The 64,556-nt window shown below is 31.4% G+C and overlaps 6 protein-coding genes, 1 long non-coding RNA gene and 1 other non-coding gene across 12 annotated transcripts; 4 read left to right on the top strand and 4 right to left on the bottom strand.

Moving 5' to 3' along the window:
* Window positions 1-5,156: 5,156 nt before the first annotated feature.
* LOC123918853 (probable WRKY transcription factor 31) lies at window positions 5,157-10,047 on the top strand. Its single transcript, XM_045971016.1, has 6 exons — window positions 5,157-5,570; window positions 5,701-5,805; window positions 7,156-7,296; window positions 7,493-7,768; window positions 8,312-8,425; window positions 9,138-10,047. The coding sequence occupies exons 1-6, from the start codon at window positions 5,406-5,408 to the stop codon at window positions 9,651-9,653; spliced, it is 1,317 nt and encodes a 438-aa protein (XP_045826972.1). The 5' UTR covers window positions 5,157-5,405; the 3' UTR covers window positions 9,654-10,047.
* A 2,741-nt stretch (window positions 10,048-12,788) lies between these two features.
* Window positions 12,789-21,115, top strand: LOC123918852. Of its 4 annotated transcripts, none has more exons than XM_045971015.1 (12): window positions 12,789-13,055; window positions 13,843-14,180; window positions 14,343-15,529; window positions 15,801-15,863; window positions 16,509-16,589; window positions 17,027-17,089; window positions 17,250-17,378; window positions 18,080-18,130; window positions 18,634-18,774; window positions 19,130-20,245; window positions 20,531-20,730; window positions 20,823-21,115. In XM_045971015.1, the coding sequence occupies exons 2-10, from the start codon at window positions 14,021-14,023 to the stop codon at window positions 20,057-20,059; spliced, it is 2,805 nt and encodes a 934-aa protein (XP_045826971.1). In that variant the 5' UTR covers window positions 12,789-13,055; window positions 13,843-14,020; the 3' UTR covers window positions 20,060-20,245; window positions 20,531-20,730; window positions 20,823-21,115. The 4 variants fall into 4 exon arrangements, with proteins under 4 accessions (XP_045826971.1, XP_045826970.1, XP_045826969.1 ...); XM_045971014.1 differs by having other exon boundaries at window positions 17,024-17,089; XM_045971013.1 differs by having other exon boundaries at window positions 12,793-13,055; window positions 15,798-15,863; window positions 17,024-17,089.
* A 3,423-nt stretch (window positions 21,116-24,538) lies between these two features.
* LOC123916797 (transmembrane protein 18-like) lies at window positions 24,539-30,387 on the top strand. 2 transcript variants are annotated; one of them, XM_045968338.1, is made up of 6 exons: window positions 24,539-24,746; window positions 26,319-26,487; window positions 26,610-26,755; window positions 27,811-27,916; window positions 29,936-30,084; window positions 30,174-30,387. In XM_045968338.1, coding segments are annotated over exons 2-6 (498 nt in total). In that variant the 5' UTR covers window positions 24,539-24,746; window positions 26,319-26,486; the 3' UTR covers window positions 30,270-30,387. The 2 variants fall into 2 exon arrangements, with proteins under 2 accessions (XP_045824294.1, XP_045824295.1); XM_045968339.1 differs by lacking the exon at window positions 26,319-26,487 and having other exon boundaries at window positions 24,562-24,746.
* A 5,875-nt stretch (window positions 30,388-36,262) lies between these two features.
* Window positions 36,263-37,427, top strand: LOC123916116. Its single transcript, XM_045967488.1, has 2 exons — window positions 36,263-36,450; window positions 36,983-37,427. The coding sequence occupies exons 1-2, from the start codon at window positions 36,352-36,354 to the stop codon at window positions 37,196-37,198; spliced, it is 315 nt and encodes a 104-aa protein (XP_045823444.1). The 5' UTR covers window positions 36,263-36,351; the 3' UTR covers window positions 37,199-37,427.
* Window positions 37,428-42,241: 4,814 nt separating this feature from the next.
* LOC123918849 (small ubiquitin-related modifier 1-like) lies at window positions 42,242-44,243 on the bottom strand. Its single transcript, XM_045971008.1, has 3 exons — window positions 44,055-44,243; window positions 42,664-42,813; window positions 42,242-42,559 (listed from the first exon to the last, which is right to left on the bottom strand). The coding sequence occupies exons 1-3, from the start codon at window positions 44,139-44,141 to the stop codon at window positions 42,494-42,496; spliced, it is 303 nt and encodes a 100-aa protein (XP_045826964.1). The 5' UTR covers window positions 44,142-44,243; the 3' UTR covers window positions 42,242-42,493.
* Window positions 43,097-43,240, bottom strand: LOC123919252. Its single transcript, XR_006813161.1, has one exon. It is a non-coding gene; the product is annotated as a small nucleolar RNA snoR135 (small nucleolar RNA).
* Window positions 44,244-47,080: 2,837 nt separating the features above from the next.
* Window positions 47,081-51,089, bottom strand: LOC123916197. Its single transcript, XM_045967585.1, has 7 exons — window positions 50,740-51,089; window positions 50,491-50,640; window positions 49,596-49,670; window positions 49,109-49,258; window positions 48,522-48,602; window positions 47,814-48,125; window positions 47,081-47,701 (listed from the first exon to the last, which is right to left on the bottom strand). The coding sequence occupies exons 1-7, from the start codon at window positions 50,854-50,856 to the stop codon at window positions 47,234-47,236; spliced, it is 1,353 nt and encodes a 450-aa protein (XP_045823541.1). The 5' UTR covers window positions 50,857-51,089; the 3' UTR covers window positions 47,081-47,233.
* Window positions 51,090-53,301: 2,212 nt separating this feature from the next.
* On the bottom strand, window positions 53,302-53,758 carry LOC123912847. Its single transcript, XR_006811472.1, has 2 exons — window positions 53,617-53,758; window positions 53,302-53,518 (listed from the first exon to the last, which is right to left on the bottom strand). It is a non-coding gene; the product is annotated as an uncharacterized LOC123912847 (long non-coding RNA).
* Between the last annotated feature and the right edge of the window lie 10,798 nt (window positions 53,759-64,556).

Raw genomic sequence — 64,556 nt, 5'->3', positions numbered from 1 at the left:
AGGGGCCTTCGGCCTGGCCTGTATAAGCCTGGCCTGGTTATTAAAAATGTAAGGCTTAGGCTTTGAAAACGGCCTGTTTACATAAATAGGCCAGGCTTAGGCTTCTAAAAAGGCCTACGAAGCCTGATAGGCCGGCCTGTTTATAATAATTATTATTTATATAATATTATTATTTATATAAATATTATTAGGTTTTAATTATTGCGACTTTTCGTAATCGTATTTGTTATTTTATTAGTTTTTAATTATTGTGTTAATCATATTATTAGTTTTTTCTTAATGTTGTAGAAATTATAAAAATTAAAATGTGAACTTTTTAAGGCCTGTTTAGCCTATTTAAAAAAACTATAGAGAGAAGCTTTAATGTAACACAGGCTTTTAAACAGGCTACAAGGCCAGGCCAGGCTTTTAAAAGGCTCAGGCCAGGCCAAAAAAAATAATATTTGATAGGCCACAGGTCAGGCTCAGGCCTGAAAAAAAATCGTAGGCTAGGCTCAGGCCTGTCAAGGCCTGGCCTGGCCTGGCCTGGCCTGTTCCCAACCCTAATCACTCATCATCCCTCACCATCTTATAAAAAAAATAGATTTTATGATTGTAAACAAATAACAAATAGCTTTAGATTTTCTTTACAAAAAAATTTCTAGATTTTTTTCAAAAAAATCTATTTTTTTAAAGTTGAAACAAACAGACCTTACATTTTGTTACATACACAAATCGTAAAATAAGTATTTAAGAAATAATTAAATAACATTTATTTTTCAAATTATTAAATGATATAATAGTTTTTATGAGTGTGACCAAATACAATTTATTTTGTCACGTAACCATTTAAGAATATTTGTGAATTCTATTATATGAGATATTTATATGGCTTAATTAGTAAAATTATTCCTTAAAGATATTTTTGGTTTCACATTGGTCCCTTAAAGAAAAAAAAAGTTTGAATAGATCCCTTAAAGAAAAAAAGGTCTGTATAGGTTCCTTAAAGACATCTCCGTTAATCAATTTGGTCTCGGAAAGGACCAAACTGATTAACGGAGATGTCTTTAAGGGACCAAACTGATTAACGGATATGTCTCTAAAGGACCTATTCGGACCTTTTTTTTTAAGGGACCTATTCGGTCCTTTTTTTCCTTTAAGGGACCAATGTAAAACCAAAAATGTTTTTAAGGGACCATTCTACTAATCTTTTATATTATAAGCTTGTATACACAAGCAAACTCTAAACCCTAATTTGTTTTCCCTGTTTTCCCTCCATTTTATATTGCAATTTTTATTAAAAAATAATACAATTTTGTCTTGACTAGGATTCGAACCCACAACCCTTCAATGCAAGGCAATATTTCCAACCATTATGGCAAGTATAGCAATTGTGATTAAAATTATGTGCAATAATTGATAAGCACCATCAATTTTAAAAGTATATCATATCAAAATTATTGTTGACTATATTATTTATCACGAAATATTTTTATGTCTTTCCTGATCAATGATTTTTTTTTTACCGGATCATAAATTTAGAGAATAATTATCATGTGAGATTTGAAAAGTTATTATCACGTGTAATTTGAAAAGTTATTATCAAACTCAATTCTGCTAAATCAATTTTTTTTGCAATACAACCAAACACAATCATAGTCATGTCACTAATCACATTCATTATTTTGTTTTTAATATTGCAAATTTAATATTAACCGATAATCAAATAATATAATATGCACTAGCAGACCAATTGTGATTTAAATTATGTCCACAAAGTGTTAAGCTCCATCAACTTTCATAGGAAAGATTTCATACGACAATTAAGCACCATCAATTTTCATTGCACAATTTAAACAATTAAAAACTGATAATCTCTTATATTATAAGCTTGCTAACATAAGCTAACCCTAAACCATTTTTTTCCCCTCTCATTTTCTCTTTCTTTTTATTGCAGCTTTATATTAAAAATATACAGATTTGTCATTGAACCGGCATCCCTTACTAACAATAAAACCTTTCAACCACTAAAACACGTGCTTCAATTATGAAAGAATTTAGGAATCCTAATATGTTAACCCTGTTTTCAATAAATTTGAACGGCGAAATTAATTACAATTTTTATTTATTTATGGATGTCTACTTAAGTTTATGTTCTTGATTATGTCTTTAATTTTTTTTTTTACATTTAATTATCATCAATTTTTTAACCTTTAGTTATCAACAATTTTTTTTAATAAGTAAACAAAACGATGGGGTTCCAAAATTATTTAAAATATATATAAAATATAAAATAAGCACATAAACAAATATAGAATAATTAGTCCATGAAATTCTCTATATTACTCTTATTGAAAATGCTCTTAGAATTTTTGTATTTTATTTTTTATTGTTACATATTACACATAATTAGACTCATGCACCGCATGGGTCAAAGTTCTAGTTAACCATATTTATATAATCTAATGCCAAACGCGGTTGTTTTCAATTTCATTGCCAAGCGTGTATTTAGTTTATTACTCCATTATTCAAATATACCTTTAAATATGATACTAAGATCAGATTTGGATCTCTCTAATTTTTTTCTCTCAGGTTATCAATCTCTTCTTTTTCTAATTTAACTAATGGTTGAAATATCACAAATAGCAAAATAAAAAAATAAAAAAATAAAAAAAACTTAAAAACAGAGAATAAAAGTTAATAAATCATTGAGGCTGACGAAAATATAACACTTAATAAATAACATCAACCATAACTAACATCTATTATTTTATAATTGCATACATCTTAGTTTAATGACAAATAAAAAACATATATCCATGTACCAAAAAAAACAAAATTTTATGTTTCTCAAATTTTATGTTTTATTTCAAAACTAACCCTTGACTAGCATGATAAATATTTCTCTCTAATTAATGCATTAGCATTGAAATAAACCTCCGAACTACATTAGACGGTTTAGTGGCCGGATAATATACTCTGTTTTTCTAGAAGAAACTAAACTATTTATGAATATACTCGGTGAACAAGCTGATTATTTCTTTACTGGTTAGGGGTTAAATTAAAATAATTAATAAATATAGTAGTATTATTTTATAACCTCTATAAAAGAATGAGTGGACAATGAGAAGGGTGGCAAACTATATAAAAAAAATTAATGGCAGGGTGGCGATATATATGGGTGCATAAGGATGGTGTAGTAGGTAGTAGTATATATAAAGGGTGGCGACCGCCCCTTTTCATCAGTACCTAGTTCCGTCTCTGCATCAACTTAGTTCAGAAAGATGCTAAACACCAACTTCTAATCTCGAATCAAAAGCGATCACTATCAGCTCATCAGAATTTAAAAACAACTCCATAAAGTGCAAGTGCAAGGCTTATGGGACAAAAGTAAAATGAGAATCGGTCCAAACTGAACTGATTACACCTCTATTTTTTAGACCTTGCAAAAAGTACTTGTAGTAAATTATAACTATAAGTAAAAAAAAATTGTCTAGTAGTCTAATAGATAGAAATTTTACCTTAAAGGTAAATAAGTGGAATCTCTGAAATTCGAACTCTGACTCTGAGTATAAAATACGATGTCCCTACTAACTGAGTTAAGCTCAAGGCGACAAAAAATTATAAGCTTTATTAATCATCATATTTAATAAAAACTAATATGTTTTTTTTACCAATATTTAATATATTTCAATTAAATTTGTACTGTGTCAAGAGACACAGCGCAAGAATTGCTCTTCAACCAGCTATATTAAGGAGAGAGGGTCTGTCGACTAGGTAAGTCAATAAAATGAGGCCACTAAAAAATACTAGTATAATTAAATTCCAGTCAAAAAAAGATTCTTTGGAAGAAAGTTCAGGAAAAAAAAACAAAATAAAGCATGCTGGTGAAGTTTTGTATTTTAATATTTCGTTGATATTTTTGATATTCTAAAGTCAGATTGATGTCTCTCTCTTTCTCGATGTTTTTCATAAAATAAAGTTTAGGAGTGATGAATTTAAGAGGTTCAACATGGTCAAGTCTTCGACTCGATGTTTAAAAAAAATAAAGGGTATGTAATGGATTATGATTTTAAAAGATTTCATAAAATTTTATTGAATTTGTGGAATTTTAAAAAATACTCATGGACTCAAAAAAGTTTAAATCCATAAAACACTTACTAAGAAAAGTCACCTATTCTGCAAAGAGAACAAAAAGCGACCTACACACTTAGATAAAAGGGACAAATCATTTAAATTGCCTTGGAGTAGATCTTTTTCTCGAATTTCTTCGAAGTTTAGTTAGATTTTGGATAGCTTTATCCTCCATATTTGCATACATGACCAATTGTTTACCATACTCCAAAGTTTTTCTTGCTTCTTAGAAGTCCTTGTAAGAGCTTTCTTATGAATTTAAATTATAAAAAACTTGCCCTTATTTATATATTATATCTGGTACTTATTGTTTTTAATCAAAGAGAGCTTATTATTTGCATAGAAATCAATCATACAAAAAACACACATTTTCCTTCCTGCAATAGTTGACTTATAGATTTGTGTCGCTTTCAATTTTCAATGTGATATTAATTGGAGTTTTTCAATTGTATCATCTAATATTACATGCATAATGTAATATCTTCCATTTACATTTATTCTATAATAATAAATACATAAAATACACACACGTATATATATATATATATATGCGTGTGTGTATTTTATGTTATATACAAATATTTTTTTGTTTGAAGGAATACAAATATTTGATAAGAGGTAAAGTATACATATATAGTAAAAGTATGATTCTTGTTTTTTTTCTTCCTATATTTATTGGTACGAAATTCCTAAGGTGACTAATTTCTATAAAGAAAAACCGTGAAATTTATTTATTTATTTATATTTCTTAATACGTTTGAAATAGTCGAATGGATTGATTATTATGGTAAGACAATGGATCAGAAATAAATTAACTAATTAACTAATATATAAAGTTGTTGTTGACTACATATTATTAAATCATGTCTCAAACACATGTCCTCCCTCCAACAATTTTCTCCTTTGTTTACCAAGAAACCCTATGAAAAATTGCCATGTGGACAATATTACGCATCATCTTACCTCATTTTCACTAATTAATCTTTATTATATATTATTCATAATCACAAGTACTTTCTTCTCCTCACACAACTAATATTTGGTCTTAGTCCAACTTAACCATTTTTGTTGCCGAGTCCATTGCATCTCACAAACTCTTGACTTCAAACCCTCTCTCTTATTATCTCCACACACACATTTTCTTTAAAACAAATTTGTGAGAATGAAAAATGAAGTTAGAGTTAGATGACTCTCCTTTGATACTCATCTAACCACTTTCTTTGTCCCTCAAACACCTTTCTCCATAATAATTATATAATTATATAATATTATTTTTATATCATCTCACAATTATGGAAGAAGAAGATATTGCTAATAATGTTGAAGTTCCACATTCTTCTTCTCAAGTCATGTCATTTAATGGAAAAAGACTAATCATGGATGAAGTTGATTTCTTTGCTCAGAAGAAAATGAGTCCAGTTCATCATGACCAAAGGATGGAGCATCATCACGTAGATGTATAACAAGAAATTAATTACTCATAATTATTTGATTAATTTCCTTTCATTTTTTCATTTTGCATTTCAATATTTTTTACTATAAAATTAAAGCTTATTTGGCTTCTTGTTTTGTTTTGTTTTTTTTTAGACTAGTACTAGTACTTTGGATCTTCTCACAAAGATTTCTCTTTGCAACAAATCAACAATGGATGATGGAGAATATTCCGAAGCAACAATTAGGAACAAAAATGAGGTATGTTTTTCTTGGTTTGCATTTATGTATGTATAGTTTTGGTTTTATGAAATTATATATATACATGTTAGAATGATTATTTTCATAATTGTAACAACTTTAAAGCTTTATATATCTTTCTATAATCCATCATGCCTCACTCTTGTTTCGCATTAAGCTTAAAATCTCATAGTATATTGGTTTGTTAAATGACTACAACAATGATATAGGTGTAGGACATTCATCACTCTATTATATAAGGGTTGAAATGGATCGCAACAAGAGACATATTGAAATATATAAAACACAATCACACTATACAAGAATGTATCGTGCAACTGAAAAGATCCATAAACTTGATACCTTAAAATTTTGAGTAAAGATATAGTGTCAAAGTCTCCAAATAGTACTCTAGTCCTATATATTAATTCAACCCAGTAGGGCTCCACCTCATGGCCTAACATTAAGTAAGTGGATAGAGGTTCATCCCTAACTCTCACATAAGAAAAAAACTCAGGGAGGGAGAACCCATTTTGTGTGTTGAACAAGTTCTCCAACAGAGGTTACTCACCATTAAACGGCGGTGAGATTATTCATTGCTAATATGTAATGACACCACTATATCACTACACTATTTACATACTAAACTATTAAGAGTAAGATTATTCATTGCATCGATCCGACATATATTGAAGGATGTTTGAATTACACACTTGAGAAACTATATTAAGAGTAAGATTATTCATTGCATCCAACATATATTTGAATTTAGGTTCATAAATATTAATTTTTGGTGAGAAAATTTAAAAGAATATGATCGAAATTGTCTGATATATATGCGGTTATAATTCGACCATACACATGATTAAAAATCGCACCACAATTGTTGTACGTTGTGGTAACTACCGCATTAGTAATACTGCAGCTGCAATTCCAAATGCAGACTTATAAAACCATCGTATATACCCTCTTGTACTCCCTCCATCCCTAATTATAAGCACCCTTTTAAAGATAAAATTTGTCCTTAAATATACGTTTCTTCTTTATTCCTTCGACACATTTATTATTATTTTTTCAAACATAATCTTACTATGCATTCGAATACGAAAAGTCAACTATAAATACATCTTTTTACAAAGAACAATTTAAGTTGTAATAACCAAAAAATATTCATTTATTACGTTACAAACTTTTCTTAATATACCTGAAAAATTTAAATGAGACTTATATTAAGGAACGAAGGAAGTATTAAGGTCAAGTGACCCTTGTACTTCATTTGTTTTAATATAATCTTTTTCCTTTAAAAATAAGGCGTCCTTTTTTTATTTCCCTTGTATTAAGACTATATTTTTTCTTGTGCATGTTATACAGTGTGCTGCTTTGGTAGCTGAATTGCACCAAATGAATGTTGAAAATCAACGTTTGAAAGAGCTGGTTGATAAGCTGAGAATTGATTGCAATACCCTAGAAGAGCATGTTCTGCAGTTGAAGCAAAAACAGTATAAACAAGAGGTAGTTCTATTCTTTTTTTAAAATCAACTATTCTATATACAGATTTAATTCAAAAAAAAAAAATTACAGAGTATAAAAGTAAAAACAATGTATATTTACAAGGACCGGTTATATTTAAAATCAAGAAATTATTATAGCATCATTATATGTTAGCTTGCTAGTTTATTGACTAATATATGGATTTAGTTTTGTATAGATTAATGATGAAGCAACTGAAGATAAGAAAAGGAAAAACATGGTTGAGTTGATGGAGTGTGATAAAAAGACTCATAAGATTTGCAACAATGGAGTTATACAAGAGAAGATGGAGAAGGATGATAATGAGATTCCACAAGCTATGAAAGGATTTCCAGGGTGGCTCTCAAACAATGTTTCAAGGTTGAATTCTTTCAAGGGTGTTGATGATCAAGGAACAGAATCAATGATTAAAAAAGCTCGTGTATCAGTTAGAGCAAGATCAGAAGCTACTATGGTTAGTGTTAAATTAATAAATTGTTTTTTAATTTATGTCTTCAAAATAGATTATTATATACTTAAAAATTGTCCAAAAAAATATGACTAAAGTCGTTCTCTGAAGTCCCTATATATGAACGTAGTTCAGTAGGTAGGGACATCACATTTTATATACAAGGACAGAGGTTTATACCTAGACGCTCCACTTATTCACTTTTAAAATGTGGAATTTATAGCTACTAACTAGACTACTTGAAAGTAAAAAAAGTCGTTTTGAAAGTAGAAGTTCACCAAAATCGTCCTCCTTATTGTAACATCTGAGATTGTGACATGTTCAGTATTAGTTTGACAAAAACAGAAAAATATTTGCACGTCTCAAAACTCAACACGTTTATTTTCTCTTATATTTGTCAAACCAATCGTGTCGCCGTTTAAGTTGTTTGGACAATTTTCGGATATCGGTCTACAATGGCAAATCTATTGAAGAGCAACAACAATATTGTGCCATGAATTTTAATTACTGTTGGACTAATTTTCATTTTTATCAATTGATGTATCACAGATTTCAGATGGATGTCAATGGAGAAAATATGGACAGAAGATGGCAAAGGGAAATCCATGTCCAAGGGCTTATTATCGTTGCACAATGGGGACTGCTTGTCCAGTTCGGAAGCAAGTATATACAATCTCTCTACCTTATATGAAATTTTATGTACTTTCTTCTATGTTAAGATTAATTTAGCTAAAATATGCACATAACCTAGTTCAATAATTCAAAAAAAAAAAAAATTAATAGAAGTTTAACTTTAACCCTTATTTTTGTGTCTTGGAATTAAAATGACTTATTAGTCCGACATTGATTAGAAATGAGTTAAATGAAAAATCTATAAAAGATGTGACATATATATACCCGATGCCTTAAGATTTTTTATAGAAATATAGTTTCAAAGTCTTTTGATCGTCCTAGTCTTTAGTCCGTCGTTACTCACATTGCTCCTTCAAACTCTCCAACAAGAAGTATCAAAGCTTAATGGGAAATATGAACGATTCTGTCTACAAATCTTTGTATTGAAAGTCTTCCTATAACGTACCACCAGGTGGCTTGTTTCATTGGTTTGTAACAACGATTGTGATGTAAAAGCATTTATGCAAAATTAATCAAGATATACTAGTTTCATAAACCTGAGTAGAAATGAATCAACCAAGACATTAGACTCAACTCAAGTGGTTAATGACCTCCCTCTAAGACGAATTGTTCTGAGAACCCGATTCGATTCCTGGTGGGAATTTTTTTTTGAAATGGATCAATCTAAAATTAATTTACTTCAACTAATTTTATTTGGTTCTAATATAAATGTTACATGGAATGTTTGTTTCTTTATATATAGGTACAAAGGTGTGCTGAAGATAAAACTATATTAGTACAAACATATGAAGGACAACATAACCATGCTCTACCACCAACAGCAAAAGCAATGGCATCAACAACATCAGCAGCAGCATCACTTCTTCTTTCAGGACCATTAACAAGTGCAGATGGTTTAATAAATCCAACAATCTTAGAAAGTGCATCAATCCCTGGTTCACATAACATGGCAACACTTTCAGCTTCAGCACCATTTCCAACTATTACATTAGATCTCACTGAAGAAGCTACTAAAAATTCGTCACAACAAAGTCAATTTAATCTCATTCAACCAATTTTGGCTCAGAAGTTTATGTCATCATTAAATGTTTCTGGAATGGAAAATGCTTCATTTGCTGATACAGTTAGTGCTGCAACTGCTGCTATGACTTCTGATCCGAAATTCACAACTGCTCTTGTTGCTGCCATAACTTCCATCATTGGAAATTCAAATTCAAATAATAATGGTACTGCAAATGGTACAAGTGGAGACCAATAAAGCAACAATGCTTAACTATTCGACTTCAATTGCAAATTGCAATATCGGACATGGTTTTAAATTGCAGTCTGTAATCGCAAATGTGGCTGCTAATAACGGTTTTTGAGGTCTCTGCAACGGCATCGCATTGTGGTTGCATTTATCAGTATTTTACCGCAATAAAAAGGTTCGCATCAGAATTGTTATCGCAACTGCAATTTAAAACCATGTTTGGAATGCGTAGTTTATGATTTTTTTCATGTCTTGTTGTTGGGTAGATGAAAGGGAAAAAAAATTGTCATTCTTTTGTATTAGAAGGACCTCACATTGATTCATTGTTGTCTTTACTATTCATTTGAACTATGCTTTGGTTCTAGAATTAGAACATCTCATCTTTGATTATATCTTGAATGAAATTGAGTCCAATGTCAATAATTCATTGGTAGCTAAAGATGAATTAGTAGCATCTTTCTCAATTCCAAAGAGTTTCATTAGAGTCTAGAAATGTTAAAAGCTGATCAAAGTCGTGTGGAACAGCAAATTCGGCCTCAAAGACTCGTTTTGCTGATTTATAGCTCACGATAACAAACATAGTTAGAATCTAAGCACTTGTTGGGTCACGAGGGGACAGCCGAGAATCATCTACATTAGGCTCAGAACAATACAACTAAGCAATGCATGACTTTAACTCACCTCATACTTGCCACAACGGCACTATGAGATAGAGAAAACTTCTTGGATTCGACCAGAAAACGCCGCGTAATAGGGGACTAAGACAAAATCGGGGGCGCCACGTACACACGACAACAATCACAATTGCACACATTACGCACGAGTTTAGCTCAAGGATGAGTCTCATATAGGTCACGTTCATGGCCAATAGGATTACCTGATTTGAATCTTTTGTTTAAAAAATGGAGAATGCAATTACTAAAGTTTTGGTGTATAAATATTCAAATAATATCAACAATCCTAAAAAGAAGTGCAATTATGTCATTAGTTTACTCCAAAACTATAATAATGGATATTTCCATTTCTTTTGAGAAATGGAGAGGATCTCTACTCGCGCAAAAGATATATATTTACGCTAAAAAATATGAGTTTATCTATACCAATATATAAAGAGGATACAAAAAATTTTGGTGTGGACTTTTCATAATACCAACACTAACTTTGACTTCTTTTTAGTAATTAGTAACAAAAATCTTTTATTAACAATCTCACCATAGTGTTTTTATAACATGAGACTTTTTTTTTTGACATAAGTTTGCATAATAGACACAGACACGTGCGGAACGCTAATTTCTAATAAATGTTTTGGTTTTTTTTTTTATCTTTTACTTTTTTTTAATATATAATTTGGTGATTTTCTATTATCCAATTGGAGTTTTTTTATTGAGGCTCTTGTATCAAAAATTGAGGCTGTAAGTTTTACTTTATAGTTATTGTCAAAAAAAAAAAGTTTTACTTTATAGTAGTAGTACTTAAAAAAATATAAACCTAAAAAAAAAACTTAAAAATTTTATATTTTTTTACAGAAAAAAAAATATAAATATATAAAGAGTTTAAACTAATTAGATAAAAAATCTTAAAGCAAGATCACTAATATTGTTGCAAATGGCAAACACATTTCATGATTAAGTTCTTAAAAAATGGCTTTACAATTTCATGATTAAGCTTTGACAAATGGTGTTCAAGTATTTAATGTCATAAGTATGGGTTGAAGGCTTCAAGCCAATGAGCCATTGCATTGTGGGATCAAATGGATCATCAATTTCGAAAATATTTCGATAATATCAATGGCCATTTATCACAAGTCGTCAATATAGTTTGTAAATGGATTGCCGCATTTTGCATTTCGGGGATATTTTGGGCACAATTAGGGTTTTTAGAAGGGTTAAGTGACTATCCAACATTTTGAAAATAAAGAATAAGGGATGTTAAGGATAATTCGTCAATAGAGATTGTAAATGGTTTGGCGTGTTTTGAGTTTAGGAGATAATTTTGGATGAGATTAGGGTTTTAAGTCTTATGCATGTGCCGTCATATTGTTGTGTCGAAGATATTGTAACAAAGTCAAGTATATAATTTGTATCATTAAGATATAACAATATCATCCAATTATGTGGAAGTTTAGCACTACATCAAGGAAGTTCATAATTTGGTCTTTTTGAGGTTTGTGATTCTACAACGACAATATTTCATCAACGACAAATTCAAGGGGGAGTGTTATGAATATTATTAGTAGATGTTCTGGCTCATGTAATTGTGTCATTATGTTTACCTATATATAGATATCATGTCATGGCTCATGTATCTATAAGAAACCAATGTGCCATAAAAAAACCTAAAATACTCATATCTAAAAAATTGACACCACATCAAAAAACCTAAAATGCCCCTAAAATACCCATATCTTAAAATGGGTATTGCATTAAAACATTTTTTTGACTAATTGAATTAAAACATTTGTCAATCAAATACTAGAACTCAAAATAAGAAATAAAAAATAACAGTTTGTGACTAAGTTAACGGGCGGGTTGTTTTTAAAGCCCAATTGTTCCACCTCTAACCTAGTGATAATCCTGCAACCGTGAGAACAAACACTGAAACAAACAGGGGAGTGAAGAATTGCAAACAGCCAAATGACCATGATGTTTAAAGGGATAAATCAAGTTGATTTTGTGTAGAATTGATTCTGTCAAACGCAGAAACTTGGAAAGGTAGCTTCAAGTAGAATCACGCTTGCTCATCTGAATCACTTTTTGGTTGTAAATTTCACAGGTAGCCGCTGTTGTATAGTTCATTGTTTTGCTTCTTCCTTCCACTCTTCTTCTTCTGCGTAACTGAGATTCCATCATCTCAAACAAACGAATCATCTCATCGCAGGTCAGGCAATCCTATTCTCAAATTCTATCTCTGTAATTCATTCAATCAATTTCTATGTGAAATTCCAATTCTATTATTGCCCCTATATCATTTCAGTTTTCATTTAAATTCATTCGAACAACACATGCTATTGCTCATTCCTTCTATCTAATCTGTCTTATTTTTTGGTACATCGTTGTCAGTGGCGAGTATACCGCCGGGCATGCCTGGCACGTGCCTGGGCTGCCCTTTTTCTTTATTTTATTTATTTATTTATTTTTTTTTTTTAAATGAAAACAAAAACAGAAAAATGAAGAGTAGTACTTGCTTTCTCTTTCTCGATCCTCTCTCAAAATCGCTGCTCTCAGTTCCTCTCTCACCGCCGGCCGCCGCTCTCAATCCCTCTCTCACTGCTCTCAATCTCTCTCCCTCACCTCGCCGTAACGCCGTTCAATCTTCCGCCGCAGCCGCACCACTGCTCAGCTCACCGCGCCGCACCACTGCTCAGCTCACCGCGCCGCACCGCACTCACTCTTTCTCTTCGTCTTGTTTGAGGTAAGCAAACTAACATACTGCAATTAATTTTTAACAACCTAACCTTCTCAATCTAGAATCTTTGTTTGATGATTTGGTGTTGTTTTGAATTTTAAATTTATTAAGCTGTTTTGATTGTTAAGTGATTATATAAATAAGTTGTTTTGGTTATATAAATATGTAGTTTTGGTTGGTTCTGCAATAGTGTTTTTGTTCTAAAATAGTGAGAATGAAGGGTTTTTGTTCTAAATTCATCTTGTTATGCAATAGTGTCTTTGTACTCTGCTTTATGTTTGTGGTCATACTGGGAATTTAAGTTATGGCAGAACAATTCATGAGTTTGTGAAGGATAATGGTTTTGCTATTGACTCGCATTTACAGAGTGCTCTCATTAACATGTATGCAAATTGTGGTGCAATGGAGTTTGCTAGGGAAATATATGAAGGACTTCAGTTTTCATTTAAATTCATTCGAACAACACATGCTATTGCTCATTCCTTCTATCTAATCTGTCTTATTTTTTGGTACATCGTTGTAACTATAACAAATCCATATCTATAATAATAAACCAATCTATATCTATATATCTATAAGACGCCAATGTGCCCTGAAAAAACCTAAAATACCCATATCTAAAAAATTGACACCACATCAAAAAACCTAAAATGCCCCCTAACTAAAAAATCAGAAATTTAGTGAAAATACCATGGCTCTTTTACTCTGTGAGAGTATTTTAATTAATTTTTTTTTATATATGATTAAATTTGGTGTGTATCTTTGATTTGTTGGCTTTCGCCGCCAATCACAGCTCCACTGAAATTCGTCATTTGAGTGTACTATTGGTGTCTTCGAACGCCGCCAAACACATTGATTAAGCAAAGAACGAACAAGAGAAGGGTCTGCGGAGTATTAGGGGCAGAGGTTTACGGCAAAACCCTAACAATGATAGTTTCTTCACAAATTGACTACAATGGAGGAAGAGGAAGATGAATCAATCGGGTAATTCAAAAATTAGCTCTGAATTTCCAATGGCTTTCCCTCCTTATCGTCCATCTCACTTCCGTAGTCAAACTTACTACACTCTTGTTCGTATTCTCACTCATCTTTCTCCTTCCACCGTTCCCACTCAACCCCTCAATCTTCCTGGTACGTTCCTTCACTTTTTATTTTTCATTATTTCAACTATTAGATTTTCTTATATTCTGCTGTTTTAGGTTGTAATTACTTATGGATCAATTTGATGATAGTTTCAATTTCGCTGCTACACTTTTTTGTTCAAAAAATCGATAATTTTTGTTCCTGTTTTAGATAATAATGGCAATGTTGGAATGGGGCAAGAAAAGGAGCCTGAGTGCTCTGAGTTGAAAGTTGGTTCTGATGTTAAGGATCCCAAGGGTCCAGTACCCTTGGAGGATACCATTGGAAGTGTTGGAGACAAGGACAAGGATTTGAGTGCCACCGCTATGGTCCTAGATGATATAGAATTTCTGATGGGAAGTGAGGAACCATCTACACAAACAAATGATTTTCAATGCGAGCAGAAATTAATGGACGAGTTGGAGCTGGTTATGAAAGGGATTGAAGATCCTGTTTGTGATAATGGTTTAATCCCCTTGAACTGTGAGAAACAAAATAGTGGTAGTGAAGTTGATTTGATGGATTACCAAGTAGAAGAACATGTTGAATTTCTGCAGTCTGGAACAAACACGTCTGAAAGTGTAAGTGAGGTGTTGACACAAGTACAAGGGGAGCATAATGAACTTGCCTCCGAAGGATTTCATGTGTTAGAGTCAACAAAGGAACACGCTTCCAATTCCGTAATTAGTACATCAAGAATAGAGAATGATAGTCAACAGAAGGAAACAGAATTGGTGAATCCGGCTTCTCCTGTAGCGGTCTCACTTCCTACTATACAAGAGGATGAATTTGAGAAGGAAGAACAGGATGGTCATAAGGTTGTTGAAGAAACTCATAGTTCTTTAGATCTTGATACAAATATTGAAGCATTGAATATGGCAGAAAATGGTGGATTACTAGATTCATCAATTATGAAAGATAAATTCGAAACAGAAAATGAAGAGAAATCAGATAAGTTAATTTGTGTCAGAAATACAACAAATTCTTCTGATATTCTGATTGAAGGAGATCTAGAAGAGGGAGAAATTTCTGGATATTTTGCAATGGATGAAAACACTTTTGATGTGTCTTCTGCGGATGATATTGTTTCAGAACAGATGAAAGTGGATGAAATTCAGAAAGCCGGGAATTCATTTGGAAACACGATACCTCCTTTAAATATGGGTCTCTCCTTTCAAGGTTTTCCATCTAATCTTTTAACGGTAAATGCAATTCAAGATTCCAATAGCAATGGACAAGTGCAACCTAGGACTATCAATGCCATACCAACAAATTTAACCCAAAATCAAGTCTTGCACAAAGGATTCATGGAAGAAACTGCTATCAAATATCACAAGAACTCGTCTGCAGCAGCACAGGTATGGCTTTAACCTGAGTCCTGTCTGCTATCAATGATGAATGGAAGATATTCCATGATGATCCTTCTTTTGTTAATTTTAATATATTTTGCCCTGTTTGAGTTTGTTTGGAAAAAATTATTTAAGGTCGGAATAATGTCAAGAGTTAGTTTATCATCAACTATATCCTTCGGCACCCTATGTAGAGTTCCTTAATATAGACATCCATTCAATGATTTTAAAACTTGTGATGTTTACTTTTCTTTAAATAATTATTGTTCATCTGCAGCAGATGGCTGATGCCAGCAGAAAGGAACAAAGTAGTCCTGGCCCTAAGAAGAAGAAAAACAAAAAGGTGTTCTTTTGATATTATTGGCTTGTTAATTTTCTTTCTTGATTTTGTATTGTTCTAAGTTTGTGATATGGATTTTGAAGCTTGTCAATTCGTCCTCCTATGAAGTCATTCCAACATCAGTTAATTCATTACTTGCTATTTGTGAAGAGAAATGTTAGAAAAACACTCTAAATCTTCAAACACACTGTCTTCTATTCGTTGACATTCATATAGGTTTATTATATTTATGTGAGACCCACACGACTTAGTTGAATCCATTGATAAAATAGAGACTCATTTGAATTTCAACAATAAGTCAATGTATTGGAAAGTGTATGTTCCTAGTACTCTGAAGAATAATCAAAAAATCTATATGATTGCAACATGTCACTCGTTCTTTATTGATAAACTTTATTCTGTAGATAAGTCTTTAATCTTTACATAGTTTTCGGTCCACGTTTATTTTTCCAATTTTTTTCCCTTATTTGAGTTTATCTGAAAATTTAATTCATGTTCAGTATTATGTTAAAATCAGTTTACAGATGATTATATGGTTCACACTTCACATCCTTATGCATCCTATGTTCCATCATTTGTTTGAACGATTTAATAATTGTAAGACTAGTGATGCTGATATTACTTTGGTTAATTATTGATCATTGACAGGAAGTGCTCGATGCCAGTAGAAAACGAAAACATGTTCCTGATTCTGAGAAGGAAGATGGAATGAAGGAAGATGAAAATAAGGTACTCTTCTGATATTTTTGTTAATTTTCATTGTAGATGTTGTGTTTGTTCCTGGCGTATGATATGGATTTTCATGCTACTGAACTCAACCTTCTTTGAGGCAATATCCAAGTTAATTATCTGTTATTTGTTAAGAATAATAATCCATTAATCTCTATGTTTCCCACAAGTGAATGTGTACTTCATTTGATAAAATTTATTTTGTATGCATATCTTCCTATGGTTATCCTTTTCCTTTTATTTTGCCAATTTATTTGCTCTATTTCAATTGTTGGGTAAAATTAACTTAAGATCAAAATCATGTGATGAATTGTTTTATGGTCAACCAATTTTTTTGGCTTTCTATGTAGAGTTCCATAATGCAAACCAAAAATTTAATATTTTTAAGGTAAGTGATGCTGATTTTTCTTTGGTCAATTATTGATCATTTGCAGCAGATGGTTGATGCCAGTGGACGTAAACGTGGTCCTGGTTCTCAGGAGAAGAAAACTAGAAAGAAGGTATTGTTCTGTTTTTTTGTTTGTTAATATATCTTACTTTATGCTGTACTATTGCTCCTAACTTGCATATGGATTTTGAAGCCAATTAATTTCGCATCCTTTGAAGTCTATATTTTAGTATGACTGATAATTTCTTTATTTGATAAAATTTATTATGCAGGAGAAGTATCGAAATAACAGAGCAAAAAAGAACAGAGAACTAGGTGTTAAAAAGTTGAAGTTCATTCCAGTACAAAAACCAAAAATTGTTACATTTTGTCGCCATTATATGCAAGGAAGGTGCAACGAGGTTGGTATAAACTCAATTATATTAAACCATGACTTACTCTACACTTTATATCATGTCACCTTTATTCTTGTTTTAAATTTCTTTTATTAATTTTCATTGTACCATTACGCGATGCATACAAGAATTTGTTATTCAAGTGTTGATGCTTCGTTTAACTATTTCCGTCCCAAAATATAAGGGAAAATTGGTCAAAAACAAAGTTGATGTATTTAGTCCAAATTCTTAACCAAATACATCAACTTTCTTTGACCAATTTTCCCTTATATTTTGGGACAGAGGGAGTATTTATGAAGATAATTGGGGTAATTGATATATTTGTTAATTCTAACATAGAACCTGCATGAAATTCATTTATATTTGGACTCAATGAGCCATGTCTTGAAATGACAACATAGTGAAACTCATGTTGATATTGTTTGTCATGTTCATAACTTGAATTCAAAATCTTGTAAACGTTCTTCATTTTCTGTTATATAATTTGACATTTGAATTTATCTGATCCCTGGAAATAAGTATATTGTATTGTGGTTATGTGAAAGGTAGCTCATCAAAATCATTTTTGTAAAAGTAATATATATTTTCAATTCCTGCAATATCTGTTTGCGTGTGCGTGTTTTCTATATAAAATATATACTCTATGTATTGAAAATTATCAAATAATTCTTACTTTTCTCTTGCTTTAACCAAAACAAATTTGACAGGGTGACAAATGCAATTTCTCACATGATACTGTTCCTTCAACAAAGTCCAAGGTATTGGTCTTTTTAAAATTTTATTCCTATTATTCTTTTCAGGTTTAAATATGTTTATAGTCCTTGCAAATATGCCACCTTTTGGTTTTAGTCCATGTAAATTTTTGTTTTTCATCCTTGCAAATACACCACTTTTTACTTTTGGTCCTTGGTTTTTGTTTTAATCCCAGTAAAATATGTCTATGTTGGGATTAGTCCTTGCAATATGCGTGCAATATTCATTTTAGTCCTTATGTAGTCTATATTAGAGGGCCTTAAATAAAATACTCTACATATTACACAGACTAATTCCAACATGAACAAATTTTAAAGAGTAAAACAGAACATCAAGGACCAAAAGTAAAATGCTGTATATTTGTAAGGATAAAAAAAAACATTACAGGGACTAAAACCGAAATGTAATATATTTGCAGGGCCCAAACACATATTTAAATATTATTTTCATTAAGTTGTAAAAAAACCAGAGAAATTTACAGAGCCTTGTATTGATTTTGAAATTGCAGCCATGTTTTCACTTTGCTCGCCACTCTTGTATGAAAGGAGATGATTGCCCATATGATCATCAGCTCTCCAAGTATCCTTGTTCCAATTTTGTGTCTAAAGGCTCTTGTAGTAGAGGCAATGCTTGTATGTTTTCACACAAGGTACGACATCCAATTCGACTTAACTTGGTGTAAATGACTTCGTGTCAACAAACATAATAAATAATCAATTTTGTCAAATAGCGGACGAACATAATAAATAATCAGTTTTGTCAAATAGCGGCTATACTAACTCTATAGTACTATAGTGTAGTAAATTTTGAACAAAATAGATTTTGTTCCACAATACGCTATTTGTATAAAAATTGTTGTCATATAGCAGCTAAAGCCATGTAGCATAGTGGGGATTTGAACAAACTGCTATTTTCTGTGATCCACTTTTGACAATACTGTAAATAATAGACTTGTGTTGTATAATTATTCTTATTTGGACTAAAATGAACTTTTTCTGATTTAGGTGCCAACCAACCAAGATATGCCTACGCCTACAAATGCTTGCAAACCAGAGTTGAAGTCTCCTCTTTCGTTGGGAAATACAAATTTCAGTACCCCACTTAATAATCATGGCAATAGTTCTGTCCAGCGAAACCACTTCACCAATTCTAAGGGAATTTATTCTCACACCAATGTAGAACATAAGGTGACAGACACTTCGCAGACAAAGCCAACCTCAGTACCCAAAGGAATTAGATTCATAAATGTTGCCAACATATCACCTAGTACGCCAAAACAAGACACGGTAACACCAAACAAGGGAAGTGTTGGCAGCACTGGGACGTGTGCAGATAAAGGTCAAAATACTGTGGAAGTTCCTAAGAAATTTCCAGCTGCCACACCTAAGGGAATTAACTTTCTTTCTTTCGGCAAAAGTTCTGTTTGCAGTTTTAAAAGTTCTATTCAATCCACTACAGAAGGAAAGATATTGAAGTTGCCTCAGTCAGTCAATTTTGGTTTGTCTGAACATTCAATTTCATCTCTGAATAAGGATGATTATGGAAAAGCCAGTGACAGAACTGCAGAAAGTTTACCACAAACTGCGCTATTCTCACATGACATTTTAGACAAAAATCAATCCATGGCAGACCGAATGAAATCAAAGTTTCTAAGGAAAGATTCAACCGATGATTCTGTGAGGGATCACGGCCATTGTAAATCAGTTCTAGAAGGAAAAAAAGCATCCGATAATTCTCAGACTTCAACTGTGACCTCAGCTACGCTTCTTGCTCGTCCGTTTGCTTCACAGCAGTCTTCAGATGGTGTACTATCTGGATATCATAAACAAGCATCAAACTTAGGCCAAAGGGCACTCTTGTCGACTTTAGCTTTTGCAGCAGAGCATGAATCAGGTATTAAGATGAAGTGCCCTACTGGTGTTTCACCTGTATAATCGGAGGAAAATGAGTAAAACAATTGCACTCGGAGTATGACAAGAATATCATTTCTAAAATTTGATTCAATACATGAAGCTCTTGGTGATTTGAATCAAGGCACTTCTCCCAGCTTATTAGATGATAAGCAGAGAGGGGGTCGTTTAATTTGCAAAGTTTCTATTTCTCTCCCAGTATGATTGCAGGTATAGTAGCACTTACTATTAATATCGGTTATTTCTCATTTAACATTTGAAGTGTAATAGGTTTAGACCAAATGTATTTCTTGACTACAATTGAAATTTGATCGCATTCAACATGATTATAAATTGCAAATACTTAAATTCTTTGTTAAATTGTGGTTTAGACCATTTTTAGTTTATTATAGATAGTGATTTCAATTTTAATATTCATTGTGTTATACTGTTCATAACTTGGAATTTAACTTTGTTAATCTTTGTTATAACTCAACTTTATTTCTAACATTGTAGGTATTGCACTCATGATGTTCTTTATGACAACAAATTTGCAAAGGTTTACATATTTTTAATAGAGGATTTCTCCATCCACTGTCCCTACAGCAATATCTGCAATATTCTTGTTTCTGGAAGTGACTTGAATTTTGAAGTGATTAATTAATTTTGAACTTTTGGTTCTATCATCAAACTTGGTCTTGTGTTTGCTTGTACAGGTAACTTTGAGCAAGTAGGTTCTCTTATAAGATTTTGCATGAAAAGCCTGTTTAAACCAGTTGTTTAATTTTTGTTTCTTATGGATATGCAGGTATATATTTTGTATTTAACACTACTAGAAACTTCTGGTTTCAGAAAAATTCTGAAAAAACAGTTTGGAGCAATATACGGTTGTGATTTTCCTGCATCACCTTGATGTAAATTGTAATATACATTACAACTTTTTCTGTCTCCGGGCCTATAATTTTAGAGTAAAAATTCATTTTAGGTATTGAGAAAATAACTTGAAGATACCAATGTTGGTTCAAGAGGCGTAGAATTGAGTTTGCGCGTTTGGATGTCTTTCACTAGAATCGATTTTGCCTTTCAAAGTTGATTCTAACACGAAGCTGTGATTTGTGCTTTTGACTCCACACCAAACCGTGACTTTTACATCCAATTTTATTGTTTAACTCACTTTTATGGAATAATTCCAAATAAATCACTTTACATTAAACCCACTTTTGATTAAAATTGATCTTAATTAAGCTTTGTCACTAGAGAATCCAACACAATCAAAATCAGGCAGCATAAGATGCATAATGGAGCCGATTTATAATTTTTTAACTCAAGAAATCTAATTCCCTTCACTGCCTCTTTGTCAGCCTCAACCTTCCCACTAGAAAGGAATAAATAAAAGAAATAAAGTAGTACAATAATGCATTTCACATAATTTTACACAATAAAGCAATTTGTCATCAATTGACATCATAGTCTTGGAAATGAAATTTCTCTTCTCCCCTCCTAAATTTCTTTTCTCACTCAGAATACTTCCAAAAACATTTACCTAAGTTTTTTTCAAGTGTAAATTTTAGTTGAATTTACACTAAAAAAATAATTTGAAAAACGTTTCCTGAAGTTTTTCGAGTAAAAAAGAAATCTGGGAGGTGAAAAGAGAAATCATCCTTGAAAATTCACTGAGTGAACTAGCCCATGAATAAAGGGAAATGGATGTGACGCAGTTACTCACCTGGACCATCTGATCTGGAATAGATGGGCGAGATGGTTTTTAATTGATTTGATCATATATAATTTTGACCGTCTGATCTATGATTAACGACTCAATTTAACTACTACGTAAAAACTGTGTTGTTTTCTTACAGCAATGAATCTCAGGCCTAAATAAAGCATAGGATGAAACTATGATGAATATACAAATAGGGGATTTACTGGTTGAGATTCTAAAGCTAGATTTGAAGTTATAAAGAAGGGTGACAATGATACAAAAATTCTTACACAACTTCAACACATTAGAAGAAAGGTCAAATCTTTGTTAATCAAAGAGATGATTGTAAATTTTTCTTACTAAATAGCAATGCACGAGTTTTTGGTTGCTCTAGATATTCTTTAATTGGAACAGTGTTTTTTAGTTGATCTATTATTTCTTTCATGGTAAAAATTAGTCTATTTTATCATATATTTTTGTGTAAACAGGCATAATAAGAGATTGAACATTTGATGATAATGTACTTAAGAGACTATGTTAAGCCAACTGAACTACCACATCATGTAGCTATTATAATTAGAATTTCATGATGGTTTTTTTTTTTTTTTTTACAAAAGAATTTCATGATGGATTAAAATCACACTTATTTATCATTCCAAACAATTAAGCATATTGGCTTTATATAAAGTTTGGTGCATGCTATTAATTGTGACTACTGACTATGGTCTATAATTACAATTATAGTATGAAGCACAAACGCAGATACTAAATATAATACGAATACTAATATGTTAATATTAATAATAATTTTAAAAAAAATAACATAATTATTCAATGTAATTATATATGCTGGTATCGAATATCGTGTTGGGGTTGATTACAATGTAAGTCTCCATTGCTAATGAAGTAGAAAAAAAAAGGTCAAAGAAATTATATTGAAGAAGTCCCACATCGCTTAGAATGGTGAAACAACGAGGGAATCAAGGCTATATAATGGACCTAAGTTCTTTGTTTATAATTGCACCGGTAAGTAGCACTTTAAGCTTATATCTGATTTTTTTTTCTCTTGTACTCTTGTATTAGAGGATTGAGAGATGTAGTTAGGTATCTGTTTTGGAGAGTGTTAGTGTACTGGGGGCCAATGGAAGATTGATGGTAGTATATGTGTTGTAACAATTTTCACATAGTGTTTATTCTTTGGTTGTCGGTTTTGACAACGATCGTGATTTTTTCTCCGATTTGGAGTTTCCACGTTATATTCTTGTGTTGTTGATTGCGTTCTTTTATTTTCTCTATCTCGGTTTTTCCAACATATAGAGTGTTCAACACTAAAACATGTCTAATTCAAAATATAATAAACATTAAGATTACAACTATTGTTGAAAATAAGCATTAAGATTAATTTATCAAACATACAGTGTGAACTGCGCGCGCCCAATGAAGTAAGTTAGATAATTTCAGTTCAACCGTAGTCAGAATTTTAATGGATAATTATGCATTAGATATTTTCCATTTCTAGAAAAATAAAAATAAAAATCATAAAGGCTCTATTTATTTAGTATTTATGATTGGATAGATGCAAATAAGAATCCCTCATATTTGTTGTACCAAAAAAAAAACCCTCATTTGGATATATCTCTTTCTTTTCTTTGTTTCTTAGCCGGATTGAGATTTCCTGCCTTAAAAACTGTTGTGTTGTATTCATTACGTCGGTGACCGTCAGATCGAAATTGAACTATTTTAAAGTTAAAAATTTAATTATTGAAAAAGTCAAATCTCATTTAAAAGTTATACTTTTCAATCTCGATTTAACGGTCATCAATACATTGAATCATGAACACGAGACTTGTAATAAATCCGTGTTCATCTTAATCGATATATATGTGCGCGCGTGTGTATGTGCGCATACTAACACTAAGAGATATAGGTATCATGTCCTGGCTCATGTATCTATAAGAAACCAATGTGCCATAAAAAAACCTAAAATACCCATATCTAAAAAATTGACACCACATCAAAAAACCTAAAATGCCCCTAAAATACCCATATCTTAAAATGGGTATTGCATTAAAACATTTTTTTGACTGATTGAATTAAAACATTTGTCAATCAAATACTAGAACTCAAAATAAGAAATAAAAAATAACAGTTTGTGACTAAGTTAACGGGCCAGGTTGTTTTTAAAGCCCAATTGTTCCACCTCTAACCTAGTGATAATCCTGCAAACGTGAGAACAAACACTGAAACAAACAGGGGAGTGAAGAATTGCAAACAGCCAAATGGCCATGATGTTTAAAGGGATAAATCAAGTTGATTTTGTGTAGAATTGATTCTGTCAAACGCAGAAGCTTGGAAAGGTAGCTTCAAGTAGAATCACGCTTGCTCATCTGAATCACTTTTTGGTTGTAAATTTCACAGGTAGCCGCTGTTGTATAGTTCATTGTTTTGCTTCTTCCTTCCACTCTTCTTCTTCTGCGTAACTGAGATTCCATCATCTCAAACAAACGAATCATCTCATCGCAGGTCAGGCAATCCTATTCTCAAATTCTATCTCTATAATTCATTCAATCAATTTCTATGTGAAATTCCAATTCTATTATTGCCCCTATATCATTTCAGTTTTCATTTAAATTCATTCGAACAACACATGCTATTGCTCATTCCTTCTATCTAATCTGTCTTATTTTTTGGTACATCGTTGTCAGTGGCGAGTATACCGCCGGGCATGCCTGGCACGTGCCTGGGCTGCCCGTTTTCTTTATTTTATTTATTTATTTATTTATTTTTTAAATGAAAACAAAAACAGAAAAATGAAGAGTAGTACTTGCTTGCTCTTTCTCGATCCTCTCTCAAAATCGCTGCTCTCAGTTCCTCTCTCACCGCCGGCCGCCGCTCTCAATCCCTCTCTCACTGCTCTCAATCTCTCTCCCTCACCTCGCCGTAACGCCGTTCAATCTTCCGCCGCAGCCGCATCACTGCTCAGCTCACCGCGCCGCACCGCACTCACTCTTTCTCTTCGTCTCGTTTGAGGTAAGCAAACTAACATGCTGCAATTAATTTTTAACAACCTAACCTTCTCAATCTAGAATCTTTGTTTGATGATTTGGTGTTGTTTTGAATTTTAAATTTATTAAGCTGTTTTGATTGTTAAGTGATTATATAAATAAGTTGTTTTGGTTATATAAATAAGTAGTTTTGGTTGGTTCTGCAATAGTGTTTTTGTTCTAAAATAGTGAGAATGAAGGGTTTTTGTTCTAAATTCATCTTGTTATGCAATAGTGTCTTTGTACTGTGCTTTATGTTTGTGGTCATACTGGGAATTTAAGTTATGGCAGAACAATTCATGAGTTTGTGAAGGATAATGGTTTTGCTATTGACTCGCATTTACAGAGTGCTCTCATTAACATGTATGCAAATTGTGGTGCAATGGAGTTTGCTAGGGAAATATATGAAGGACTTCCGTTGAAAAATATGATTGTTTTGTCTGCTATTTACCTTCAACTTAGATGTTGTTTTATTTTAGTAAACTTTGTTAATGTTTTATTAATGTGTGTTTTGTTAATAGTTATGCCTAAACATGTTTCATTGTCTACCGATAAAATGTCTCGAATCCCATCGGTAGTGCCACAAAAGAGAAGAAAGAGTAGTATAGAAAATGCCTTCAATGTTGAGGATATGAATCATCTTATAGAAAATATAGCAATGGTATTTAATGCTGGTGTCTTATCTTTCCATCTTGCTAGAAATCCTTACTATGTTAGTTCTTATTCTTTTGCTGCTAATCACAACCTTAGTGGCTTCCTCCCTTCAAGTTATAATGCTCTAAGAACCACTCTTTTGAAGCAAGAAAGAGCTCATATTGATAGGTTGCTTCAACCTATAAAATCTTTGTGGACATTGAAGGGAGTTACGTTGGTTTCTAATGGCTGGACAGATGTGCAAAGGAGGCCTTTGATAAATTTTATTGGCATTTGTGAAGGAGGACATATATTCTTAAAAGTCGTTGATGGCTCTGATGAATATAAAGACAAGTTTTACATGACCAACATATTTAATTCTAGATGGGCAGACATTGAGTACGCCCCTGATAAAATTTCCTCAAAAAATTTGCCCAGGCTCTCTAACATTCCTGGAGTCGCCACTGATCGTTGTAACTATAACAAATCCATATCTATAATAATAAACCAATCTATATATCTATAAGACGCCAATGTGCCCTGAAAAAACCTAAAATACCCATATCTAAAAATTTGACACCACATCAAAAAACCTAAAATGCCCCTAACTAACAAAAATCAGAAAACAAAGTCTCTCCTAAATTTGGTCCAAGGTAAATTTGCAAGTTTTGGTTAGGTTTAGGGTTTGCAAGAGTTGATGCAAGCTTAATTAAATATTCTTAATAAAAATTTATCCAAACAATTTCATCGCTTTATCCAAACAATAAAATTTGAAAATGAAGGGAATTTAATTGAATCAATTGAATTGTCTGTTATTTTAAATCCCTTGAATTTCTAGAATTCCTCATCCAAACACACTCTTAAAGAAGTTTTTACTTGCTAACCGCACCTGACATTATGTTCTAATTCCCAATTTACCCATTAGAACTAAACGTAGTATAGAAGAATCTTAAACATTCTCGAATCTTGACTCAAATCAAGCACTCCGGCGGTGGTTATCGTCCTCGACTTCACCGGAGAATGCAAACAGCCTGAGCTAAACTAATCAGTCGTTTTCCGGTAAAATTTGCAGATCGCCACCCTCCTCGCCGCCAGTGAGTTCTTGGAACAAACAACTACTCTCCAATTTTATATTATGTTTTCTTCAATTTATTATTTTGTGCTTGATTCTTCGTTGTTGCATGTTCTTTATTCTCTTGCATTTTTTGTATGGCAGTGTCGATCGAGGAGCTGAAATCTGTTATGGAAGAACATTTTGATCTTATGTCAGATCTTGTTCAGAAAATTTCTTCTGAACTTAGTTCTAACCTTCGTCCTGCTTACGATAACTTTTTGGGTTTTTTTCATGCCATTGATTGGAAGGTACTGCTATCTCTCCAATTTTGCAATTTTGTTTTTTACTATTTTTTTATTGCTTCATTAATTACTACTGTATTGAATTGAATGTGGTGTTTTCAATTATTGATTTATTTTGGTGTGTGAGAAATTAAGTGAAGAAACTACTGTGATGTTTTTTGCTTTTTTGGACTGTTTGTAATACTACCCTTCATTGGTTAAATGCAACAAGTTCTATCTTGATTCGATACTAAATTGAACTCAATTGATATGAATCCCCGGTTTTTACTTTTTGGAGATGAATCTTATCTTGAATCCTGATTCCTTCTAATAAATAACTGCCGAAACTTAGTGCAGTCAACCACTTTTATTCTGTCATTTGATATGACTTGAATCTTTAAATATTTTGAGGTTCCTATATGATATATCAAGTTATAATTTTGTTATATCACTTGCTTTTTTAGTTACAATTGACATTTTTATTAGCAATGTATCTTACGATTCACGATTTGAAGAAGAGGTCTTTCCATCCCCTATTTAAAATTCAATATGATACCATTTTCTTGGATACTGTTTTCTGATATACTGAAGACAGGAGGAAAAAGTTTTATGATGCGGTAACATAATTTGACTTGTGGAGTGAGCATATGTAGTCTGTAGATGATATCATGGGATTTTTCAATTATTCTAAACAGAAGGTAATTGGATGCATTATTATTTGGTTTCCAATTGGATGTCATCACTACGACTTTCTTGCCATTGGAATGATGAATTGTCTTATGGATTTTAACCTTATACTGTTGCTATGGAAAAAACCTATTCCACCACACTATCTAAAGTCATCAAAATGTGATTTACATTTTTTTTTTGTCAATTCAATGGAAATTGATCAACGGAAGAGAGTTTATGTTTGCTTTCATATTTATATGGATATCACTATGCATAGATAATATGGTTTTATGGATCATTTTACTTTTGGTGTTTTGAATTATTATATTATTATTCAATCTTTACCATTTTGTCCGGTTATTTGAACACTGCAGACCTACTAATATTGCCTTGATTTTTTTGTTTTGTTTCAGGAACCCTGGCTACTGGGATTGTTAACATTCCATGTTGTATTGCTGCTTGTAACTATCATCTCTAGGAGGAATACCAACTTTCAGATGTTCTTGTTCCTTTTGACGTGTATGTAGCATCTCTCTTTATTTTATGGATTTTTTTTAATAAACTATAAAGGCTTAATTAAACCTCTCTATTACTTTTGATGTATCTCACTTCACTCTTGTTTCAAGTGGTTACCTTCCCCTATGATAATAAACTTACAACCTTGCCTTTGATTTTCTGTTGTGGGTGAAATGCTGAATGGCAATGATGTGAAATTGAAAAAAATAAATTATGTACTCTAATCTGTCTGGTTTCCAGCTTTATGCCAACAAATTCAGCTTTTTTGAAACATACCCAAAATTATAGTAAAAGAGTGGATATCTGGTCATGCTAACTCGTTGAAACAAACTACATCTTTTTGCAGAGTGAAGCATTTAGTTTGCGAAATTCTCCAATTTATGTATACCAGTACTTCTTTTAGGGCTAATTCTAATGTGACCATGCATATCTTGCACGGTACACAACCTTTCTCAACCATTTGATAGTAAGGTTTCACTAAATTTATCATAGACTCATCACACTGGTTTTACTCTTCATCCACCTCTTTTGGGACTTAATGACTTCCCCTCTCCTCTTACACCTTATTCCTCTTCTTCGTCGCAACTTCACAAATCCAATATCTGTTGTGTTGTGTCTACATAAATCTAATATATGATATCTTCCATCTCAATGTGAGTATCATCATTAACCCCATAAATTAAAACATTATCAAACCAAAAACAAAACAAGAATATAAGCAAAATTAAAAAAAATAATTGAAATAATTGTACAAAATCTGCCGAGGAAATGTCAGAGTGCTCCGCTGCCAATGCTCTGCCACGGCCATGGCAGTCATAGCGGCTGCCTTGCCACATATGGCAGATTGCATTATTATTTTCATTTTTCATGAAACTCTATCTTTCTTTCACCCTTCATAGCTTTACCTCTCTTGGTGTGTGGCAGATCAGGTAACAAGATCAACAGAAAAGGGTATTTGGTTGCAATGTATTGGCTGAATCACGGTGGCAGAGAGTTGTTTGTTGGTTCTACAGAAATGGGTGAAGACAAAATAGATAGCTTGTGCACAGTAGAAATAGCCTTTTAGAATGAGAATTTTCATGATATGATCTTTGCCACTGATCATGCAATGGAGATACAAAATAATCAGCTAGTTAGATAGCTAGTTAGAGGACATATGATAGGATATATAAATAATAGGGAAGCATATAGGGTTTTGGATTTTGGAGTGGAAAGTTGAATACCTAGGGTCCGGGTGTAGAGAAGATATAACATATCCATTGTGCATTCATGTATCTCAAGTCTAAACTAAACTGATATGTCTGGTAGTGTAGAGAAGGATAGCTACTTAGAGCTTAGCAACACTCCAGGGAGTAGAAGAATTTTCAGAGAGAAGAGATTGATTTAATTCATTGATACTTTTCCTTACGATCAAACTTGGCTATATAGCCATGAGTTTGTTACGTCAGTTGCCTCTAGGCAAAAGATCCGCAAACCTAGGACAAAAGAAAGGAAATAATCATTGGAAATGATTAACAAATTATTGCAACAGAACTTAGAAGCTAATAGAACAAATCAGAATTCAGCTACCAAGTGTAAATGCCACTTTGACATCTCATAATCATCCAACCATTTGGGAGGTCTCCTCACCTGTGGCCCAATTGCTCTTTGGGCTTGTCCTGGGTTAAAGCTATATCTGGCCCAATTCCTTCTTGCACCTCCGTATCATGGTTACATCTGTAGCATATAAATAATAGGGGAGAATAGAAGGTTTTGGATTTTGGAGTGGAAATTTTAATATCTAGGGTGTATAGAAGATATACGTATTTCCATGGTGAATTCTTGCATCTCAAGTCTAAAACATGTATCAGACTGATATGCCTGATCATTTTCCATGCACATGTTTTTATTGTTCACATCTCTTAATCCTGCAGTCTATTTTATATTTGTGAAGTTCTTTAATCTTTATTATTGAATAATTTTTTGAACAAGTTTATTATTGAATAATTAATGTAACTTGTCTTGGAAATTGTTTTGATGCAGTGGCTGGTGTATATCTTGCTGAGAGACTGAATAGTTTTTTGGGGGGAAATTGGAAAAACTTCTCTAGTCAAAACTATTTTGATCCAAGTGGAGTATTTATGTCGGTTCTTTGGTCTGGACCTCTTCTTGCATTGGCTATGATAATCCTGGTTAGTATTTTCTCTTATGACACAACCATCTTAGTAATGGTCATCTTTTCATATTTAATTGACTTGAAGTAACTTGTCACTTTCTGCAGATCAATACACTCTTTTCTCTGTGTTACTTGATTGTTAAGTGGAAAAGAGCTGAACTAAGACATCGTGCAAGGGCTGCTCGTAGTAAACAAGAATAATTGAATGTAGTCACATTTTGATGTATTAAGTATGGATTTTGTGTCAATCAGGTGAATCATACAAAAGAGTTTTGTCTTTCTTTTTTCCTTATATACAAAGTTTTTTATTGATAGCTCATTATCCACTTATGTTAATCAATAGGAGTTTTCCTGCATAATTTTTTATTCATGCAACACTTCCAAAACCAAGGATGACTAATATATTATCACGGTGACATTTAGCATGGTCAAGTACTAAATTTCTCCACCATGGTCAAGTTGATTTTTGACCATTAGATCAGCTAAAGAATACATTTCTATCATAGTCTATCAACACGTGATCTAACCACCCATCTTCCTTCTTGTCCCCACCACTACCACCAAACTCAACACCCACCCATCGGACCTTGTCACTCCAGCCACCTTGAACTTACTCAAGAAAAAAAAAAAGGATTTGTGTTCCTCCTCGCGAGCTCTCTCTATTGACATTCTTCTTGTATTTTTGGCACCTTCGTTGGAGATTCGCCACCGTCACACCACCACCGATGATTTTCCAATCACCATTTCTTGTCAGAATTGAAGGGCAAAGTTGAAGGTGTTAACATCAACATCTGATGCTCCAATGGTTTCAAGTTCTTTTGTACAAGTTTCCCTCTATTTTCAGATCTTCCTATTGTTCGATGGAAATTAAATGGTTTTTTATTTTATTTTATGGCAGAAACTAAATGAATTATATTCATTTTGTTAAACGTGAATGATTTCAGCCCATTAATTAGTTCTTGAAAGCATTAAACTACCGACGATTGTATAAGCAAAAAACTACTTAATTAATGTATGTGGTTTATATTATTGACTAGATATATTATTTTTTGAATGAATCTAAAAAGTGATTTTTTAGGAGGGAGTAATAAAAATGAATGAATTTGTTGAGCCAGAAAGAAACTTATTATTGAGGTAGAGTTTGAAGAAACTTATTAATGTTGAGCCAGAAATTTTTATTGAAACACAAAATTATCTCTAATTTCTTTTCGTTTTTAAAAATCCAGAAATTGTTGAGTTTGAAGGAAACCATAGGATTGATGAAATTCATAAGGAATGATTCTCTCTGACGGTGAATAAAATTCTAGTAGTTGAAGGTTTGATAATTAGGATTTCAAATTTCATATTTTATAAGATTTAAAAATTATTATTTCAGTTGAATATATAATTCTAATAATTAAAATATTTTATAAATTTTATAAATAAAGTTTTATTGAATTTAAAAATATATAATAATGACATGGATATTAAATTTGTCCACATGAATGTTGCCACTTCATTAGTTACAAGGCCACATCAACAAAATTAATCCCAAAATGGGATGGGGATCAAAACTCAAAAAAATTTGAAAATAGGGGGACCAAAAAGTTGGTTTTTAAAATAGGGGGACCAAAACTTTATTTTTTTTGAAAATAGGGGGACCAAAAGTACATTTAAGCCAAAAAAACTAACATGGATCCAAAAGTATTTTTATAATCAAAGGGGGGTTCATCTAACATGGATCCAAAGGAAATGGGCCAATGATGGAACACACATTTTAGCCATTAGATTTAAAAGAAAATACTAATTTTATTTCAATTTTGAAATTCAAAATGAAAATTGATCAAATTCAACATGATGGACCACACATTTTAGCCATTACATTTTACTGTTTTTAATTAAATTGTCATAAAACTTATTTTTAGAAATACAAAGAAAATTTCTTTTTTTAAGGGTCTGTTTGGTTCATCAGAGAAGGAGGGGAGATGAAGAATTTTAATAGAGGGGAAGAGAGGGGAGAGGAGGAGAGATTTTTAATTATATATATGTTTGGTTCAAACGAGAGAACGAAGAGGGGGATAGATTTTAATACATATGTGTTTGGTTCAGAGGGGAGGGAAGATATTTTAATATTAATTTTGTTATGAATATTATTAGTGGATGTCCTGGCCCATGTAATTGGCCCATTATGTTTACCTATATATAGATACTATGTATCACTATATTGTAACCATAATCCTAGTGATGAATAACATACACTATTCTTTCTCTCTTCTCCATCTATACTATTGCTCCTATTTACATTAGTTTATAACACGTTATCAGCACGAGCTTACCAACTGAGGTATGCAATTCTTATTCTATTTTTATGAAATCACAAGTAGTTTTTATTTTTGATTATTATATGATTATGAATCGTTTGAACCTTGTATACTTATAAAAGATCAAATAATAATAATTAAAATTAAATAAATAAATAAGCATCATTCCTTTATGTATTTAATTGATTCAATGTTGTTTACGCTTCGTGATATCCGACATTTGTATGGTGAAGCATAACACTTTGATCATTAATATTACATAAAATGTTTGATCAATTATTTATTTATTTATTTATAATATGTATCTTGGATGTTTGATATTGTTTGAGTTTCGTGACCGACAATAGTCTGGTGAAGCATCATTATGCTTCGTGACCGACACCTGTATGGTGAAACATCGACACTTCGATCATCCAAAAGAACATAAACATGTTTAAGAATTCATAATCTTGGTTTCTGAAGAACCTAGACAGTTAATACATGAATTCCCGAAAAATTCATAATCTTGGTTCCTAAAGAACCTATTCTCAGTTCCTGAAGAACTTAGATATTTAATACATGAATTCCCGAAGAATTCATAATCTTAGTTCCCGAAGAACTTAAAAAAAATTTGTTCCTGAAGAACTATCACCATTTATCACCATGCATCCCTAATGGATTGCACATCAAAATACTTTTATGTGTTATATAGTTCCTGAAGAACTAATAAAACAACTTCTTTTTCTCTTCAATGAATTCTAGATGAATTCAATATTCCTACATCCTTGAAGGATTGTAAATTGATAGTGATTTATTATATAGTTCCTGAAGAACTCAATGGATAAAATTGTAAAATTCAATTGCTAAGTAAATATAGCCGTATTGATTTTTCCGTTAAAAATTCTAAATTAAGACAAATCTTCATATTTAATACTATTTCCAAATATAACTATCAATGTTTCCAAATATAATTTTAAATGTTTTATTATGACATTGTGTGGATTCTATTATATTCGTATCTTTTACTATTCTATATATATTTCTGAATGATTACATAAAGATTAATCTAATATCATAAAACCAAACTCTACCACACAGTTGCTACAAAGGTGTGTACGTACCACGCAAAATCTACTTTCATTTTTATAGCCATGTTCATTTTTATTTGATAAAATTTTGTATGATCATTAACAAGGACTATAATTATGCTTCAGATCCAGAAGCAACTTTTATTTATTTTGCCGTCATATATGTGTCATATCAAATTTTGCCCATATAAATATTTGATGCTTTTGTATACATTAACCATGAAAGGATTTTATAAAGCAGATCACCTTATGATTTAGATTGAGTTTGTGATAAATTGGGTGCTAGTTTTCCGGAAGAATATATTCATGCATCCTCGAAGGATCACAAAAAATATTATTATAATATATAGTTCCTGAAGAACTTATAAATTTAACCTTGAATTCCCGAAGAATTCAATAATTAGTTCTCGAAGAACTTACAAATCTAATCTATGAACTCTCGAGAATTCAATACTCTTAGTTCCTGGAAAACTTAAGAAGTCTCACCATTTATTATGATCTTAGTTCCTAAGGAAACTAAAAGAAATAAAGTAGTACAATAATTCATTTCACATAATTTTACACAATAAAGCAATTTGTCATCAATTGACATCATAGTCTTGGAAATGAAATTTCTCTTCTCCCCTCCTAAATTTCTTTTCTCACTCAGAATACTTCCGAAAACATTTACCCAAGTTTTTTTCAAGTGTAAATTTTAGTTGGATTTACACTAAAAAATAATTTAAAAAACGTTTCTTGAAGTTTTTCGAGTAAAAAAGAAATCATCCATGAAAATTCACTGAGTGAACTAGCCCATGAATAAAGGGAAATGGATGTGACGCAGTTACTCACCTGGACCATCCGATCTGGAATAGATGGGCAGGATGGTTTTTAATTGATTTGATCATATATAATTTTGACCGTCTGATTTATGATTAACGGCTCAAATTAACTACTGCGTGAAAACTGTGTTGTTTTCTTACAGCAGTGAATCTCAATCCTAAATAAAGAATAGGATGAAACTATAATGAATATACAAATAGGGGATTTACTGGTTGAGATTCTAAAGCTAGATTTGAAGTTATAAAGAAGGGTGACAATGATACAAAAATTCTTACACAACTTCAACACATTAGAAGAAAGGTCAAATCTTTGTTAATCAAAGAGATGATTGTAAATTTTTCTTACTAAATAGCAATGCACGAGTTTTTGGTTGCTCTAGATATTCTTTAATTGGAAGAGTGTTTTTTTAGTTGATCTAGGATTTCTTTCATGGTAAAAATTAGTCTATTTTATCATATATTTTTGTGTAAACACCCATAATAAGAGATTGAACATTAGATGATAATGTACTTAAGAGACTATGTTAAGCCAACTGAATTACCACATCATGTAGCTATTATAATTAGAATTTCATGATGGTTTTTTTTTTTTTTTGACAAAAGAATTTCATGATGGATTAAAATCACACTTATTTATCATTCCAAACAATTAAGCATATTGGCTTTATATAAAGTTTGGTGCATGCTATTAATTGTGACTATGGTCTATAATTACTATTATAGTATGAAGCACAAACGCAGATACTAAATATAATACCAATACTAATATGTTAATATTAATAATAATTTTAAAAAAAAAAATAACATAATTATTCAATGTAATTATATATGCTGGTATCGAATATCGTGTTGGGGTTGATTGCAATGTAAGTCTCACATCGCTTAGAATGGTGAAACAGTGAGGGAATCAAGGCTATATAATGGACCTAAGTTTTTTGTTTATAATTGCACCAGTAAGTAGCACTTTAAGCTTATATCTGATTTTATTTTATTTTCTCTTGTACTCTTGTATTAGAGGATTGAGAGATGTAGTTAGGTATCTGCTTTGGAGAGTGTGAGTGTATTGGGGGCTAATGGAAGATTGATGGTAGTATATGTGTTGTAACAATTTTTACATAGTGTTTATTCTTTGGTTGTCGGTTTTGACAACGATCGTGATTTTTTCTCCAATTTGGAGTTTCCACGTTATATTCTTATGTTGTTAATTGCGTTCTTTTATTTTCTCTATGTCGGTTTTTCCAACATATACAGTGTTACACTAACACATGTCTAATTCAAAATATATATGTGCTTCATATATTTCAACTATCGTTGAAAATAAACATTAAGATTACAACTATTGTTGAAAATAAGCATTAAGATTAATTCATCAAACATACAGTGTGAACTGCGCGCGCCCAATGAAGTAAGTTAGATAATTTCAGTTCAACCGTAGTCAGAATTTTAATGGATAATTATGCATTAGATATTTTCTATTTCTAGAAAAATAAAAATAAAAATCATAAAGGCTCTATTTAGTATTTATGATTGGATAGATGCAAATAAGAATCCCTCATATTTGTTGTACCAAAAAAAAACCCTCATTTGGATATATCTATTTCTTTTCTTTGTATCTTAGCCGGATTGAGATTTCCTACCTTAAAAACTGTTGTGTTGTATTCTTTACATCGGTTACCGTTAGATCGAAATTGAACTATTTTAAAGTTAAAAATTTAATTATTGAAAAAGTCAAATCTCATTTAAAAGTTATACTTTTCAATCACGATTTAACTGTCATCAATACATTGAATCATGAACACGAGACTTGTAATAAATCCGTGTTCATCTTAATTGATATATATGTGCGCGCGTGCATATGTGCGCGCGTGCGTATCTGCGCATACTAACACTAAGAGATATAGGTGCTGAGTGTGCAAAAGTTGTCCCTTTAGGTTGCATGATGTGTTCCACTTCAACAACACCACGTGCACATCATTAGCTTCATCTTAGAGACACGTCTCCAATCTCCCAACTCCAACATATTATTACTCTCTCACAAAATCCTCTTCATAGAGAGAGAGAGAGAGAGATTGAATAATTAAGCAGCTAGCACACTATGGCTTGTAGTAAACAATTCATCACTCAACTTCTTCACTCATCTTCAAGATCTTCTTTGCTCAAACCCTCTAGACCATTTTTCTACAACTCCATCAAGGTATCATTAAATTAATTCACTCTCTTGATTTTGTCATTTTATTTTATAATTTTTGTTTAGCTAATTGGTATAGCAAAAACTATATAAAATTGCTTAATTTTATTTTAATTTTTTTTACAAGTAAGAATGATCCTAGTTGAGAATTTATTTGGAGAGATCAAATTTTTGAACTTTGAATTTCAGATTGTACTTGGTTGAAGTGTTAGATATGTTAGATGGCTGAGGAAGAAATTAATTGCATGTAGTTATGAAGAACTATTTTGCATGATCCTTTTTGTATGTGGAAATCAAAAGTTGAAAAGTGGATCCAAAGATTCAAAAATCAAAACCCACCAAGAAAGTGAAGATTTTTTTTTTTGTTGGATTCAAAATTGTAATCTTTACTTTAAATGGGTTTGTTAAAAAAGTGATAGAAAGAAGTTTGATTGATTTTTAGTCATATGATTTATAGTAAGCATGAATTATGCTAAATATTTTTTTTTTTGTGCTACAATTTATTTATTATTGAATGAACTATGAACATGAATGGTAGAATTATGGGCAAGAAGTGAAGGAAAAAAAGAGCCATTTGGTAAAAGAGAGAGCATCATCAACAGCTGATGAATTTCTGAGAGTAGCAGAAGAAAAAGCAAATGAAACACCAAAGGTGAAAAGTCAAACTAGTGATAAAACAATTGATGCTGCTGAAGAAGCTACTAAGAGTAACTCAAAGTTTGAAGATGTTAAGAATAGGTACAAGGATCATTAGGAACTTGCTATGCTAACTTCAATTATGAGATTGTTGATTTTAATTTTCAGCTAGAATAAGGAATTTCTTATGTCTTATGTTTTTACAAAATGTTTGTGCAATTGTTAGTGTTTTTGCAAGAGAATGAGACTAAAAAAAAACTTGAATTTCTTTGCAAGTATTATGAATTTATGAGTTTAATGTTACCTATTTGAAAAATAATCTAAAATTCTTGGTTTGTATGGTTGTACTTATTCTCCATTTTTTTTAATATTGATGGAGACTACATGAATCATTAGGCTTTTATTAATTCAATTTTTATTGCATTTGTTATTAATTTTGAAAAAACAAAACGACGTTCTTGGAGGAGGTCGTTTCTTTGAGTGTAATCCAAAGTCCGGAGTGTAATTCTGAGTTCGACCGCAAGGTAAGTAAAATCTGACCAATAATTGTTTCCATCAGGAATCGAACTCGAGTTCTTCCAAACGATTAGTTCCAGAGTTAATTTATTAACTACTTGAGTCAAATGTCTTAATTAAACTCGCATTTTAAATATAGAAAAGTATGAAATTTAGGGTTCGAACTTAGGTTAATGTATATCAGCGTCTTTTTGCAACAACATAACTCTACTTACCGGACATGTCCAATTACTTTATGAAGCAAATACTAGTTTTACAAGGATTCATTTAGAAAAATGATTGGTTTTGTACAATTGTTTTGTACACATGAATTAAGAATTGAAACATAGCCTCATATTTAAGGGTCCCAATGCATTATTCTATCTGGTTGATGGATTGTATTGTAACTTTGTTTTTGTATATTATTAGTTTTGTTGGTTATGTGTGTGTCCTACTATCACTTGTAGGCAAGGTTATCAAAACCGGACCGGCCGGTCAGACCGGTCGGACCGTGAACCGGTCATGAAAACGGTTCGGTTTTGAGCAAAAACCGGATAGGAAACCGACCGGCAAAAAACCGCTTGAAACGGGGTCGAACCGGGTCGGACCGGTGAACCGGCCGGGCGGTTCAAGCGGTTTTGCAGATTTTTTATTTTTTTTAAAAAAAAATAGGGCAAACGACGTCGTTTTAACTTTTTTTTTTTTTTAAAAAAAATGAAACAAAACAACGACGTCGTAGGAATAGGAAAGATTTTTGTTTTTCATCTATTCTTCATTTGGTTTGAATTATAAATTTTATTTTATTTTGACTTGTGATATTTTATCTTTTTAATGTGTGAAATTATGAAATATTGAACAATATTCATATATATTTATTTATATATTAATTAAAATATATATTTAATTAAAAACGGTTCGACCCCGATTGAACCCAGTCCGACCAATTGAACCTTGAACCGGTGAGCTCGCCGATTCGATGACCGGTCCGGTTCTGACAACCTTGCTTGTAGGACATTCATGTCTATGTAAGGCAACCAAATACATCAACGGAAATTGCGCTTTGCATTTAATGCATTTAGCTTTGTCATTTTTGTATTTTTTTATCCTCCTTTCCATGTTAAAATTCGAAAATGACATATAAAATTATTTGATTTTTTGCAGTTTTCAATAATTTTTAGATCGATTTATGGTTTTAATTTGGATTGATTTGTGGCTTTCATTTGGCTTCCATATGTCCTCTGTCACACATCAAAGATACTACATAACTTTTTTAAGAAAATAGGATAATTTAGTATTTTTTTGTTGTAATAGGGACTTTAAAAAAAATCGAATATTTAATGTGTACACTTCGTTAGATGTCCAATACATATTTTTTTTTGGGTACAATATACTATATTTTTTTTTTGGTACAATATACTGTATTTTTTAGATATATCACAAGTTATAAATGATAAATGATATATTTTTATTAGTAAAAAAAAATGATATATTTTTATATAGTGTCGAATATATTGTCAATTTTCATATGTCAAATAACATCAACATTTTTAATTTTCTCTTGTCATAATTTTGTAATGTCAACAATGTTGAAATGTGCTCCTTTCTGCCATCAATTGCAGTTTCTAGTAGTTTTCCTTTCTTATCTTATGTATATTCTAATCTAGTGTTTTAAAAATCGAACTATATCAAACAATTTGATTAGTTGAAGTATTGAGTAGAATCGGGAATCAAAATTGGAAAGTACTCCCTCCATTTCAAAATAAATAACTCAAATAAAATAAAAATTTGTTCCAAAATATTTTATCTATTCAACTTTCAATACAATATTTTACAATGTATACTCTCTCATTATTACTATTTTCATTACTCTCAAATAAGTCATCAATATTTTTTAAGGACAATTGAAAATCGCATTTTTTTTCTCGTTTATTATGACACTTGTTTTAAATTGTGCGAAATTGTTAAATATGTCATTTAAAATTAAACGGAGATAATAATTGAATTATAATTTGGAGGTCTTGTCCGTTGTTGTCCAATTTAATTTTTCGAATAATGTTCTAACAATAGTAAAAAAATGTATTTTTTCAAAAATAAGAGATAATTTCTATTTGAACATGTAGTCATTGAAGACTTGAAGCAATTTCTATTTTCCTCTAGTTAGAATTTCTTAAGGTAGCTAGTTAGATCACAAATATGTCTTTAAATGTGAAAGTAAAGAACTAGAAGTGGCTCATCATGGTCCCTCCATTGATGCTAGGTTAATTCTTATCCAATTCCTTTGTGGTTGGAAGTTATCATCCACTTTGAAATTGATTCAAAAGAAAGCAACAAGGTCCACATGACATATTCAATACTATGAAAAGTATTTGAGTGGGCCAAACAACTTATTATTTGATAAAAACAACAAATCATGTTATTCCCACTTTATTTTTCTATACAAATCATGGTACTCACACTTTATTATTTTATACATGTGATCATACACTTATAGGAAAAAGAAAAAAAAAACTTTGTAGAGCTTCCATTTTCAGTTGCTATAGGTCTACTTGTTCGGTTTGGTTGTTGGTTTTCAATTTTAAAATCAATGAATCGTGTGTATGCATGTGATTGGTCAATACTGTCACAACTGCTCGAATGGTCAAACAAAATATGGTATTGGACGATGATCAAATTTTATAAGATTCATTAATTAATGTAAAAACTGAGTTCGCATCCTACGAACTGTGTTTCAATTCATATTCATGAGAGCGTTTAGGGTGTTGGGATTGAGTAAAGATGTGAATTGAGTTCCTATTGTCTAAATAATGAGGAGGTATTTTAATTATTTCAAAAAGCACGTAATTAGTAGTAATTGTGAATTTGTGACAACCTCTTATTTATCTTGTTCTTATCGAACCAACCAATTATCATGTTGTGTTCAGATGGACCACATATTTAGTGCAATTTGTTGGCATAATTTATTGGAGAAAATTTAATTGCAGCAGTACCACGTATGAGCATTTTTGGTCTTGTTCTCTTTTTCTTCTTCTCTTAACAAAAGGGTTTCCTTCTTAGCGACATATGATAGAGACAACATGCCAATTATATTAGCGTTCTAACTCTATTACCTATCATTTTCAACATCCTAATGAATAAATTAAGATAGAAAGAAAAATAAGCTCGTGAGCGTAATGGTATAGGCCTGCCTGACTGTGAAACCGATTTGTCGAATAGAGATGAAAGTCGGTCATAGTGATCTGGGTCTGGGAGTCCCGTGTGGAAGGAGATTGGATGGACTTGGCAATAAGGAAAAAAGAGCAACATGGAAAAATAGTTGTGTCGTTAAAAACCTTATTAGAAAAACTCTAGAGAAACAAAATGGGTGTTATTTGTTCGTAGCTAGTCCAAAATGACGCAAGCTTGTAGAGATATCATGAAGCATCGACAAGAGAGCCAACGACCTTAATTACAATGACTTGGTAAAATTGTAAAAAGGTAACTAGATAGCAACACAAACAGTAACTTAAAAGTATGATGGCTGCTCTTTTCTTTTCTGTTTTTTTTTATATAATATGATGCTCTTTGTCCCCTACATTGCTCATACTAAAAACAAAATACTATTGTGAAATATTTTTTTATAAGATTTACACTTTTAAAAAATGTCTCTTGGATTTGTACTACCGAAAGATATCTTTCAATAGAGAAGGGAACATGAAAAAAATTCTAATCAATTTAGAAATAAATTTGAATAGGAACATTTTTTAAGTAGTGAAGCTTTATATTTATGGTTTGAATTCAAGAACAATTATCTCTTCTCCTTTCTAATGAGCCATGACAAAGAATATGAATATTATACATATGTTAGTGAATGTTGAATGATGATATTTTATTACACTAAAAATGAATTGATTATTTTTTTTAATGTACTTGCAACTATTTTTTTTAGTAATGAAGAAAAAATATTAATATTATGATAGTTATCAACCACCATCCCAAAATAGGATTTGTCACTAGAGGGTTACTTCCCCAAGCATGAACCACATTTTAGCAATACACCCTCAACCACAATATTTCAGAACCTAGAAAATCATGCGCAAACTCGAACACTAAATTAAAACTCGTGCCTCGACGGTCCATCCGAATCATGCAAAACATTGATTACTCTCCATGAAGCAACAAAAAACAAAACCATTAGTAATAGTTCAAATGTCACACAAACTATTCACCAACCCAGCAACATCAACATTGAGCTTGTAATACATGTATACTAGAAAGAGGAGACCAAGATCATTATTTTGTGCTACTCAATGATAGTACAAGCTTTCCAAACAATCTCAGCAAGATGAATGAATTTAGCTTCAAAGCATAATTTATTCCTAGCATGCCAAATGCCATAACATAAAGATAAGACATGAACAATGACCTCTTGGAGATTGTGGGAAATGATATTCCATAACCAAACTAAATATGTGGAAGTATCATCAAACAGAATTCCCAAGAGAGTGATATGCTAACCCTGATTTGCCCAAAAACAAGCACCGGAGGTTGTTCAGTTGCGTACTCCCCGTTTGTGTATCTCACTCCCAAAGCATTTTTTTAACAAAGTATCATATTATTATCATGTTTAATCCCTTTAAACCAAGAGGGAATTAGCTGAATATCCGATAAATGCGTCATAGTTGAGATATATCAACAAACATGTGGATTTATTTAACAAGCTCAAGATAAATGAGTATAAGCTTTCACATGTAGAAATATTATAATCCACTCATGATCATATTAACAAAGGAAGCATCGCCCTTACAAAGTCCTCCAGCTGTAACAGCTGTATATCATATGCTAGTCGATAATCGATAATAGCTGATGCATAATATGCATTAGCCTAGCTCTAAGTCAAACTAATTCTATTCATAATATGGCAGAAACATCGTCACTTCATTCAGATAACAGAACCTCCTGTCTGATGAAGCATGGCGTCGATTTCATCCCCATCTTCCATTTCCAACTGCAACAAGATATATTTTCAAATCATAAAACAAGCATGTTCGACTCATTTGAATGTAATTAGTAAAGACAGTAAAGCAACCAAGAGGTGTCTTGCACACAAACCTCGTCTGGAGTCTGCTCTGCACGGAGACGACGCCCATCAAAGAGAAAAGCAATGGCATTGAAGTCCACGGATTGTCGATCACAGTAAGCGTTCATAAGCTTTTTCAGTTGAGTGCTTCTCTTGATCCTGAAGAACACTTCATTCCCATCCTAGAACATTAAAAACAAAATAAATAAATAAATAAAAGAAATTAGCATACATAACTTCGATGTTAATTTCATCAATGTCTCCAAAAATCATAGATTATAGAAAATTACGCTAAACATATTCCCCTCCTCTTTGTAAGCATTAGTAAACAAACAAAACCTCATCTTCCATTAAACCTAAATTCAGATCGCATACACAAACAGATGCACCAAACAACGAAACATTCAAACATAAAAATAAATCCTAATTCCTATATACTTGTTTAAAAAGAAAGAAGAAAAAAAAAGATGTAGAGAAAATGATTGTTGTGGTTTTCAACCATAATAGATGAAGTGCAACTGCCCATTCTCTCAAATTGATATCGCAAAGAACACTTTCGGAAGAATGCATTGATGATAGCACAACACCGATACACACTATCCCTTCTCTCTAATAAAACATCATTTTTTTTTTTCTTTCTGAAAAGATGTAAATAATAAGATCTTACATATCGGCTATCACAACAAAAAGAAACCAACAAATAACAAGATAATAACAATACGGGAGATAAGTCGAACTCAGAGTGATATATAAACATGAATGGTGAATACTAATACATGGCCTGTAAAGTTTAATACTGAGATTGATAGCAACTCAAAGCTTCTTTACCAAAATCAATACATCGTTTTCAAAACAACAAGTTCCTACAGCAATCCAACAAATACAAAAACAAAAATTCCTATATAATAAGCCTTGGTGTGATTCTTCTTTTTTCAACACAAAAATTCAAAACAAATTCAATAATAAAACTAAAAAAAAAAAAAACACTATAAAAAGGTCTGGTTTAATTAAGCATATTTCATAAAAAGGAGCACTAGTGTGATCCTTCTTTTTTTTCAATTTTCACACGATTTATTATTATATTTAAAAAAATATAATCATATGAGGTTTATGATTAAAACCCAATATATAGATTATGAACATGCACAAAAGGTCAAAAAACAAAATTAAATTCCAGCTGAAAAGTAGTATTAAACATAATCATGAAATAACATACTAATATACTAATACTAAAATAAGAAGAACAAAGTTCAATAAAAAAATGAAAATATGGAAAGAATTAATGAAAATCTTCAAGTATTTAAAATCAATACAATCAAAGTTAAATTCTTATCCAAACACATGAATCATAAAACATAGAATTCTGAAAAATCATAAACACTACAAAGGAATAGAAAAAGAAGGAAGAAATGAATGAACTGACCTGACCCTTAACTTTGAGGTTGATGTGAGCGCCGCCTTGTTCAGTTGGCTTCTTGTCTTCCTCGTTGTTTGCCACACCTGACGACATCTTCAGATTCTCTCTGTCACCGCCGACAATTGCTGTCAACAAGATAGATATATCTTATTATAGGAACGACAAATCGACGGTTCAGATTCTCTCTTTTTTATGGGCTCAATTGTTGCACTTTGGGCTTAGGCCCGATAATTATATACCGGCTACTATTTTTGTTTTTCAAAATATAAATAAAAGCAATTGTTATTTGGAATTGACGTTGAACTTGGTATGGTGGTTCGATCTCCCGCAACTACGATTGAGACCAATTGTATGTGTTTTTATAAGTTAATTTGAATTTTGTAGCCATGTCATTAGACATTTTAATATATCTCTTTTTTAAAGGTTTATAACCAAAATGGATATTGATAGAAATGGTGATTTTTCTGTGATGATGAATTTTCATATTCTCTTAAGTAATAATGTAATATGATTTGATTTATGATTATTATTAGAAATACTTTAATTGTTTGGTATCGAATTGTTGTTGAAAGATACTTTCCGAAATCGAACCTGATGGGATTGTACCTACTGAAACGGCTCAAGTGAAATTCTTTTTTTCTTTTTTTTTCTTTTTTTATTTCGGAACATATCTTCCAAAATGCTCTTATTGATTTGTTTCGGATCCTATTTTCCAAAACTACCTGCAATTTTAGATCCTATCTTCCAAAATCATGTTACTTGTGATCATAACAAAAAATTAGAAAAATGCACCATGAAATTATAGTGGTATGTTTTGGAAATTCAACTTAAAGCAATCAACATAAAAACACTTGTGCCGAAGTTGGATAGAGAAAGAATTATTGAAGTTGATGAATGAAGTTCGAATGAAGAAAAAAAATCATTTTCTTTTGATTAAGTCTTTGCAAAACGTAGCTGAACTGCATTTTTTTTGTATATAAGGTCACTTCAGATCCTATCTTTCGAGATGTTTTCTCTTCCCCCCTCCCATGAATCTTTTATACCCCCAATATTCCAATTTTGCCCTTGCAGAAAAATTCGGTTCGCAGAAACCGAATTTTTTCTAGTGCAAATTCAGAGTAAATTTCGGTTTTTATAAACCGAAATTTGTTTTCAAGGCAAAAAAAAACTTCGGTTTCTACGAACCGAAGTTTTTTTAAGGGCAAAATTGGAAATTTAAGGGGATAAAAGATTCATAGGAGGTGGGAAGAGAAAACATCATCTTTCGAAATACAAAGAAATTTCATATTGCACGGTCCAAATTAAACTGGATCCAAAATTAGGGGTATTTTTGAGGTTTGGGGGGGGGGGGGCTGGAACAAAATTTACCCCTATTTTGAAGAGGAAAGCTCCCAGGTTCCGCATCTTAAAAAAGTGCATAACCAGTTTGATTGGAAGAATTCGCAACATGCCAACAATTGTATCGAGCTACTAGGGACATAAAGAGCAATTTTTTATGAACCATGTGTTTTGGCCTTTGAATTTATCACATTCTCACAATCATGACTAGCGTTCCGCGCCTGCCTGTGTCTAACTTATGTACCCAAAAAAAAAAGATACGCCTTATGTTATGGTGAGTTTGTTAATAAAAGATTTTTATTGCTATTAAAAAAAGCAAGGGTAATGTTGGTATTATGAAAATTCAACCCCAAAACTCATGTATTCTTTTTATATATTATAGTATAGAATAGATATAGATGAAAAAACCATAAAAAAAAAAGAGAGAGGAAGTTAAGGGTAATTATGAAATAATTAAAAAACCATAAAGGAAGTTAAGGACAAAATGGACCAAAAAAAATCCAGCCCAAACTCCTTTATCCCCTTTATATATTGTTATAGATAATTAAAAAACCATAAAGGAAGTTAAGGGCAAAATGGACCAAAAAAAATCCAGCCCAAACTCCTTTATCCCCTTTATATATTGTTATAGATATAGTATATAATAGATATAGATGGAAAAAACCATAAAAAAAAAAAGAGGAAGTTAAGGGCAATTATGGAATATTTAAAAAACCATAAAGGAAGTTAAGGGCAAAATAGACCAAAAAAAATCCAGCCCAAACTCCCTTATCCCCTTTATATTTTGTTATAGATTATATATTGTTATAGATATAGTATAGAATAGATATAGATGAAAAAACCATAAAAAAAAAAAGGGTCTTGCTAACCGGTGCCCCCGGGGCACTAGTTAAGGAACCAAAAGAAGAAATAAAATAAAAGTTGTGCATGGAAAACATCAAAATATAGACTTTTGTTGTATTGACTACACTATTTCCAAGTAAAACTTTCTAAATTTGAATCCTTAACAAGTGCCCCTGGGGCACTATTTAGCATTTGCCAAAAAAAAAAGAGGAAGTTAAGGGCAATTATGGAATAATTAAAAAACCATAAAGAAAGTTAAGGGCAAAATGGACAAAAAAAAATCCAGCCCAAACTCCTTTATCCCCTTTATATATTGTTATAGATATAGTATATAATAGATATAGATGGAAAAAACCATAAAAAAAAAAGAGAGGAAGTTAAGGGCAATTATGGAATATTTAAAAAACCATAAAGGAAGTTAAGGGCAAAATAGACCAAAAAAAATCCAGCCCAAACTCCCTTATCCCCTTTATATTTTGTTATAGATTATATATTGTTATAGATATAGTATAGAATAGATATAGATGAAAAAACCATAAAAAAAAAAAAAGAGGAAGTTAAGGGCAATTATGAAATAATTAAAAAACCATAAAGAAAGTTAAGGGCAAAATGGACCAAAAAAAATCCAGCCCAAACTCCCTTATCCCCTTTATATATTGTTATAGATATACACTTTCCACACATAATCCTTCCCTCTCTTATTCCTCCTTAACACAAAAACCAAATTCCTCTCATTACACTCTGTATATATGGTCTCATTGGGTAGTGAGAGATAGAAGTGAGCCTTGCTTTCTTCTGATTAGGAATTTGCATAGCTTGTATTTATTCAAGCAGTCAACAAAGACTAAACAATGGTAAATCATCAATACTATCAAAATCTACTATGATTATAACATGTCATATAATATAAACACAGACAATAGTTCACCAGCAAAGTAGAAAAAAAAAACTTAACCTTAAAGAGAATATGTCTCATCATTAACAGCACATATGCAAGTAAAATTTTAAAGTCTAAATAGCCATCCACGTCTCCTATCATTAGACATGGCAATAAACATTTCTCTCCAATTAGGATCGTGAAATTTGTCCAAGGCTTTTACATAGATGTCATCTGAAATATCTTCTATCTTTTCAAGAGCAGCTACACACTTAGTAATAGAACAATCTAATGTTACATGCGGAGAAGTAGCCTCCAAACTCTTACCGTTATTACTCTTAGCTCTTGCCGTAGATGGTTTGGTCGAAGTTAAATGTCTGTCTCCCTTCTGACATGATGTCGACCCTTTCCTATATTTACGATCTTTTACTTGAATTTTTCTCTTTCCATTCTGTGTGGCGTACTCGACTTCTTGTATATCATCGTCTGAATGACGAAATCCTCCATATGCATTATCTTTGTTGAATATGATTTCCAACCATTTATAATAGTAGTCACACCCTTTCTTTTGAAATTGAGCAGTTTTATCATGTGCCTAAAATAATATATGCATATCATCAATACATTAATTAACATGTTAATATTGAAAAATAAAATTAATGGAAATCCAACTAACAAAAATCCTACAAAAATTAAGCCATACATACCTGAAGATAATTTTGCCAGACCTCAGCACTTGCACTAAAAGTGTTAGTTTCAGCATTCCACTTAAACTCAGGGTTTTGCAAGAGTGAATTAAATTCATGATACATGGCTTGTAGCCTATGCATTTTCTCCTTTAGTTGTTCTTTTTTATAGGTCCGATTTGTTATCGAATTCAACTCAGAAGTCATAAAGTCCCACTCGTCGTCATTTGACATATTTCCATATGTAGCTTTACGAACCATAATGTTTATGAAAGCTTTAGTTTCTAAGTCAGGCCAAAGCTTTGAATCACTAATATCAACATTAGTTGCCATCTATCATAAAAATAAGCATGAACAATTAGACTTTGGTTTTTTTGACATGAAATTTGTTACTATTGCTACAATGTATATATAAATCATAAAAAACCATTTTAGCCATTCATAGAACTAGACGAGAACGAAAATTTCAACAAAGGGAATAAATGGGTAGCCATAAATAAAAGAAGATTATAAATCAAAACATACAATGATGAATTTGAGTAAAGATGAGAAGAAAAAAAGTTTTCTAGCACACAAAAAAATAGCATCAACAACCCAAATGCATGTGAAGAATGTTATTTGTTTCGTGTAACGGAAGTGACTCCGACTTCTCGAATCCATCCAGTTTTTCATCACTCAATTTAATAATCAAGCATTCAAAGTACAAACATAATGAAAGTAATGACTAACCTGAGATTTTTGCTTTAGTTCGATGAGATCAATCTGATCATAGAGAACGACATATATCTCATCTCCCTGACACATATGCAGCTACAAAAAAAAAATGTTTCAAGCCATAAATAAAAACAATTACTAACAGTAATATGTTGTTAGTTACTGGTCTGTTGGGAACCAAAATCACAGAACAATGAATCACAGAACGTTTGGTGACTCTAAGAGGGTCTTGGACACCAACGACAACTGACGCCGCCCTCTAAAAGTAGAAGTTCATTATCCTCTTTGTTCTTATGATTGAGATGCTGACCTGATCCATATTTGTTAGAAAAGACAAGGAAAAAACAAATGAGTTGAATGTGAAGGAACGCCATTTGTTTTCTCCTGTTTTCGCCAAACTGACACCGGCTAAGTCACTATCTCATATGTTACCACAAGGATGACCATGAACTTCTACATTCGGGGTCCGATCTCCAATGTCAATTATCATTGAAGTTTAAGATGATTTTCAAGTATTGCTGGAAGATAGAACACAACCTATCAAGCTGGAGCTTGGTTTAAACTCAACATGAAACAATGAATAGACGTCACCAACCACAAACCTTGGAAGGTGTCTGATCTGCTCGGAGGAAACGCCCATTGAAAAGAAAAGCAACTTCAGTAACCTCCAAACAATATTTACGACAATAAAAATCCATAAGCTTTTCCAATCGAGAATTAAAACGCATTTCGAACGAAGCTTCATACCCATCCTACAAAAGCCAAAATCCAAAAATTAGCATATACCTCTAATGCAAAGTCTAGCTTTCCAAAGTTAAGATTTATGACAGTAACACAAAAGCTAATAAGATTATACGATATAGAATGATCATTGAAATAAGGCAAATCCAACCAATACTACTAGTAGTAATTATACGCTAGTATCCATAGCATCCAAACATTTGATAATAAAAATATAGCAACACATGGTATCCAAACATCTGATAATAAAAATATAGCAACACAAAAAGAAATTGAACTAGAGTTAAATAAACAACAACAAGAACCAACATTAGACCAAAGCCCTAGAAACTGAAAGAAAGATTGAACCTGGCCTTTGATCTTGAGCATGATGTTGCCAGATCGGAAATTTGTATATATTATGTCCCCGTCCTTCAAGTGCAGCTGCAGCAAAATATATTTTCAAGTCATAAACTAAGAACGTAAACAAGTATCATAATAGCATATCTAGTAATTATGAAGCAAGAACACCTCTAGGATTAGGCGTTTCACAGTGTCCAACACGCTTCAGTGTCCGACACTTTTATGACACCAGTATGACTCATTTCAAAAGACTCAGACATGTGTCCTAAAAAAATTGTATTTTCCTTTGTTTCGACACTCCTTGATCGGCGTCCAACACATGTAGAACACCCATACGACACGTGTCGGACAACAACTCAAACAAGTGTTCCAAAACAATTTAGTTTTTCTTTGCTTCAACACGCCTTAGACACTCATTGGACACATCTCAAACACATCAAAGATGTGTCGAAACAATGTTGATCAATGATGGGGTTTTTGAAAGGGATCAATGAGGGGTTTAAAGACATTAAATTTGATTACCAATGTTTTTTAAATTATGAGTGTGACAGGTCTCTATGCTTCATAGGGTGCGTTTGATTCGCAAAACAACAAGTACCACACATGACAGAACAAAATAGTACAAGACAGGACAAAACTGTATCATAGAGAGATAGGGCAATAACATTTTTTATATTCGAATATAAAATGGATATTTTCGTATTTTTATAGTTGTATTGTGGACAAAAAGTTGTCATGTGGTTTGGGACAAAAATTCTTGTTTTTACCCTGTCCCTTGCTACCTATTTTGTCCGGTCCCATAACCAGATACTTAATCAAACAGGATACACCAATAGTTGTCCAGTCCAATACTCTATTTTTTAGCAGAACAAACATACCATAGTCTAGAAACAGTACAAACCTCATTTGGAGTCTTCTCTTCTTCGATGCAACCTCGGCCAGCTGAAAATAACACTGAATTAAAATCTCTAGAGTACCTATCACTGTAATCAATCATGAGCTTTTTGAATTGACAGCTTCTTTTCATTGTGTAGACAAATGGACTCCCAAACTACAGCAATTAACAACAAATTGAACATTAAGTAAGATACAGTCAAAGTTTAATTTTTAAGCAACCCCATGAATCAAAACTCAAAATAAACATAATTACATGACCCATCTTCAATGTGAGTTTGATGTGTGTGTCCTCTTCAGTCACTTTCATGCCTTCCTCCTTGCTACCAACGCTCGTCGACTGCATTTTCAAATTCTTCTTCGATGGATTCATCCAACAAAAGCTGTTTACTTGCTTTTGAATTTCGCTCAGTTTTAAGGGATTTTCGCCGTTAGGTTTTTTTTCTACTTTTAGCGATTAGGGTCTGTTTGGTTCGGGGGTTTTGGAGGGGAGTGGAGGTGATGTGGGGGAATATTTTAGATTTTATGTGTTTGGTTCATTTTTTTGGAGGGGAGGGGGGAGGAGGGGAGCAAAATCCCTCGTATGGCAACTTTTTGGGGGGATTTAGAGGGGAGGGGAGGTGAGATAGGTTATTATAAATTTAATTACATTGACAAAATTATTCCTAATTTTGTATTGAAATCCAAAACTATCCTTATTAAAAATTTAAAGATTAATTATCTCTCTTTATTATTCATCATGCTACTTATTTTATTTCTTCAGAATAATTTTTTTCCTTTTGCGAGGTATCAACAATTTTTTGTTTATTTTTTTATTTCTATTTTCATTTATTTTGTTTTATTACGTTGCATCACGTTTGCAACGTTTTGCTTGTTTAACTTCCTTTTTTTTTATAAACATTATACTCCTTTATTATTACATTCTTTTTAATGATATATTATTACTTTTCTGAAACATTATATATTATTGTTAATTGTTATACTTTATCAGTAATTTATGTTAATAATCATCAATAAATTATTGTAAAAAAAAAATTTGTACAGTTGCAATTTATGTTAATAATCATCAATAAATTATTTTCATGTATTTATAGATAATTTAAAATTTTATATTTTTTTTGTTAGATGATCATAAAGTTAAAGAAATTATTGTGAATATATAGTTCGATTTGCACCGAATGTTATAAAATCAGGAGTCTCTTCTATGTTTATAAGGACGGAAAGGTAAATTAGGTTTAAAATACCTCCCCTCCCCTCGTGAACCAAACATATCTATAATTAAAATTCCTCTCATCCCCTCCTCTTCCCTCTTTTGAACCAAACACATATGTAATTAAAAATTTCTCCTCCCCTCCCCGTCCCTCCCTCCCCCTCTATAAAAATCTCTCCACTCCCCTCCCCCTCTATTGAACCAAGGTGGAGTGTTCGGTTCTAACTCTATTTTTATTTTTGTTTTTAACCTTACTTGGATTTTATTCATATTTCGGTGATGCTCATTAATCACTTGAGTTTCATAACTTAGTTGTTCGAACTCATCATAACATAAGGTTTTTTTTTTTTACATAATTTGCATAATATTTTCGAATCGATATCCCATTACATAATATTTTTAAAAATATGAAGCTCTTATATATATACTAGCGGGTCAGGCACGCGTGTTTCGCGCCTGCCTGTGTCTAACTTATGTCAAAAAAAATGTGTTATATTATGGTGAGTTTATTAATAAAAGATTTTTGTTGCTAAAAAAACAGTGTCTTATGTTATGGTCAGGTCAGTTTGTTAATAAAAGATTTTTGTTGCTACTAAAAAAAATCAAGAGTGTTGTTGTTATTATGAAAAGTTCACACTGATGGTGGCTCTGCAAGTATACAGAATTGCTACCGAGTAATAAAGTAGTAAGTTATCGTCTGCACAGGGATTGTGCCAAGGCGACTAGTTTCGTTTAGAAATTAGGATAGTTTTGCTTTCGCTTTGTTGGTTTGAAAATGTTTTGACAAATAAAAGTAAATAGCAATTAAAGTAAAGGACAATAGAAATATAGAATAGATATAAATACCTATATATAAAGATGATACAAAAGTTTGACAAAAAAAATGGATACAAAAGTATTGGTGTCGACTTTTCATAATACCAACAATACCCTTGATTTTTTTTAGTAGCAACAAAAATCATATTTTTTGTTTTACGTAAGTTAGACACAGTCAGGCACGGAATGCGCTTATCTACCCTCTAGTTATTATTATTATTTATTTTATTTATTTTTAAGGAATTATTATTATTATTATTATTCTTGTTGTTGTTGTTATTAGCTATTTTGTGCAATGCTTGCGAGATATTTTTGTTGTTAATGCAAAGTAGAGTTGCACAATAGCTTATTTTTATTTGAAGATTGAAGAGACAGCTAAAGCTAATCGAAAAGTTGTTTGGTTAGCTCGTTTGTATTAGAATTTTAGAGGCCTATATTCAACCACAAAAGCTAGCTTAGCTCGTTTGAGGTTTGCACTACACTTATAAAGGCTATCTTTGTCATATCTCTAACCAATGTGGAACTTCTAACACACCCCCTCATGTCCAGAACTGAACAAGTTGGAACGTGGGATCAACAACAACGGGTGGCCCAAATATGGGAGGTCTCCACAACAAACAACAAATGGATCTAGGATAGGCTCTGATACCATATTAGAATTTTAGAGGCCTATACTCAACCACAAAAGCTAGTTTGAGAGTTGAGGTTTGCACTATACTTATAAAGACTATTTTTACCATATCTCTAGCCAATGTGAAACTTCTAACAGTTTGGTAGAGAGGAGATTCGAAATAACATAATTGTTTTTCTTATTTGATATTTAAATCTCTTTTATTTTGCTATTTTATAATTTCAACAAATTATTGGTTTTTTATACATTGAATTCATGTTCATATATAACTTGTTACTCTTACACGCACATACAATAGAAAGAAATGCACTTTGCTTTTAAACCACGTAAACAAATATATCCTATACAATCAGGCATCATTTTTGCAACGTCTAAATCCTGTAATGGCAAATAAGAATAAAGGATTGTTAGCAATATGGTACGTACTAGACTGTGTGTAAAAGAAAATTGAAAAATGGTGTGAAGATATGACTTACTGCTGCTATTGGTTACAACAAGAAATAAAGAAAGAAGAATGATCAAAGCATAAACAAACTTGAGATTTCGAGCCATATATTTTTCTCCTATTCAATTAAAAAAATTGAAAATTCTTTGATCACTTTATAAGTAAAAATTATATGGTTTGTTAACTACAATTAAATAGTATTTTCGAGTTGCAAGAACAAAATTATTAGAAATAAATAAATTAGTTAAATATTTCTAAGGTACATCAATGTGTCATATTTAATTCTTAAGCTTACCGAATCGGTCAATTAAACCAATTTTTGTATATAGATTTTTCTGACCGTCAAAGTTCATTATTTTTTTATTAAAATTTCATTATTTTTTATTTCATTTTAACCTTTCATGATAGACAAGAGAAAATCTCAACAAAATAAAAAGAAAGAAAAAAAAAGATAAATTAAAAGTTTGGTGAAGTAATATAATTCACTGGCATTATATGTATTAAAATAAAAGCAAAAAATAAAACAAGATTATTGGGACATAGACCAAAATTCGATGTAAAAAAAGGAAAACAATTAAATAGAATAAAATTTAGAAATACACTTAAAATGAGTGTTGTAATCGCTATTAATTTATTTGGCTTGTTGAATCTTTAATGTTTTCTTCTGAGTCTTTGATAGATATAGACTATAGCTAACTTCTTCTTCAATAGTAGGTATTACAATATTTTTCCCAATTTGTGTATTATTTGCATCACACAAAAATTTCAAGTAAATGAATGTGTTTCTGAATTGTTTGTATATAGATCAAAGTTTAGGTCCCTTTCTAACGTGAGATTTGTGAACTTATAAAATATCACAAAAATTATTTTCTGCATAAACATATAATCGTTTGAAATTGTTTTCTTTATTCACAATGATGATGCTTTGGTGCCTAAATAGAATCATTTCTTTATCCAATAAAATATGGTTTATCACCTTTACTCATACATTCATACTGGACATTGTAGATATTCAAACTTTTGATATTAAAACTAATTTAGTCTTTACAAATATATAATGTTTTGTTTTTTATTTTTATTTTGTTTTAGTCCTGATAATATATAGAGACTCAAGTTTGAACTCAAATTCTTCATTTATTAATAGTGTTTTAAAATTTGGACCGGTCCGACGAAAACCGTATGGTTAGGGATGTCAATTTGATCTGTAAATATAAATTTTTGTGGGGATGGATTGTCTCATTTTGAGATCCGAAGATAAGGAATTTTTCCCTACGGAGATAGGGATGGAGGAAATATCCCCCCCCCCCCCGAAGGAAGTTTGAGGATGAGGGATGAGATTTTATCTCGTGCCCCGCGGAGACTACATCCTTGAACACTTTAGTAAAATAATTTTTATCACTTAACTTTTCAGCTACCAGCTAGTATTTTATAGCTTAATTTTACCAAACAGAGTCCTAGTGTTTTGGTCGAGTCAATCACCGGTCCAAATTTGAAAACTAATTCTTATTAAAATTAGGATTATTAGACTAGTTAAATAAGAAAAATCAAATATACTACGCATGATATGATGATACTCGAAGTAAGAAAAATCAAGTATACGTAGTATACTGCATGAATGCATGATACTCGATGAGGTACGCGAGTTTCTCAAAACATTGAATTGAACGATAATAAGAAAAGGAAAAAACACGTTCAAGCAAAAAGTAGAAATGAATACTCCTATGTTGATTTGATGAATTTGGTTTGATTGGGAAAACAAAGTTTAGAGTGTGAAGGCAAATTTTGGGTGATTGCGTGTTTGGAATTTTACGACTCTGTCTGGCGGTAGGTAGTAAGGTCACACATGTGCCGGCCGAATAATAATAATATTTATGGTCAAAAGAAAGGTCTTAAGGGTGCATATAGATAGCCTAAAATTAGTGGTTTAGGATCAAATTCTTTCAACTAATTCAATTGGGAGAATAAATAAACAAATTCTAATCCAAAGTGGGTTTAAAATAGCCTCTAAATTTTTATTTTTTATTTTAGTTTATAATGTTGGCAATGAAAATCAAACCAAAGACCTCATACATACTATCTAAATCCCTCACTACTAGACCAAACCTAGTGACTTAATAGCCTCTAAATTTTACTCAATGAAATTGTAACGATATAGCTATAGTTAGTTGATCTTTTAACTTGTCAAAAAATACCATAATCAGTTTCATCCTAAAAAGTTAGAAACTAAAATCAGATTTTGTTTGGATTTTTGAAATATATATCCTAAAATTGTTAATAATATATATCCTAAAAACAATATTAGTAGTCACATGTTATTACTGATAAATCAGAGATACAAACTAAGAGAATAATAAGGGAGACAATTAGGATACTTGAGAAAATAAGGGTTACATAGAGAATATATAATAAACCTAAAATTATTATTAGACTAAAAATATAAAGGCCTAATGATATACGGTCCAAACTAATATCTAACAATTACCTTTCGGTGATTTTGTTTTCTATCCTAACTTTTTGTTTCCGTACAGTGTTATTACAAACACCAAATGGATTGGGTGCATTCAAATTGACAGTGCAGTCATGCAATCACTCTATTTTAATGGTCCAAATTCAAAACTCGTAAAATAAATAAATAAAAAAACATAAATAAAATGGGTGGTCGAAATTTACATGTCGTCATTATTTGACTACATGAAATCCATTTCCTCCAAATACTTCTAGTTCTAGTTATTATTATATTTCTTAAAATATAAAATAACAAAAATTATAGTTTTTTCTGATCTAATAATTAGTATATTTTTGGATTCATTAATTTCTAATACGTAGAAAGCGACGATGGCATGTATGTGTAGGCATGGCAATGGGGTGGGGAGGGGACGGGTTTTGCCCTCCCAAACTCAAACCCATAAAGTTCGGGTTTCCCCAAACTCATCCCAAATTCGAGCGGGGATAAAAATGATAACCCCAAACTCATATTCAACGGGGATCGGGTATCCCATCGGGTTTCGAGTATCCCCATTACGTCTCTTTCCACATGAATTTAGATTATATTTTAGTATTTTTTTTATTAGAAAAAAGTTAAATGTCCAAAACTATTTTCTCTCAACAATATTTTTTTAAATAAAGAAAATAAAAATAGAGAAAATGGTTTGTTTAATACTCAAATTAAAATAAAAAATAAATATATGAACATAATTTAAGAGATTGTTTAAGCGTTTCTAATTTAAAAGAGGTGAAATCTAATTTTTAGTATAAGCGGGGCGGGTTCGGGGTGGGTATCAATGTACTCATTACCCGCCCCAAACCATCTTTTGAAATCGGGAAAAACTCAAACCCGAACCCAAACCCAGTCAACTCAAGTTTTCCCCGTCAAAGTAGGTATGGTTTTGGTGGATACCCGCGGATATGAATTTTATTCTCATGCCTATGTATGTGGATGGGAATAGAAAAATCGTAAGAGGGAAAGTTGCTCTTTCATAAACATAAAGAAAAGAAGGTTGCAAAATTTGCATTAAATGTAGAGTCACAAAACAAAACTCGCGGGAATCAATTTCCCGCCCAATGGCGGTAACCACTAACCAACAAACAAATTGAAAGGAAAATCGAAGCTGTCATGCAAAGCTGTACAAGATACAATAATCATCTCAAATCTCAAAATTGTATAAATATAAAAAAATATAAAAAATAAAAAAAAAATCATCTCAAAATTTAAAAGGGTTGGTATATAGAGCAAGTCTTCTATGGTACGTGATCACAAGCATCAATTTTATATACACTCACATACAATTAAATTATAGAATTAATATTTTGATTTTATATATATATATATATATATATATATATATATATATATATATATATATATATATATATATAGGGGGCTGCTAACTTAGACCCAGTTGGGTCTAAATTAGCAAAGTGCACCTTTTCAGTTGGACCAAAATACTCATTCTTTTTAATTAATTAACCAAATTACCATCAATGGACGCGGATCCAGTGTCGCGCGCGTACCGCAGGACCATGGTTACAGGCCGTTGATTTCCATCAGACAGCCAAGCTCTGATATCATCAAGACTGTCTGATCAATCAGACAGCCCAGATCATCCGAATCCATCAGATTCCAGCGCGTGCACCACACTGGATTACACCCTGGAGAGAGAAGAATCTACTTTTTAAAAGCAGGACACGTGTCACTGTCTGATTGGCTGGACGTGATTTTTTTCCATTTAATACTTTGAACTTAATTATTTCGTTGTAAATTAATTTTTTATTTTTTATTTTTATACCAAAATTCATAATTTTTTTTTCTCTACAAATAGAGACTTGGTTCGTTTGATTTGGACACAGAAAAAAAAACCCAATTTTTCACTACCTTAATCTCATTTTTCACTACCTTACATCAACTCACTGAAACCATTCTACCAGGAAAATGGTTTCAGAGTACAAATCTCTGAAATCATTCTACCAGCTAAATGGTTTCAGAAGCAAATAACTAAGAATCAACTTACTGAAACCATTCTACCAGTAAAATGGTTTCAGATTACAACTATGTGCAACCATTCTACAAGCTAAATGATTTCAGAAGCAAATAACTAATAATCAACTTACTGAAACCATTCTACCAGCAAAATGGTTTCAGATTACAACTCTCTGAAACCATTGTACCAGATAAATGGTTTCAGAAGCAAACACAATTAATAAATTACTCATTGAAACCATTCTACCAGTAAAATGGTTTCAGAATACAACTATGTGCAACCATTCTACCAGTAAAATGGTTTCAGAAGCAAACATTAGTTTTTAATTACCGTTTTATCTCATTTAATTAACTAAAAATAGTTTCAGGTCTCCAAAAATTTCATAAAATATACCAAAAGTTCCAGAATATTATCTACTATTTTCCTGGTATAATGGTTTCAGTGAGTTGGTTGAGTGGTGCGTGTTAAATTACAACACACAAGTAACGTATTTAGTAGACAAAAAATGAGATTAAGGTAGTGAAAAATTGCATTTTTTTTTCGGTGTCCAAATCAAACGAACCAAGTCTCTATTTGTAGAAAAAAAAAATTATGAATTTTGGTATAAAAATAAAAAAAATAAAAAATTAATTTACAACGAAATAATTGAGTTCAAAGTATTAAATGAACAAAAATCACGTCCAGCCAACCATTGTGTGACACGTGTCCTACTTTTAAAAAGCAAATTTTTCTCTCTCCAGGGTCAGGGTGTAATCCAGTGTGGCGCACGCGCTGGAATCTGATGGATCAGGATGATCTGGGCTGTCTGATTGATCAGACAGTCTTGATGAGATCAGATCTTGACTGTCTGATGGAAATCAACGGTCTGTAACCATGGTCCAATTGAAAAGGTGCACCTTGCTAACTTAGACCTAACTAGGGTCTAAGTTAGAAAACCCCATATATATATATATATATATATATATATATATATATATATATATATATATATATGAAATGATTAAAAGAATAAAATCAAAAATTAATATTTTGTGAGTAACCAAGATTATATTTGATAACATGAAGGTATAAGAATAATCCTAGTATATATATTTGAGTAATTTTTTTATGGCACAAACTTAAATAATATTTGTTAGACACACTCATAAGAAATTGTGCGCATAAACCTTTTCCCAAGCAAGTGTATCTCTATTTTATTTTATTTTACTTTCACAACCAGTTTGATCTGGTTTGTGGGTCAATTTTTGCATCAATTAGTTGTTTGATCTGGTTTTGGGGGTCAATTTTTGCATCAATTAGCTTCAACCTCATCCTGATTGCAGCTGCGGGGATCGAACTGTGGTCCTCCCTACCAAGTTTTATATATTTATATATTTACTCTAGTACTTAATATTAAAAAAAGAATTGCTTTTAAGATTCCATGCAGGGCCGATCTCGACTATTTGAAGGTCTGTCTTGAAAGTTCGAAATGAAATTTTTAATCAAATAGCATAAAAAAATTATAAATTATAGTTCTCATTTAAATTATAAATAATATAAAAAAAATAGTTATCATTTGTAACCAATAAAACATTTTTATTCTTGTATAAAAAAATATATTATTTTTCTAATCAATAACAACAAAATACTTTCTAACTACTTAAAAAGTCTTTATTCTAACAATTTTTGAAGCAAATTTATCGGTTAACCTTCATATTATATATTTTTCACGTGATGATCATTGTCGATTGCTATAAATATTAAGTCATTAAATTTTTTTATAACATAATAGAACACAAGTTACACATTACATGCACTATTTTTATTTTTTTAAATTAAACTCTTTATTTTTTTCTAGAGAATATAATTTTCTTTTTGAAGTCCAAAAAATGGAGGCCTAACTGCATAGCTCACCCAGACTCACCCAGAGTTGAACTCAAGACTGACCCCGAGTCTCTTTCTTTTTCATGTGAGGGGTCTCTGTTGGGTTACATTTTCGTTTATTGCACCTCTCTCTCAATATCTCTTTCACCATGTTTTTTTTGTCTCAATGGGAGCTACAGAAAACAAACCATCGCTACAAGATATAAATGATCCTCTACCAATTTGTTTACCTAAATGGAGATTCAATGCCATAACTATATATTATTATTAGTTTTATAAAAGAAATTTTTTACGTGAGTTGGGTTCTATAGGATTCACCAATTATCATAGCACAATTTAAGGTTTAGATTTTAGATAGAGGTCCTTATCGAGTAAAACATGTATCTAGACCAAAATCAATCCATTGAAATCAATGAAGATTCATGTAAAATTAAGTTGAGAGAAAACATATAAGTTTATTTCTCTTTGCAGATTTAGGTTATGTTTGAGAAGACAAATAAGATAACTTATAGCTTATACAGAGTAGCTTATAAGTTAAAAGTTATATTTGGTAACAGTTTTAAAAAAGAGTTTATAACTTATTTTACTAGCTTATAATATATTTTTTTAACGCTATTTTAAGTAGCTTAGACCATCTACAATGGTGTAGTACCTATTAGGTAGTTATGATACTTATTAGGTACTACCATTGGAGTACCACCCATTTGAGTACCTATTAGATACTACTTTTAAAATAACAACTTTCCCTCTCCTCTTAGACCCACCTTATTTTTCATTAAAATATTATTTTTATGTGCCAACTTTATTTTATATATTCAATTTGAATTTGAATTAATGGTACAAAAACACAAATTCTTTTTGTACATCACAAAATTTGGCAACGTTTTGGGCATGATGATCAACAAAATTAATTGTTTTTAAAATTATGTAATGTTATTTTAAATTATTTTTTAATTATGTAATTCTTAAAATTTGACAATATTATTTTAAATTAAATTTTGAATTTTAATTATTTTTCGAATTATAAAAAAATAGTACATACTAATTTTGTAATTTTATGATTCAATCAATTTATATTATAAAATATATAATTAAATAATAAGTTATTGTAATAATGTTGAATTATTGATGGCACCCATTTTAGAACTTTATAAGAAGTGCTCCATTGAAGGGGTTGAGTACTAACCAGGGGCGGATCCAGTGTATACTCAGGGGTGCACCTGCACACCCTGAACTTTCCAAAGTTACACCAAAATTTTAACAATTGTATATTTTGACCACACTGGAATTTATATTTTGCACCTCAAGCCCAAGTAATTGGGCGAGTTACTCTACTATAACTATAACTATATGCACATTTGCTTTAACTAGTCAGTGTAAATTAAAAGTAAAACGTGCTACCTATTTATAATACATTGCACTTCTCTATCGTTAACAATTTGGCCGATGTGGGACTACTATTTTAATAGGTTGATTTAGAATTTAAACTAGAGTCACTACAATTTGCTGTCAAAACAAAATGTGGAGACATGTTTAGCCATTACTTTATTTGATATTATCTATTATTTAGTTGTTGGCTTTGTTACTTCTTTATTAAAAAATAACTGTTAAAATGTGAATCAAATTATTAATAATTTCTTCAGTATTCATAGTCCTTCATAAAGAACTTATGAGAAAACCACTGTTTTAGAAGTGTTTTCTCAAGTTTATTTTTGATTGATGATGTTTACTATGCTTTTTAACCAGATTATATTAAAACTAATTGATAGCTTATTGATTCAAACATTAAAACCGGAACTTAAATAACGTATCGACAATATATACTTTCACTTATCTAATATTTTAAGAGGTGTATACCGTGTACCTGAATCAGTATCACATATCAAAACGAATTGCGAATTAGATGACTATGCATCCAATACACCCAAAATCTAAAACTACTTTCATAATTTTATTACACACTTCGCTCTACCCCTAACGGACCATCTCATATGCCGTTGTTAATTGATATGATTATAATTATTAATAATTAAAATTTAATATTTTGCACCCACTGAATCAAGGTCTTGGAACCGCCACTGCCTATTAGGTACTATTATTAAAAAAAAATTAGTGATGTGTCCATGTGAGACTTATTTAAGTACTTAAAGTTGGAGTGTTTCATTGTGAATGCTCTTATGAGCTTATATTATAACTTATCATTTTTTATTCCAATTTTATCCCTATCATCTTACTTGAAAAAAATAAATATTAATTAAACATATCTTTTTTATGTCATTTCATACTTATACGTTAGTTCAACCGATAACTTTACCAAACAGTACAATTTAATCAGCTAATTTATTCGCTATAAGCTAAAAGCTAACTTATAAAATATCTGTTATAAATTAACTTATCAACTATATGCTATTTTTTATAAAACATAGTCTACGATAAAAGTTTAGATGATTAAACTATTCCCTACAAAAATATTAGAACACACAAAACACTGTTGCAAAAATTTCATTTTTCACCGGAAAATGGATGGAGTTAAAATTTGGGATATAATAGGAGTGGCAAAACGAGCCAGGCTCATCGGGTTGACCCGTTGGCCCGTCCTGCATGCCTTACCCGACATTGGCGGGGCGGCATGATTTTGCCCTTATACTTTTTTTTTTACTTAAAATGAAAATTGGATTGTGTATCGAGGAGCTCAATCCACTATTTTTTTTCCTTCTCTTTATTGATAAAAAATCAATATTTCCCTCTTTCTTAATACATGCATTTCATATACTTTTTTTTTACGCAGCATTTCATATATTTGTAAAATTAGGTTTTCTTGTTTTTTAACCAAGTGGATTATTTTGGTATTTTAATGTATGTTTATTTTCAGTTTTTGGTGTTATAGTTAAGTTGTTTTGTTTATGTGGTTGAAGAATATGACATTGACATTAAAACTGGTTGACGTTCTATTATGCGTTGTTAAAAAATATCTTTAGTCGACCTATTTGGTACGTAATGATTAATAATTTTGTAAATTGTGTAGTAAATCAAACTGTAAAATTATCTTTACCCTGATTATTCTTTCTCTAGTCTCTCTTTCAATTAGAGAGGGGTGGTTTATGATCAATTTTGTTCCAGAATCACCCCTGATTGTTTTTTATTTCTTTTTATTTAAATAAGTGATATCACATACTTTTTAGGTTTTATTCGAGTTTTTTTTTTGTGATTTTATTCATCTGGTGTTGTTTTAATTTCATGTTAGTGCAGAGTATGTGTATTGATTTCCTGTCTTAGTACGATTTTTGTCTCGTCTTGGTACGGTGTTTGTTTTTGTTCAAATTTGCAGGTTTATTTCGATCTCAATCAGTGGTGATTCAATGACTTTAGCATCATCAACGTTGCAGATCCGGATACATGATTATTTCGGACATTTGAAGTTTGTCATATCAATTATATGCTTTGTCTTAGACATTAAGTCATTTTATGTTATTAACTCGAATGTTGCGAGCCTGTTTCATATTCATTCTTATTAATTTTTAGCAAAATTGAATTTGTAATGATTTCGATTGATGTATGCTCTATGAATTTGAATGAATGGATGAATATCGGTGTTTTTTAGTAAAAAAAAACTGTAAAAAAAAAGTGTTTAGTGGGTCATCCCACTAATAGGGATGACAATTTGACCCATACCTAGTGGGCACCCACAAAAATACCCATAATGGGTAGGGTAAAAACCCGCATTTTGGGTACGGGTATGAGTATGGGTAATTACCCATAAAAATGAACGGGTATGAGTGCGGGTACGGGTACCTTAGTACCCATCCCGCCCCATACCAGTATAATATATATTTATTTATTTTATATATATTATTATATAATTACATATGTATATTAATTTTAAAAAATATAACACTATTAAACTAATACACATTTTTAATAAAAATGTTCATTTATAACATAATACAAACACAATGTTAATATGTCAACAAAGAAATGAACTTTATCAGTTAGTAAAATTTTTGTTTATAATTTTCATGAGTCAACATTAAAAAAAGTTAAAAAATTTAATTATATTAAAACGATATGATATTTTATAATTGATTGATTTATTTTTAGTAAAAATGTGGCTAACAGGTACTCAGGTACCTATAGGGTATGAGGACGAGTACAAAGGTTGTTACCCACGCGGATATGAGGATAAGTACGGATATTTTTTCAAACTGCAGGCATGGGGATGAGTACTATAGTACCCTACCCATTGTCATCCATACCCACTAACCCGCCAACAAATAGGGTGAGCTTGAGTTTTGAGCTCAGACACCTAAGTTGGCCTACTGCTCCCTGTTTTTTATGGGATTTAAACGGGACAGACCTAAACGGAGCATGCCAGCCCAATTTGCCACCCCTAGGTTATAAGGGTTTAATTACATTATTTTTCGTGGCTTTGAAATGTTAAGATGAAGATCTAGGTTATAAGCTAGCTTATGAAAGACTTTGAACTCTTTTTGAGAAGTCAGATAAGCTAGCTTATAGTCCACTTTGACACTTTTAATGATAATTTGATTGATAGTCCTTAATGAAAGTTCTAGATCTTTATCTTAACATTTCAAAAATGTTCATGTGACTATTTATTGAGAGACGTGACATT

Source organism: Trifolium pratense, linkage group LG3, assembly GCF_020283565.1.
Source record: "Trifolium pratense cultivar HEN17-A07 linkage group LG3, ARS_RC_1.1, whole genome shotgun sequence".
Classification (NCBI taxonomy): Eukaryota; Viridiplantae; Streptophyta; class Magnoliopsida; order Fabales; family Fabaceae; genus Trifolium; species Trifolium pratense.
This window is presented reverse-complemented; position numbering and strand designations above follow the sequence as displayed.

What these genes read in the sequence shown, in the direction of transcription:
- LOC123918853 (XM_045971016.1), top strand. Translation starts at nt 5,406, where the DNA reads ATGGAAGAAGAAGATATTGCTAATAATGTTGAAGTTCCACATTCTTCT. An exon ending in TGGAGCATCATCACGTAGAT is followed by an intron (nt 5,571 to 5,700) that starts GTATAACAAGAA and finishes GTTTTTTTTTAG; the next exon opens with ACTAGTACTAGTACTTTGGA. An exon ending in AAAAACAGTATAAACAAGAG is followed by an intron (nt 7,297 to 7,492) that starts GTAGTTCTATTC and finishes AGTTTTGTATAG; the next exon opens with ATTAATGATGAAGCAACTGA.
- LOC123918852 (XM_045971013.1), top strand. Translation starts at nt 14,021, where the DNA reads ATGAATCAATCGGGTAATTCAAAAATTAGCTCTGAATTTCCAATGGCT. An exon ending in ACTCGTCTGCAGCAGCACAG is followed by an intron (nt 15,530 to 15,797) that starts GTATGGCTTTAA and finishes GTTCATCTGCAG; the next exon opens with CAGATGGCTGATGCCAGCAG. An exon ending in AGAAGAAGAAAAACAAAAAG is followed by an intron (nt 15,864 to 16,508) that starts GTGTTCTTTTGA and finishes GATCATTGACAG; the next exon opens with GAAGTGCTCGATGCCAGTAG.
- LOC123916797 (XM_045968338.1), top strand. An exon ending in TTCATGCCATTGATTGGAAG is followed by an intron (nt 26,756 to 27,810) that starts GTACTGCTATCT and finishes GTTTTGTTTCAG; the next exon opens with GAACCCTGGCTACTGGGATT. An exon ending in GTTCTTGTTCCTTTTGACGT is followed by an intron (nt 27,917 to 29,935) that starts GTATGTAGCATC and finishes GTTTTGATGCAG; the next exon opens with TGGCTGGTGTATATCTTGCT.
- LOC123916116 (XM_045967488.1), top strand. Translation starts at nt 36,352, where the DNA reads ATGGCTTGTAGTAAACAATTCATCACTCAACTTCTTCACTCATCTTCA. An exon ending in TTTTCTACAACTCCATCAAG is followed by an intron (nt 36,451 to 36,982) that starts GTATCATTAAAT and finishes CATGAATGGTAG; the next exon opens with AATTATGGGCAAGAAGTGAA.
- LOC123918849 (XM_045971008.1), bottom strand. Translation starts at nt 44,141, where the DNA reads ATGTCGTCAGGTGTGGCAAACAACGAGGAAGACAAGAAGCCAACTGAA. An exon ending in ACCTCAAAGTTAAGGGTCAG is followed by an intron (nt 42,814 to 44,054) that starts GTCAGTTCATTC and finishes TTAATGTTCTAG; the next exon opens with GATGGGAATGAAGTGTTCTT. An exon ending in CAGAGCAGACTCCAGACGAG is followed by an intron (nt 42,560 to 42,663) that starts GTTTGTGTGCAA and finishes ATCTTGTTGCAG; the next exon opens with TTGGAAATGGAAGATGGGGA.
- LOC123916197 (XM_045967585.1), bottom strand. Translation starts at nt 50,856, where the DNA reads ATGAATCCATCGAAGAAGAATTTGAAAATGCAGTCGACGAGCGTTGGT. An exon ending in TCACATTGAAGATGGGTCAT is followed by an intron (nt 50,641 to 50,739) that starts GTAATTATGTTT and finishes TAATTGCTGTAG; the next exon opens with TTTGGGAGTCCATTTGTCTA. An exon ending in AACTAAAGCAAAAATCTCAG is followed by an intron (nt 48,126 to 48,521) that starts GTTAGTCATTAC and finishes TTTTTATGATAG; the next exon opens with ATGGCAACTAATGTTGATAT.